The following is a 70,314-nucleotide window of genomic DNA, read 5'->3' as shown; positions in this document are numbered from 1 at the left end:
GAACTAAAGAGCCTCTTGATTGAAAGTGAAAGAGGAGAGTGAAAAAGTTGGCTTAAAGCTCAACACTCAGAAAACAAATATCATGGCAGCCGGTCCCATCACTTCATGGGAAATAGATGGGGAAACAGTGGAAACAGTGTCAGACTTTATTTTGGGGGGCTCCAAAATCACTGTAGATGGTGTCTGCAGCCATGAAATTAAAAGACGCTTATTCCTTGGAAGGAAAGTTATGACCAACCTAGACAGAATATTCAAAAACAGAGACATTACTTTGTCAACAAAGGTCCGTCTAGTCAAGGCTATGGTTTTCCCAGTGGTCATGTACGGATGTGAGAGTTGGCCTATAAAGAAAGCTGAGTGTCAAAGAATTGGTGCTTTTGAACTGTGGTGTTGGAGAAGACTCTTGAGAGGCCCTTGGACTGCAAGGAGGTCAAACCAGTCCATCCTAAAGGAGATCAGTCCTGGGTGTTCATTGGAAGGACTGATGCTGAAGCTCCATACTTTGGTCACCTGATGCGAAGAGCTGACTCATTTGAAAAGATGCTGGTACTGGGAAAGACTGAAGTTGAGAGTAGAAGGGGATGTGACAGAGGATCTGATGGTTGGATGGCATCACCAACTCAATGCACATGAATTTGGGTAAACTCTGGGAGTTGGTGATGGACAGGGAGGCCTGGCGTGCTGTGCTTCATGGGTCGCAAAGAGTCAGACACGACTGAGTGACTGGACTGCACTGCACTGAAGGCTGCAGTATGATTTTGGAGGAGAGTAAATGTGATTTTTTACACATGCTTTAAGACAGAAGCCTGCAAAATATGACACTTTCGCCAAATTAGGACTGGTGCGTGCTTTTACAAATAAAGCTTTATTGACATGTGGCCGTGGCCATTCCTTTACCTGCACTCTATGGCTGTTTTCGTGAGTGGTTGCTACAGAAACAGTATGGCTCACAAATCCTAAAGTATTTACTATAAGGCACTTTCTAGGAAATGTTTGCTGACCTCTGCTTTTAAGCTTTTAACTACTGAAGAACAGAAATAGAGGACATAACGTTTAAAGAAAGAGAGGGGAAAAAATCATGAGGAGAACACTCGATCCAAAAGAAAAAAAGAAAATTTTTTAAAAAATCAAGAAAATAGAGAGCCCAAAGTGAGATGGCTGAAGTAAATCCAGATGCTTCTAGCCACTGCCCACTTCTCTTGTTTCCATTTCAGCAGAGCTCTGCAGAGGTGGCTGCCTGTAGTCTCCATACCTTGCCTCCCGCGTCTTCCCAAACACTGCGATTAGGCGCTTGTTCCCATGACCCGCCGTCCCAGCTCGGGCCAAGTGTACCAACGACCTCCCTGTCGCCGAGCCCAGCTGTCCAGTTTTCCAGCTGGAGTCCCGAGCATGGAAAGGTCTCAGGGGCCCAGATGTGGGTCCTCTCCACTCGTGAGGCGCTGGGCAGGCCCCTGGGCGGCCAGAGGACCCAAGCTGACCACCTGCTTCCTTGACAGGCGTGTCTGTGTCCCTGCGGGTCGCCCAAGTATTGGTGCTTTCTGAGTGTGCCGTGGCCTGAAAGAGGTTGGGAGGCTTGCTCAGCGTCTGTTTTCCTTCCCTCTCTGAGACTCCTCTGCCGCACTCCGCAGCGGACCGTGCCCCTCTGGAGAGCCCTTCTCCTCTGAGACGTGCCCACTCTTCCTCGGTTCCCCCCGCCTCCCTGGTCGCTCCTTCTCAGCGCCTTTCCTCTCCCCGGCCTCTCACCATGGAGGGCTCCAGGATGTGGCCTTTGGGCCTCCCGCTCATCGCTTCAGTCGTGTCCAATCCTGTGTGACCCCATGGACGGTAGCCCGCCAGGCTCCTCTGTCCATGGGATTCTCCAGGCAAGAATACCGGAGTGGGTTGTCACGCCCTCCTCCAGGGGATCTTCCTGACCCGGGGATTGAACGTGCGTCTCCAGTGTCTCCTGCATGGCAGGCAGGCGCTTTACTCACTGAGCCGCCTGGGAAGCCCTCCGCGCCTTGTCCCTCTCTTCCCGACACTCCCTAGGAGCTCTCACCCAGTCTTCAGGCTTCAAAATTGCCCACCAACTCGCATATTCAAATCTCCAGCGCAGCCCTCCCCTTTGAACTCCAGCGGGCGGCCCGGCCCCTCCCACCCATCCCCTCCTGAGGGTCTAATAGGCGCTGCAGTGTCAACACCCCGGAGACCACCCTCCCGCTTTGCAACCCTGCAAACCCGCGCCTCCCCCAGAGCCGTGCTTCCGGTTACTCACACCCCAAACTGGGAGTCGTTTTTGGCTCCTGTCTTTCTCTCACACCCTACATTTGATCCATCCGTGAACCCTGTTGGATCTGCCTCCAAAACCATGGTTTCAATCTGCCCGCTTTTCCTGCTCCTGCTTGCCTCTGGCTGGGATTGTTCACACCGCCTCCAGCTGGTCTCTGCTTGCCTCCTTGGTCAGAAAAGCCTCCAGAGGGATTCTGTTTAAATTCTTCCAATGATTCCTCATCTGAACCATTCCTTTGGTCTCAAGGTCAACACAGTTCTACTGTCTACCTTTCTGCCCCCATCTCTGAGTACCTTGTCCTTTTCCTCTTCCCCCGTCATGCTGGTCTCCTGGCAGGTCCTTGAACGAATGAGCCCCTGTCTCGGGCTTCGCACTCCTGTTGCCCTTCCTGGCACTTAGATGCCCCAGACACACCCCTTGCTTGTTCTCTCACTTCCTTCGATTCTCGGCTCGAGTATCACTCTGCTAGAGGGGCTTCCCGACCCTTGTATAAGGCAGCAGCCTTGCCCTGCTCTGCGGCATCGATCAGCACATCTCATCACTGTTGATGCTGGTCCCGGTCAGCTGGCTGACCCACTGTATGTGGGTTCGTTTCTCCACCTGTTATGGGCTGAAATGTTTCCCCACCCAGATTCACGTGCTGAGGTCCCAGCCCTCAGAACCTCAGAGTGAGGTCTTCAAACGGAGCGGGACCCCACGGTCCTTGCCCCCGACCCCGCCATATCCTCTGCCAGCCTGTAGCCTGCAGGGAACATTAGTCGCAGAATACGTTTAATCAGAGCAGCGAGAAACGCTGAAACAGAGGAAAACAGTCTAAAGAGACTAAATAATAAGAGCGTAGTCATTAAACATAGTTGAGGACCTTCAGTTCTTCCTCAAGGGCTGTAGATGGTATTCTGAGCCGTGTGCTGTGAGCTGCCTTATCAATACCAAAACACGCAGTGGAGAAGATAACTACGTGACGGCCAGAGTGTAGCCAGGCGCCGCCACAGTTCTGAGAGCTGACTGCAAGGAAATGGGAGCAAGCGCGCCCAGAGCCGAAGATTAACTGTGCCTAAAGCAGTCAAGATGACGCCAGTCAGACCGCTGAGGACCAACCTGAAGATGACTGTTAGAGACGGCTGTGCTGCTTCTGCGTGTACCCCCCTCCCCACTTTGCAAAAGTTCCCAGCCCCTGCTTGCTCGGCAGGTAGGGAAGACGCAGAGTCGGCCTTGGGACAGATGTCCACCACCCTCCTCCCCCCTTTGCCAGCATCTGAAATAAACCAAACTTTCCTTTCTACCAACCTGAACTGTTTACTGACTTTTGAGCAGCCAGCAGCCAGACGCCCCCACGCATACCTTTCAGTAACAACCTTGCCTAGAGATAGGGTCTTTACAGAGGCAATCGGGTTAGAATGTGTTCAGTAGGGTGAGCCCTAATCCAATATGACGGTGACCTCCACACTGGAAGATCAGCATGTGAGCGGGAGCACGGCCATTTGCAAGCCACACGGAAGAGCCTGGAAAAGACCTTTTGCTCACAACACTCAGAAGCAACCAACCCTGCTGATATTTCAGCTTCCCAAACTTGAGACAACAAATCTCTGCTGTTCAAGCCTCTCTGTTTGTGGTCTTTTATTAGGGTTGCCCTAGGATACCAACACAGAGCTCTAAAGTCACTCTTTCCCGTTTCCATCTTCTACGCCTCAGAAGGAAGTCATTATGTGGGGCTGACGCTTAGGCTCGACCTCCGTGTCAGAGTGTAAGCAGTTGCTCAGTCGTGTCTGACTCTACAGCCCTGTGGACTGTGGCCTGCCAGGCTCGTCTGGAAACTTCCAGGCAAGAATACTGGAGAGGGTTGGCATTTCCTACTCCAGGGGATCTTCCTGACCTAGGGATCGAACCCGTGTCTCCTTCATTGGCAGGTAGATTCTTTACCGCTGAGCCACCTGGGAAGCTCCCCTCCTTGAGGGGAGAGTATCTGTATAAGCTACCTGGACTTCTCATCCGTGGACGATGCATGCGTGAGTCATTTGTTTATTGTCTGTCTGCCCCAATGAGACTCTAACTCTGCAGGCCGTGGATTTCCGCTTGCTGGTTCACTGTCCAAGCCTAGCACCTAGAACCTAACACCTAGGCACATTGTAGGTACCTGAATATTTGATGAACAAAATAATGAGTCAGCAATGACAACGATCAGAAATGGACTGCATTATCTAAAGACAAGCACTGTCAGAATGGGTAAAAACAAACACACCTTTGCATTAAAGAAACTCCCAAGACACTAAATCACAGAAAGTTTGAAAAGTAAAAGAATGGTAAAAGACGTACCTGAAGGAAAGCCAACACCAAGGAAGCCGGTGTAGCATTGTTAGTTGTGGATAAAACATTATTAGGAAACAAAACTGCAATTATGTCTATAAATCATATATGGATGAATACTCTCAAAGGAAAAGTCAGTCCGTGCAGCCCGGGAATGACATTCAACAGCCCGTGGTGGACCATCCCAGACGCGAACACGAAAAAGCACGTAGAGAGGCGTGCGCCGCTGAACAGCTTCAGTGCCGCGGCAGCGGGCAGAACAGTGTCTATCAATAGATTTTAAAAAATCAATCCGTCTGAGAAAGAAATGGGAAGTTTTATTCAAGCCACGTTGAGGATTACAACCTGGAAACTCTGAAGAGCTGGTCCGCCCTGAGAGGCCGGAGCTCTGGGGCATTTGCTTTTGAGACAGAGGACTGTACAAGGATGTAGATAACTCACACGAGCCAGATCTACAAGTATGAAGTGGTGGGTCATCATGACCCCTCACAAGAGTCAGAAAGAATGTTGTCTTTTAAGGAGGCTTATTAGTGCTAGGAGGATGTTGCTCTTCACGGTCGAGCAGGTATTTCTGCTGGGGAGGAGGTTTGGTCAAGGCATAATGCAGGTATACAAAGCACAGAGGACAGACAGGAGGCTAAAGGGCAGAGAAGATTTTTATGTTTAATATTTCCTTGACTTGCTTAGAATATGAATTTTTATTTCATCAAGATGTCATATATAATGTATGTATATATTGGGTTGTGGCTTAGTCACTCAGTCGTGTCCGACTCTTGTGACCCCGTGGACTGTATCCTCCATCCACGGGATTCTCCAGGCAAGGATACTGGAGTGGGTTGCCATTTCCTTCTCCAGGGGATCTTCCCAACCCAAGAATCAAACCTGGGTCTCCTGCATTGCGGGCAGATTCTTTACCACCTCAGCTACAAGATATATAATATTGTATATAATAATATGTAATTACACATTAATGTATAAATGCAATAGGGCTTCCCTGGTAGCTCAGTTGGGAGACTCGGGTTTGATCCCTGGATTGGGAAATTCCTCTGGGGAAGGGAATGGCAACCCACTCCAGTATTCTTGCCTGGAGAATCCCATGGACAGAGGAGCCTGGGGGGGCTACAGTCCATGGGGTCACAAAAAGCTGAACACGACTGAAGCAACTTAGCACGCACAAAGTGTGTTGAACTCTGACAACTGGACACGTCCTCTCGAGTGGGAAACTTTGACCCATCTCACTAACTGATGAAACAGACAAAAAATCAGGAGCCAACAGATTTGAGAAGCACAGATAACAAACTCTATCCAATCAACGTAGGTGCAACTGTGCATCAGCTGCAGACAAACACATACTCAAGCCAGGGAACATCTGTGAAAACTGATGATGCGTATTGGCCATGAAGCAAGTCTCAACAAAATCGAAATAAATTGTATCATCCCGACCACATCGTCTGACTCCAATGCAATGAACTTAGAACTGAGTCAGGACATTAAGAAAATTCCATTTGTCTGAAATTTTTTAAAAGTCTTTTAAAGAACTCACTGATCAAGTGAGACTTGGATGGAAATTATGAACTGAAGTGAGTGATAATGAAAAGACAACACACGAAAACTCAGGACTCAGCTAAAAATGGTTCTTAAAACAAAATACATAGTCTTAAATGTTTGTGGAAGAAAACAAGAAAGATAAGAAATCAATGAATTAAGAACTCAGCTTGAGAGGTTAGAAAAGTAAGATTGACCCAAAGAAAAGAGAAGTCAATGTAAAAATGAGAGTTGTTAAAAACACATAACGGAATTCTTAAACAATCAAAAAAGTCTCTGTGTGAAAAAAGTTAATTGGTAAATTTCGGTTAAGATTCATTGGAGCATTTTTCTAGATTCCACAGGTATGAGTTAATATATAACGCTTGTTTTTCTCTTTCTGACTGACTTCACTCTGTATAAAATAGATGACTAATGAGATCTGACTATGTATCACAGGGAACTCTATGTTCTGTGATGACAGAGAGGATATATGCACATGTACAGCTGACCTCTTAGCTGTGCAGCAGAGGCTAACTCAACAGTGTAAAGCAACTAAATCCAATACGAAAGTAAAATTTTTAAAATCATTTAAAAAGACTCATCGGAAAAAAAGAGAGAGGCATGAACAAAGGGACCTAATGAGCAGGCCCAGGAAAGAATGAAGATGTGCCCAGAAAATCCGAGGAAGCCACCCTGGTGCCCGGGGCGGGGACACAGCCATCCTCTTAGGGGACACAGCCGGCCTTTGAATCCCCGCGGGAGGGGGCACTTGTGTCTCACGGGGTTTCTGGGAGCCGCGTCTGTGAGGCCGACCTTCACATTCCTACAGGCAAGCACACCAGAGCCCAGCTCTCCAGAGAAGTGCCTGCCTCCTTGTCAGTGAAAGTCCCCAGGGTCACAGTCCCCTCCTCTCACACCTCTTCCTGAGAGGCGAAAGCACTCTCAGACTGTCACAGGACTGCCCCAATCTACATTTCTGAGCAGCTATACCACTGTATATGGTGCACACCATACCAGCTATGGTGTACCCCACAGGCGATGGAGCGCCCCACCGGCGATGGAGCACCCCACCCGCGATGGAGCGCCCCACCGGCAATGGAGAACCCCACCCGCGATGGAGCGCCCCACCCGCGATGGAGCGCCCCACCAGCTTTGTCCGGGGGTTCCAGTTCCTCCACATCTTCACCAACACTTGTCATCATCTATTGTTTAATAGTAGCCATCTTAATGGGTGTGGGATGACATCTCCTTGTGGTTTTAATTTGTTTCCCTACAACCAATGGGGCTTGCCGTGTAGCTCAGCTGGTAAAGAATTAGCTGCAATGAGGAGACCCTGGTTTGATTCCTGGGTCGGGAACTTTCCCTGGAGAAGGGATAGGCACCTCACACTAGTATTCTTGGGCTTCTCTGGTGGTTCAGATGGTAAAGAATCCACCTGCAATGCCGGAGACCTGGATTCAATCCCTGGGTTGGGAAGATCCCTTGGAGGAGGGCTCGGCAACCCACTCCAGTATTCTTGCCTGGACAATCCATGGACAGAGGAGCCTGGCAGGCTGCAGTCCAGGGGGTCACAATGAGTTGGACACGACTGAGTGACTACACACGCGCGCACGTGCGTGAACACACACACACACTCACACACACACACCAATGATACTGAGCACCTTTTTGTGTGCTACTGACCATTTGTGTCTCTTCTTTGGAGAACTGTCTGCTCAAACCCTTTGTCCATGTTGTAACTGGAGTTTCTGTTTAATGTTGAGTTGTGCGAGCTTTTCATATAGTTTGACTATTAGACCTTTATCAGGAATATGATTTGCAAATATTTTCTCCCATTCTGAGGATTGTCTTTTCACGCTCTTGATATTGCCTTTTGAATCACAAAACTTTAAAATTTAGATGAAGTCTGATTGATTTGTTCTTTAGTTAATAAATTTAAATGAAAAGAAAAATGTGCTTACACATGTGAAAGCTAAGATGAAATGGACACATTTCTAGAAAAACGTGACTTATCCATAAAACCAGTGGTGTGCCAGCAAATGCTTAAGTGCTGGTTTTCCAAAACAACCAAACAGACATGCAAACAAGCAAAAGCCACTCATCTGTGGACTACCCATTTCCACGGCGTGAATATTCCCACCGTGGCCAGTTTCAGGTTCCTCACTTGGCATCACTGAGCGCAGAGACGGCCTCCGTCACACCCCTGAGCTCTAACACAAGAAAGGGAAGCCTGCCGTGTCTTTCTGCAAATGAGGTCTCAGCAAGCCCGCCTCTACTCTGGTGGCAGTGACGCTGCTTGCTAGTGAGAAATGACCTTGGCGGAGTGCTGGCAGAGAGGGACAGCCCAGAAGCTCGAAGCCTGTCCTGGCCTGGCTCTCTTTCTGACCAATGGTCTGAACCTTTGAAAGGAACTAGACTCCTGCCTCACAGAACGTCAGTGACCAGCTCCCGGCCGTTGCTCAGAGAGGGCCAGCAACAGGTCCGAGGCCACACAGCAGCCTATGGCAGAGTTCTGCTGGAACCCAAGCCTCCGCTCTCAGCCTTGGAGCTGTGCAAATTTGAGTCTGGTCCGTGAACCCTCTTCAGCTAGGTCCCTGGGCATCTCTTGCTGCTCTGCGCTGGCCCGTCATGCCAGTGGGATATGCACACACCAAGGCCAGGTCTGGCTGCTCTCACTGTTCCTTCCCCAGAAGCCTGGGGAACCCCATGAGCAAGGCTATGTCTAGGGGTGGGGGTCAGCAAGGCCAGCTCTGAGTCCCGGGGAGAGCCCAGCCCCCGCAGGACCAAGTCAGCAGGGGAGGTTTCCAGGAGGCTCTGGACACTCCCCAGAGGAGGCGGGTGTCCCCTGAGGCCCTTCCGGAGGCGTCGGTAGGATGGAGAAATAAACCGTGGGCTTCAGAAGCAGACAGAGCTGGGCTGGCTATCCAACTGCCTTGGGCAAAGTGTCTCAACATCTTCGAACCCCTGTTTCCTCTCATAAAGATGCCCACATCACAACGGCAGGAGGCTCGAAGGATGTCACGCTCAAGTGTTTTCTCTGGGCGGGCATACAGGAGGCGCTCAATAAGCAGCAAGTCTCTCCTACCCCAGCCCTCTCGGCCGAGCCTTTCCCCTGCTCGGGGTGTCCTGCCGGCTGACTGCACCGGGATGGGCGGAGGAGTGAGGTGACCCCCCCAAGCCGCACGACCCCCTCCTTGGTGAATTCCTACCGCGCCAAGGACCTGGGTTGGCCTCCTCAGGGGACGCTCGGGGGCTGAGCCGGGAGTGGGGGTCCAGCCCCAAGGCGATCCCTGAAAACCCTCAGTATCGACCCTCTTTCTGACCCCTGAGTCGTCCTCACAAGGACAGCTTGAGACAAAGAGCCTCCCAGCTGCCCCCAGGCAAGGGCCACGGCCCAGGGCAAGGGGTCAGCGGCAGGTCCAAGCTCTGCCGCTGTGTGCTGTGTGACCTGAGGAAAGTCACCGCCCGTCTCTGGTCCTCCCTGTTCCCTTCTGAAACAGGCAGCGCTTGGGTAAGCTCAGCCCTGGGGTCCCTCTGGCTCCAGTCGTTGGGGATTTCCAGCCTCCACCAGCCCTGACTTTCAGAGAAGTGCCTGGGCCTTGGCTCACACAGAAAGTGCACCCCAGACTCCCGGCAGCAGACCCGTGAACCGGGCTCATGAAGGCCTGGCAGGCAGCAGGCCTCCCTGAGATAGAACATGTTTTCCAAACAGGGTTGAGGAAGGCTGGCTCTGGGCCGCCCCGAGTCAGGCCGCGACAGGGCCAGTGGGGCAGAGGGCGTCCAGCGGCCTGGTCTCCCAGGGCGAGGGCACGGGAACCAGCTCCCTGAGTCGTCTGTCCTGTCCCCGCCGCCTCCTTGCCTCCGGGGGTGAACTTGGCTCCAGCCCTGCCTCCTGTGTGGCCTTGACCCTGCTGCCTCCCCTTCTGGGCCTCAGTTTCCCCACTCATCAAACGAGGGGGTCGGTCCGTGGCTGGCCTTGCTCCTAGATGCTGATGAGACTCGAGGGCCAGGGCCGAGCACGTGTGCGGCGTCTGAGCGACCCTAAAGACAGAGCAGGTCCTGCAGACGGACGGGCAGGAAGACGGCTTCCTGAGGGCGCTGCCTCTGTCAGACGGGAGATTCCCCCAGGACAGGGGCTGTCCCTCTCCTGCCTGTGAAATCAGAAGCTTTGAAAAAGAGGGAGTTGGGCATAGCCTAATCCCCAGCTCCTGTAGGCAGGAGCGGCATTTCCCCCATTGGACGAGGGGGCCTGTGTGGTCAGGGCTGCTCCTCCCCATCAGCAGGGAAGCTTCCAGAGGGCAGGGCTGTGCCTCATCATCAGAGAGGGAGCAGTTTGCCGCCCGCTCGTTCTCGGGGTCCCTCTGAGGATGGGCTGTGCCCCCCTTCAGACTGGCCCCCCTCATCTCTCTCCCCGCAGCCAGCACCCAGGGGCTTGTGCTGCCGGTAGCCGCTGGGGGTAGGGCCAGCCTTTGGGGACTAGCCCTGTGAACGTCGGGAGGAAGGGGGCCACACGTGGGCTCAGCGGACATTGGGCAGGAAGCAGGCACTCAAGCAGAGCAGTGGCTTGGAACGAGGGGCCCGCCCTGCCAGGCCGAGCTGGCACCCAGAGCTCAGGGCAGAGGGCCAGAGTCGGGCTGGGTGATTCAGGCCTGTGCTGGGGCTGGCTGGCTGTCAGACTCAGCCCCACCCCAGCCGTGGGCTGTTTGGAGTCAGGGAGTCCCTGAGGCTGGGTTCGCTGGGGCGTTGTTGCTGGGGCAGCAGGAGGGGTGGGCCTGGCCTGGCCTCACCGAGTCAGCGCTGGACAGCGCTCCGTACATCAGAGCTATCCCGTCCTTTCCTTGGACAGGCGTAAAGACCAAGGTCGTAGAGAGGGGCCCAAGGCCTCCCAGCCAGTCTGCAGGGCGTGAAGCCTGGAACCGAAGGCTCTGACCCCTGGCCTGGTGCCCGCTCCACTCTGCCAGCATGCTTCTTAGGGAGACCAGCTCGCGCTCTTAGGGGCCTCTCTTCCCACCTGAGGGTGGGCAGCAGCCCCGGCGGCCTCCTCACTGCTGGCACTGGACACCTGGCGGCAAGTCTGGCGCCGCCTGGAAGGCTTCTCTGACCAAGGACACCTCCCCTGATACTCCCCAAGTCTACCCTGAGGAACGGCCATGCGTGCCTTGGCCAGGGGGCGGGGGCGGGGTACTCTGGGGCAGCGGCGGGGAAGCTAACTGTGAGCGCAGAAGCTCCTGGAAGTTTCCTCCTTGACATCTGTGGGACGTGGGTTCTGAGCTTGGCTCTACCATGCAGGGCTGGTGGTTTATCTTTTCCATGTTGATTTGTAGATGTTCCTGATGTATTCTGGACACAAGTCCTTTGTCAGAGATATGGATTATCTCTTCTACATGGAAAATTAAATTGTCAGCTGATTCCTGGAGCATCATAATGGACGGACTATCAAGACATGAAAACAAATGTCCATTGACAGATGCACAGATAAAGAAGATGTGGTCCATGCAGCCAACGGCTACTGCACGCATGCATGCACACTGCTCAGTCGTGTAGGCTGCACGCACGCATGCTCAGCTGCTCGGTCGTGTCCGACTCTTTGAGATCCACGGACTATCGCCCACCAGGCTCCTCTGTCCATGGGATTTTCCAGGCAAGATTACTGGAGTGGGTTGCCATTTCCTCCTTTGGGGATCTTCCCGACCCAGGGATCAAGCCCACGTCTCCTGCTCCCAGATGCTTTACCATCCGAGCCACCTGGGAAGCTCACAGAAAGGACTACTCCTTGGTGATTAAGAAGAACAAAACAATGCCATTTGCAGTAACACGGATGCAACGGAAGATTGTCATACTAAGTGGAGTAAGTCAGAAGGAGGCAAATAGTGCATGACGTCACTTACACATGAAATCTACATTTCGGCACAAATGAGCCTGCCTGTGAAACAGAGACAGAGTCACAGACACAGAGAGCAGGCTGGGGAGGCCAGGAGGGGCCTCTGCTCGGGGAAGGATGGACTGGGAGGTTGAGTTGGCAGATGAAAGCTTTCATATATAAAATGGATCAATAGCAAGACCCCACTATATAGCCCAGAGGACCATACTCAGTACTCGATGATAAACCATAATGGAAAAGAGCATGTACGCATAGGCTCCCCTGGTGACTCAGCAGTAAAGAATCCGCCTGCAGTGCAGGAGACCTGGGTTTTGTCCTTAGGATGGGAAGATCCCCTGGAGGAGGGCATGGCAACCCACTCCAGTCTTCTTGCCTGGACAATCCCATGGACAGAGGAGCCTGGTGGGCTGCTGAACCACTTTGCTGTACAGCAGTAATTAGCACAGCATTGTAAACCAACTCTACTTCAGTTTAGAAAATAAGGAAACATAAGGAAGGGGGCTGGGCCCTGTTTGTGCTGAGTGCTGGGGCTCCACGGGCCTGTGATGTGGCCTCAAAGGGAGCGCCCCTCTGGAAGAGGAGACAGACGTTCAGATGAGGAGGGAGGAAAGGCTAGTTTCTCTCGCCAAGCTAACATGGTTTTCTTTACAAAAGCTTTATCAGAACTTTCTTCAGAGCCCAGGCAGGATGAGGAGCTTTCCCCGTGTTTGCTTTCTGGGCTGGGTCTGTAATCCTTCTCGGTGAGCACGGCTTCTAGACGCTTCCTTGGCTACAAGCCCCGTTGGCTGAACGTGCGCTCAACTCCTGACCTCCCCCTGGCTTCTGCCCTGGTTTTGGGTGGCTTCACCAGGACATGGTCCGATTCTCAGCCCTGGAACCCGGTTCTTGCTGCTCGATGGAGGTGAGTCACACGGCCTGGGAGGGTGGGGATTAGGGGTGAGGCCAGGCCTGATGAATATCCTGCGAAGCTGGGTCGGTTTAGAACTGCTCACCTGTCCCGGGGTCACTGTGCACCACGTCAGGCAGAACCAGACTCCCCCACCACCCTCGGGGACTTCAGGGACAACCCTGATGGGGACTCAGGAGGCTATGAGAGGCTGAGGAACAGAGGCCAACCTTCAGAGCAAAGGGGCCAGGGCGGGGGGCTGGATGGACCCGTCCTGACCGTGCTGTGTGACCCCGGGGTGGGGGGTGGACAGGCCCGTCCTGAGTGAGCTGTGTGACGCTGGGTGGGGAACAGACGGGCCATCCTGTCTGAGCTGTGTGACCCTGGGGGTGCTGGCCGATGGGCCCATCCTGAGTGGGCTGTGTGGCCCGGGGGGGCGCTGGCTGATGGGCCCGTCCTGAGTGAGCTGTGTGACGCTGGGTGGGGGACAGACGGGCCCGTTCTGAGTGAGCTGTGTGACCCCGGGGTGGGGGGCGGACAGGCCCGTCCTGAGTGAGCTGTGTGACCCTGGGGGGCGCTGGCCAATGGGCCCATCCTGTCTGAGCTGTGTGACCCCGGGGTGGGGGGCGCTGGCCGATGGGCCGTCCTGACAGCGCTGAGTGGCCCCGGGCGGCCTCTGGCCCTCTCCGGGCCGGACTCTGATCGTCCACATCTGCCCTGCTGGGTCTGAGGGACCCAGTGAGCTGCAGCGAGGGCTCAGGGACTCCGCGTGCGACCTCCCCTCCCTCCCCCGGGGGCCCGGGCACTTGGGGGAGCCTGGGGACATAAGTTAGGGCTGCAGGGACAGCCACCCCGCCTCTCGTCAGTCCTACACGGGAGGCCCGGTGCAGGGCAGAGATGGGAGCTGGGGACGCTGCTGTTGGGGCTGCTCCCTGGCGTCACCCACTGGGGCTCCTGGCCTTCCCCGATTAAGAGAAAGGTGAGAGGCCAGACCAGAAATGCAGGCGAGGCTTTACTGGGGCTCCCGCTGCCACAGCGGGCCCTGAGAACAAGGAACAGGTTCCCTTGCTCAGTCTGGTTCCTTATTTGGGGCCAGGCTAGGCCCGCGTCCAGGGGTCAGGCTGGAGGCGTGGCTCAGGTGGTCTGCCCACCCCTGCAGTGGTGCTGAGTGCAGGGGGCACGCACAGGACTTGCTTGTGCTTCAGAGGTGGCAGTCGGGGTGTTTTTGGTCTTTTTGATCTTGTCCATAACTTCCCCCAACTGCACATGAGGTTAATTTTAGTCCCTTATAGTGAAAGTGAAGTTGCTCAGTCATGTCCGACTCTTTGCGACCCCGTGGACTGTAGCCCATCAGGCTCCTCTGTCCATGGAATTTTCCAGGCAAGGATAGGGGAGTGGGTTGCCATTTCCTTCTCCAGGGGACCTTCCTGACCCAGGGATGGAACCTGGGTCTCCCACATTGCAGGCAGACGCTTTTACCGTCTGAGCCACCAGGGAAGGCCCTTACAGCGTCTTTGTATTTTGTTGCTCCAGGAGACGAAATGTTTGTCCGGGTGCAAGCATGCAGCCGAGGGCCCCAGGTGCAAGTCCCAGGTCCCAGCTGCCTCAGGAGGAGAGAGGCTGCGTTCCCGCGGTCAGCCCCAGAAAAGCGAGCAGGCAGGCAGGATGAGGCTGGGGGCGTTGGCCACAGCCCATCTGGTAAGCCCTGCAGCCTCCTTGCCAAAGACTTCCTGAGATTTACGTGGTTTCTCTGGAGCCAGGCAGGGTGCCGGGCAAGCTGGCCCCTCGCCGCGGCCGACGGCTCACTGCTGTGTGATCTCCAGTCAGCCACCGCCCGTCTCTGGGCCTCAGTCTCCCAGCCCTGATCCTCCCGCCTGCACCCCAGCACTGGAGGACCCAGTTTATGTGGCCGAGTCACCTGATGGCTTCCAGCCTCAGCTTCTTCATCTGCAAGTGGGGATAAACACAGCGATCCCCTGGGAGGTGTCGAGGAGGTCATGGTGTTCCCTGCACGGGGCCAGGGGCCCAGTAGGTGGTCTGTACCTGTCTGAGGGTGTGGACAGGAGGATCAGGGAACAGGACAGAGGGAGAGAGTGAGGGGGGAGGGGTGCAGAGACAGCGAGACGCGGAGAGAGACAGACGGAGAGAGACGATCGAAAGACAGAGGGAGGGGCAGAAACCAAGAGACTGAAAGGCACGGGGGGCTTCTCCCACCACCCCCGCCGAGGGTCCCAGCTGCTTGGGCGGCGGTGGCCAGGCAACCCGGCTTCTCCAAGGCTCTCAGCACCGGCACCCCAGCCAGCTGTGCACGTAAGTCCTTTTGTGCAGATGAGGCAAAGTGGCCCCAGAGCGGTCGAGGGGCTGCCCCCGGCCCTGCAGCCAAGGCTGGGCCTGCGCTTTATACAGCGTTGGTAGGGCCTTCGCAACAGCTGACGCCCTGACTCCCACTGACCCTTCTTTCCTTCCTGCATGTGGGGTAAGACTGGGCTGGGTGGCCTTGGATCCATTGCTGGCCCTCTCTGGGCATGTCATCTGTGACAAACCAGGCCGGCGGCTTTCTGAGGGGCTCTGAGGGGCACCGGCTCCCGCAGTAGGGCTGCTCGGTCGCCAGTGTCTTAATCTGTTTTAAACGTGACCTCCTGGGTTTCCAGGTTACCGCTCCAGCCCCCTCTTCTCCTGAATTTCTAGAAGTATATGTGCCCCCACTCCCCCAGCCTAGCCATTAGGGGCCCCTCTGCCCCCAGGCCAGCCCCCAGCCCCAGGACTCTGGCCGCGCCAGAGTCAGCAGGGGCTGGACAGCTCAGACCCCCGTCCTGGGAGGCTGCAGGGCTTGAAGGGAACCGGAGCTGGGTGGCTGGCGTCCAAAGGACCTTAACAGTGTGAGGCTCTGGGACCCGGTGTCTCTTGGGCCCTCCTGCCATCAGGCCTCTGTGCGGGGTCGGGGCTGCTCTGGGTCCAGGAGGCCAGACACAGGACAGCCTTTCCCGGGGCAGGAGCTGGGGGCGTGTGGGAGGCCGCAGAAGAGGCTGAGGCCGGTGGCCGCGGCAGCCTGCAAGCGCCAACAGCACATGAGCTCCCCTGGCTTCCTCCTCCTTGGAGGCAGCAGACCACGCCGATTAACAGAGGATCTGAGCCCTGCAGGTGAGTCCCACGGATCCTCAATAGCAGGGCATCTTGGACATGTCGCTTAAACTCCCCGAGACTAAATTTCCTTCCCCGCAAAGCAGAGGCAACAGCAGTGCTTGTCTCCTAGGTTTGACGCAAGGATAAAGGAGATGCCGGCCGTGCGCTGAGCGCAGAGCCAGCCCCAGTGAGCACCCCTCCCCTCCGAGCACGTCCTGGGTGCTCGGCACGTCGCCTATGGGGGCGCCTACAGACAATGCGTTCACACGTCCAGCTTCCCCACAAACCACGCCTCCCTGTAAGGCAAACTGGAGCGATGTCTTTTTCATCTACGCACAGCCTGGCCCATGGCAGATGCCCAAGAAATGCTTCTTGAATAAACGATGCTGAACGCTTCTGTCCACTGATTTCTCCACCGGGGGTCTTAGCCGGAGATGTCTCACAGTAACATGGATGGTAAAAGCAGCAACTGGGGGCTTCCTTAGTGGGCCAGTGGCTAAAAGTGCGCTCCTAATGCAGGGGGCCGGGGTTCCCTCCCCAGTCAGGGAACGAGAGCCCACGTGCCATGGCTAACAGTTCGCATGCCACAGGTAAAATCCTGCGTGCCGCATCAAGACCCGTCACGGCCAAATACGCAAATGACAAACAAATAAACACTACAATAAAAAAGAACCGCAGTCGGGCAGGTCAGAGGGAGCTGGAGTGTCGGATGACCGGAGAATCCGCGTCTCTAGTCCTAGGGTTGATTCTCCGTCCTTCACCCCACGTTGCCTCCGCCTGGCTGTGTCTTTGAGGTAAGTCGCTCGCCTTCTCTGAGGCTCCCTGTCTCTGTGTGTTCTGTGAGGCTGGCGGACCAAGTTTTCTGGAAGGGCCCGCTGAAATGTGGAGCTCTGCACCAGGGGCGCACTCTCAGGCATCCCTGCCCCGACCCCCCTCTCCAGGAATGAGTCTCCAGCCCAGGGGAAGCCGGAAGAAAGCAAAGACCCAGGCTTGGTCTCACAGTGGGGTGTCAGCAGTAGCCAGCTCGGCTGACCCTGAAAGATGTTGGATCTCTGCTTTCTTAGCTCAAGGAAGATCCAGTATCAAAGACAATATCCCTCAACTCTCTGCCTCTTCCTATTTGATCAGAAGTTTGGAGAAAACAAACATGCTCATGGAGGAGAGTCAGAAAAACACAAAGCAGATACTTCTGTAGACAGTCCCCTCCCCAGTCCATCTGCGGATCAAGCCAAACCCAAGCATAAGGATGCTGTGAATCACGTAATTTAATATCCCACCCTTGCCCCACTTATTAATAATAAACTCCACCCCAGGTGGGGGTATTTCCCTCAGCTCTCAGGGCCTGGAAGAACCAGCCTTCTCATCCTCAATGCCTTGAGTTTTACCTTCTGAGCACTATGATTCACAGAATTGATTGTATTTCCCTTTTTTCCCTGGGCCACCAGGAAACTCACAGCTAAATTTACCCACCAGATAAGATGCCTCTTTCTTTCTCTTTCTTTCCATACTCTTTGACTTCATTTTGTCACTTAAAAGATACATCATATCCAGGGTATATTTTGTAAGCTGTCTCAGATCCTTCTTATCAGGATGTGGGCCACGAATCCATGAAAGAAGCAGACATGCTGAACGTTTGTGTGGAGTGGACGCTGGAGAAACAGCAGTGGGCGGGGAGGGGGCGGGGAGGCTACTGATGGGAGGGCCATGGGAACAGGGCCCCGGGAGGGAGGAAGGGCGGCCCAGGGAAAACGGTCCAGACGGGGTCAGGTTCTGAGTGAGGGAGGGGTCATCAGGGGCCTGGTCCAGGGTCCTGGATGCCAGGCGGAATCTCTGGGTTTTGAGGATCAGCTGTACCCCAGGCCCTTTACAGATGTCACTGATAACATCTGCATTATTCCAGGTTTTACAGGTTAGGAGATGGAGCCTCAGAGAAGTTCTAAGAAGTGACAGAGCCCAGACTGGAACCCCAAACCATAGAGCCCCCACATCTAGGCTTTGCCTACCTTCTTTCTCCGGGCCCACAGGGAGCTGTGGGAGTCTTTTCAGGGAACGGAGTCTTCAGGCGCATGTTCCAGATGGATCTCTGCTGCCCACCGCATGGGGTGCAGTCAGTCTGGAGCCGGGGGACCAGGAGCGTGCTCAGGTCTCTGCAGAGAGACGACAGAGGCCGGGACCAAGGCGGCCATGGGCTGAAGTGGGGGACAGGGGAGGGTGGGGCCAAGAGAGACTTGGGAAGTGGACAGGTCAGGCGGGGTGATTTTTCTTTTTTAAATTCTAAACACTACAATATTTATGCATGATCATTACATATTTAGAAATAATCTTAATTTAACATAGAAAGGAACGAGTATGTCCTTGTTTTCTTGGCCATAATCACAGCTGTTCTGGTGGGGAAGGGAGAGGACCACTCTCCTAGGGTGGAGACAGCGCCGTCTGCTGAGACGGTGAGAAGCCAGCGCTCGGGAGGCTGCTGAGCACTTGAGTAGCCACCTGTGGAGGCGGGGCTGATGCGGCCTGACCACAGCACGCCCACCAGGCCTGACCCTGCCCAGCCCAACCGCCCACGTGGCATCATTAGTTCTGCTGATGCTGCGACATGGAGCCACGGATGTCCCAGAGCCCAGGAGAGAGCAGGTGATTCCTGAAGGTCCCTGGTGACCTGGGCTGGGGTTTCGGGCTCTGCGGGGACAGAGTGGACTGGAATGGGTGACTCACGGCCCTCACGACTTCCTGCCATTACAGCCACTGCCTGCCGGCCCTCTGGCCCTGCGGGAGTTGGTGGGTCGCCAGCCTGCTCACTGTGGCTGAGTCAGAGTCCCTGGGGCACCACGCCCACCCATCTGGGGTCCAGGATCCTACTCTGGATGTCAGGGGCACAGAAAGGGACTGGGGGTGGCCTGGGAGACCCCAGAGGGGTGATCCACATCTCAGGGCCTGGGCGGACTCAGCAGGTGGCGAGATCCACATCTCAGGGCCTGGGCGGACTCAGCAGGTGGTGAGAGCTCCGACGTCGAGAGCAGCTCCCATGTCCCAGAAGCACCCAGGAGACGCTCGCTGGTTTGTTTTCCAGTGAAGGAAGGAAGAAGGAAGCAAAGCCTTGGATCTTGGCGCTCCCAGCTGGAGGATGGAGGGGCTGGTCTGATGGCCTCCAGGAGCCGTTCCAGCTTAACAGCAGGATTCTGGAGAGCAGAGGGGCTGGCCCCGCGGGGCTCAGGAGAGCAGGCTTTGGAGAAGGCCACAGGGTGGGGGTCTAGGAGCTAAGCTCTGCACGCTCCTCAGCCCTCCCGCCCTCTAAGGCTGTCCCTGTAAGCTCGGGCACAGACTCGGTGTGTGTGCACGTTGAGGGGCACCCTACCAGAGTGGGAGAGCCCACGGCTGGTGTCAGCAATCGCGGCAACCGTCCAGAACCCACTCTGCCTGGTCACAAGCTCTGAGACTGGCGGGTTCCACGCCCTGAAGGTGTCGAGACTCACCTGGGCCCGGGTAGTTTATGCCCATGGGCACCATGTGACTTCCCCGTCAGCTTCCCAGATGGCTCAGTGGATAAAGAATTCGCTTGCAATGCAGGAGACGAGGGTTCGATGCCAGGGTGGGGAAGATCCCCTGGGGTGAGGGCATGCCAACCCACTCCACTGTTCTTTCCTGGAGAATCCCACGGACAGAGGAGCCTGGCGGGCTACAGTCCATGGGTCACAAAGAGTCACGGCTGAAGTACTGAGCACGCAGCACCTACCAATTCATAAACACTCAATGCTGGGGTCTCTAGCTAAAGACCTAAGGGTCAGTGAGTTAGTTTCGCTCGAATCAAAGTGTTCTCTTTCTGGGAAATATTGAATTTCAATACACTGGTCAAAGCGGGCTTTCTTCTGTCTTCCACAGTTGCGGTTCACCCCTATCGTCTCACACTTGGTAACTCCACACCTGTTATCTGCCTGACCCCTGAAGGCTTTTGAGTTTGGGAACTCAGAGCTCAACCACCCTACTTTGTAAACAGGGAGGCTGTGCAGGTAGAATGGAATCCTGGGTGATCTGAGGTCGGAAGAGTCCTTGAGATCCCAAAGGTCTCATTTTCAGATTTCTGCTCCAGTATCGTTTCCTAGAGAGGCCTTCCCTGATGAGACTGCTCCCAGCAGCACCCCGTCCACTCTGCCTGGGGCTCAGCCCTGTGCGTCCTCACCTCCTCCCGACACCCCAGCCTCCGGGCGTCGTTTACTCCTGCTGCTGCTCGCTGTGCCCTGCGGACAGGGGCTTGGCTGGTCTTTCTCATTGATGAGTCATGCCTGGCACATGTCAACTGCCCCCCCCCCCCCCAAACTGTTGAAGAATGGGGAAAATGAGGGCCTGGGCGAGAGCTCCACTCTCAGACCTCTTCCCTGCCTCAGTTTCCCTGGGCTGTTCCGGGGGCATCCTGGAGCCGTGCTGCTGTTCCAAGGTCACCCTGCGGTCCCCAGGCCTCCGCCCCTGCCGGGCGCCGTGTGTGAGGCGAACCCAGCTGTGTCCTGCCGGCCAGAGGGCGGGGGACCCTGATGTCCTTCAGCTTGCCCACCGCCCCACGTCCCAGATCTGACCAGTCATGCCTGAAACCCCAAGCTCACACAGACCACAGCCTGGGTGTGCACCCTTTGCGGGCTGCGGGCAGGGCAGGGGCCGGGGCGGGTCCTCCTATCTTACGTGTTCTGAGAACCAGAGGAAGGGGGTGGGCAGGGAGGCCGAGAGCAGGAAATGCTCCTTATTTTTCTGCCAAGAGAGACTTCATTTATTTTTTTCAAAGGTAAAAATATTTGCTCACAGAATCTGTGCAAAGCGTGAGGAAGAGGGTAAAAAGGACACACGTTCCGCCTCCCAAGGGCCTGGGCTACAGGACGAGTCTATCTGGAGTCGGAAGGCCTGGGCTCAGGTCCTAGACTGACCGCTTTCCAGCTGCAGATCTGGAGGGGGGTTTTAACTTCTCAGTGCCTCGGTTTATCCCCCCTAAAATGGGGATGTCTGTGTTCGTCTCAGCCTCTCTGCCCACTCTCTGCTACTTCCTCTTCCTTCCTGCAGCTCTGAGGACATGTCTGTTTAGGACGCCGTGACCTGACCTTCCCCTGCGCTGCCCACTACCCGTAAAAGGCACACCCTGCACACCCAGGCTGTGGCCTGAACTTGGGATCCAGGCTTAATCAGAACCTGTCACCTAGTATTATTGTGAGGATTAGCTTAGTGGATCCATGGAAGGGCCTAGAACAGTGCCTGGCACGTGGCGATGGCCATGGACGCGCTGGCTGGCACCTTGCCTTTGGCTGACATCGTCAGTGCTGCACCACCCCGGTGTCGGCACGGGCCGTCAGGACCACTGTTATCACCACCTTTGCAGGCAGCTCCTTATGCTCCAACCTGCCTTCCTCCTTGTCACGCCTCTGTCCACCCACCCACCCACCCGTCCATCCATCCACCCACCCATCTATCCGTCCATCCACCCACCCACCCATCCACCCACCCATCCATCCGTCCATCCACCCACCCACCATCCACCCACCCATCCATCCACCCACCCATCCATCCACCCACCCATCCATCCATCCACCCACCCACCCATCCACCCACCCACCCATCCATCCACCCACCCACCACCCACCTATCCACCCATCCACCCACCCGTCCATCCATCCACCCACCCATCTATCCGTCCATCCACCCACCCACCCATCCACCCACCCATCCATCCACCCATCCATCCATCCATCCACCCACCCACCCATCCACCCACCCACCCATCCATCCACCCACCCACCCACCCACCTATCCACCCATCCACCCACCCGCACATCCACCCATCCACCCACCCATCCATCCATCCACCCACCCATCCATTCATCCATCCACCCATTCAACCACCCACCCACCCATCCACCCATCCATCCACCCACCCACCCACCCATCCACCCAACCATCCATCCATCCACCCACCCATCTACCCATCTATCCACCCACCCATCCATCCATTCACCCACCCATCCATCCATCCACCCACCCACCCATCCATCCACCCAGCCATCCTTCTCTAATGAGAATATCCCCACGTACTCTTCAGGAACCTGCTTTTCACACTCCACACTGCATTACAGATAAAATGGCTCAGATCTTGGTTGATGTGGAGGGGTGAAGGTGAGGGAAACAAAACCATCACATACCCCTGAAGTGCTGCTTTGCCAGGTTCCGTTTCCATGGGGGCAAACCTAGACTCTGCCTGAGTGCCTTTGGGTGGGATGAACTTTGCAGATCCAGAGCATCTGCAATCAGGCATGAGGTTTTCCTGATGGTCCAGGGGTTAATGCAGGGGACCTGGGTTCAATCCCTGGTCAGGAAACTAGAATCTGCATGCCACCGCTAAGATGCTGCACACAGCGACTAAGACTCAGTGCAGCCAAAAGGAGAGGGGAGCGTCTGCAGCCAGGCACTCCGGCCGTGAGAAAGGTCATTCCGGGAAGATCTTAGAAATCACGTAAACGTTCATGCCCTTCCTTGTGATCGCCATCTCCCTAATCAGGCGGGGATGTGTCCCCCTCCTTCCCCATCAGAATGGCAGCTCCCCGGGCAAGGTGTTTCTCCTCTCTCTGTCTCTCTCTGCCTTCTCATCCTCCCACCCTGGCCCTGTGGATGTGGGATGTGCACTCTGTGCAGTGACTTCCTGGAGTGAGAGGACCTGTGGCTTTGAAAGGCGAACCTGTAATTCCTGGGGCAGCTTCCTCCTTGTCAGTGCCCCTGCCCCGCCCATGCCCAGAATGGAGGAAGCGTGTCCTCTGAAGTTAGTTGTCCCCACTCAGGACTTTAACAAATGTCTCACGTCTGACAGATCCAACCCCGAACAGGCTGATCCCTCGGCCCAACCTACCCACCCCTAGCCCTCTCCATCTCTCTGACAACAACTCTAGCCACCTAGTTACTGAGATCCAAACCACTCCATTTACCCTTGACCCCTCTCTTTCTCTCACATCACCTCCAACCCATCAGCAAACCTCAGCTCCATCTTCCAAATGCATTCAAAATTCAGCCACTTCCTCACCACCTTCAGAGCTACTGCCGGGACCAAGCCGTCACCGACTCCTGCCTGGATAACGCAGAAGAGCATCGCTACTCTACTTGACGTCACCCACACTTTACTTACGTACCTTTACTTGTCCGAGGCTATAAATGCCATCAGAGCAGCCATGGTGGTCTGTTTTGTTCACAGTTGGGCCGCCATCGCCTAACGGGGTGCCTAGAAAGTAGGTGCTGCATGGATGTTTGTCAAGCGAACCAACGGAATTCCACCACCGCTGAGAACAGGTGGAGCCAGTGCTTGCTGGAGTTGCAAGGAGGGGATTTTCAGAAACAAGCACCCGGCCCACTGCTCTGAGCCCCCTTTCAAGTGTCCTCCCCACAGGCTGGCCGAGGAAGCCAACCTGGGGGGCTCCCAGCATCTCTGGAGTCAGCAGGCAAACGCATCAGCTCACCCCTGGGGATGGTACGGGGTGTTGAGTCAGTGGATCTGGCCATGGCTCTAGTGCTGACTCGTGACGTGATCTGCAGCCACGGTTCTCTTCCTGTGAAATGAGGAGACCAGTAATAGTTGCCAGCATTTCTTCTAGTGAATACTAGGCCCTAGGCACTGTGCTAACCTTCCTCCACTTAGCTCAGGTAATCCCCACATCAATCCAATGGAGCAGGTGCTATGGTACAACTATGGTCCTACATGTGGAGAAATGGAGCCTTAACGACGCTGACGAACCTGCCAAGATCGTGGGTTGTTAAGTGGCAGAGCTGGGACTTGAACCCGGACAGTCTGATCACTCTGTGCTTTTGTGTACTGATTCCTTAACGTATTATTGACCAGAGATGTATTAATAGGTCTTTTGTTGCCCCAGAGTTATTAACTGGAGATGTTTCAGTATTTACCACAGGCCCTGAAGTGAGGTGCAGTGTGAGTCCCTCAGTCCTGTCCAACTCTGTGACCCCATGGACTGTAGCCCGCCAGGCTCCTCTGTCCCTGGGATTTTCCAGGAAAGAATACTGGAGTGGGTTGCCCTTTCTTTCTCCAGGGGATCTTCCTCACCCAGGGATTGAACCTGGGTCTCCTTCATTGCAGGTGGATTCTTTACCATCGGAGCCACCAGGGAAGCCCACGGGCAGTAGTTTCTGGGAAAATCCCCTGGTCAATGAGGTGCTAACCTACGAGATAAGATCTGCAGGCCACTCAGGCAGCACCGGCCCTCAGAAGCCGCTGCCATCGCCTCGTTGCCGTGTGGATTCAGTCGCCGAGAGTCTGAGGATGGAAGCTAAGCTTGGGCAGGGGCGGGGGCTGGGGGCTTGTCTTCTGCTGGCAGCTGAGCTCTGCTCAGCCTCAGCTGAAGCCCCACTTCCCCATTCCCCAGGGAGGCTTTTGGTACCTCCTCCCTGAGCCTCTTGGATTGACAGGCCAAGAGGGATGGCATGGGGCCAGGAGGTGGGGACCGGGCTTGGGCAGGCTCTTCAGGTCAGAGGATGAAATTAAAAGGGAGGAGGAAAGCGCCAGCCTGTCAGAACTCACACCCCTTCCTGGCAACGAGGTGCCTGGGCACGGAGCCTGGGAGCAGGGTGCACAGAGGTCAGACGCCAGCGGGTCGGGATGGCCCAGCGCAGTGCTGTGCGGCTGTCCCCGAAGAAGCCCAGCTACGCCGTGTGTGCTGTGGGGGTCGAGACACACCTGGATGTTCACAGGTGAGGGCCGAGGGGTGCCCACCTGGCTGGCAGAGGGCTGGGCGGGGCTGGGGCGCCTGCAGCAGCGGGGTGGCCCCCGGAGGCCGAATCGGGCACCGTGGAGGATGCTGACGAGGGGCCGTTGTGACGGCAGAGCCGGCGGAGCTGCTGCAGCACCAGGAGAGAGAGAGGCTGCAGGTCCCTGCTGGGGCCCTGGCTCCGGCACCGGGGTCCCGTCTCTGGCCTCAAGCCCTTGGGCGAGGGTTCCAGCTCTGAGCCCTGGGGCCACGCTCTGGGGTCTGGGTTCTGCGTTCTGACATCCCAGCGGAACGCATGCGGAGCATCAGAATGAAGTGCTGCTGATTCTGCCCTCCGTTTCTTGCCGACAGCCCCTCTCTCTGAGGCGGAGGGGCGGCGCATGGCAGCTTGGTCGTTGGAGGCCAGCCAGGACGACTGGGATGAGAGGGGACGAGCTGGGGAAGGAGTGAACGTGTTGGCAAAGGAAAAGGACTGAGAACAGGCCTGGGGCGTATGTTTCAGTGTGCTCATACCGGGAGGCGCTCAGAGGAGCCTGGGGCTTGTGTCTGCAAGAGGGTGATGGGGATGAGGCTGGGACGCGGGGCCCAGGACTCAGCCCGGTGTGTTGGCAGGGAGGGGGCAATCAAGGTGAGGAGGGTCTGCCTCCCAGAGCAGGTGGGAGCTGGATCTGGTACAAGCTGGGGTCTGAGCTGGCCTCAGAGGCTGCCCAGAGGCTTCACCTGGCCTCAGGGGGCCCCCGCCCCCGGGGCCTTCCTGCTGCCCCTGCCCTGGCTCTGGGGCGGGGACCTCGGGGGCGCGGGGAGCCAGGGGCCCTGGGGGCCAGGCCTCAGCTCCCAGCTATCCTGGGGGCCCTGGCCTGGGGTGGTTCTCCAGCATCTGGGCGGCCAGCGGAGACCCCGTTTTCTTCTGCCGTCTTAACACAGTGTTGCCAGACTCGGCAAATGAAAATGCAGGACGCCCAGTTTACATCTCAGGTTTAAAAAATAACTTTTTTTAGTGTATTGCGTGGGACATACTTGTATTTTTAAAAGTAACTGACATTCAGATTTAGCTTGGTGTCCCTTACTTTATCTGGCGACTATGCTTTACCATCAAGAGCGGAGACAGGGTCTCTAGTGAGCCCCGTCTTCCTATTCCACCCCTGCTCTTCTCCCAGGGGACGGCTGCTTCTAGAAGGGAACTGCAGAAACTCAGGCCCTTCTGAGAGCCTCTGACTGGGAGCCAGGAGATGGGAGTTCTGCTTCTGCCTCCGCCGCTGACTTGCTGTCTGGTGTGTGCCAAGCTGCAGGCCCTCTCTGGGCCCCAGCAGGATGAGCTGAATCCCCTGTTCAGTTCAGGCTGGTGATAAAGCACCCACACTCGACTTGGACAGACTCAGCTTCTCATTCTAGCTCCGTTGGTGGCTGGGGGGCCCTGGGCAAGCTGCCGCGCTTCTCTGAGCCTCAGTTTCCTCTTCGACAAATGGGGGCACAAGATCACTGACGGTAATGGGTTGTGGGTGCATGTGTGCTCAGTCGGGTCCTTCTCTTGGCCATCCCGTGGACCACAGCCCGCCAGGCTCCTCTGTCCATGGGGTTTCCCAGTCAAGAACACTGGGGCAGGTTGCCATTTGCTGCTCCAGGGGATCTTCCCGACCCAGGGATGGAATCCTGGTCTCTTGCATCTCCTGTAATGGCAGAGGGATTCTGTACCACTGTGCCACCTGGGAAGCGCCGGTAGTGTGTTGGGGGAGGGCAATAAATGTGAGCCTGCCTGTGTGGGGCCCTTGCCCTGTGGGAGGGGCCGTGCCACAGCTCTAATGGCTCTGTGGGTCTACTTTCCTCCCATCATGTCTCAGAGGGTGGAGGAACGGCAGATGGGCTGTGCGGTGGGTACGAGGGGCAATGCGCCTGTAAACCTACTTCAGGCTCACCAAGCCCCCTGGCATCCCCAGGGAGGGCTGCGGCCCTGCTGCGGGCTCAGGGAAGCTGCCTGGTGGTCCGACTCTGCGGGCAGGGGCTGCAGTGGGGTCCTGGTGAGCAGCGTGGGGGACCCGCGCCCAGGGTCCTTCAGGAGCCCTCACCCTGGATGTTGATGGGGACTAGCATCGTAGCCGTGAGGGTCTCTGGAAAGCTGAAGTTAGTTCTGCAACAAGTTGTTTCCAAAGTAGACCTTGAGAAGAACTTCTGGCCTCTGAGGTCTCTGATAGGTGGGACCCGGCGACGTGGAGTCATCGGAGCCGGGTGGAGGGAGGGGGTTGGCCTGTCTCCTCGGAAGGTTTGAAGAGGCGCCTGGGACTTCCTGGCGGTCCAATGGTTAAGGCTTCCAGCACTGGGGCTGTGGGCTTGAACCCTGGTCCAGGAACGAATATCCCACACGTGGCCAAGAAAAATGGGAGCAGGGGGTCCTGAAGCCCACTCCGGGGCCCTGGCTGGCTAGAGGAGGGGGCTGTACTTGGTGAACTCGGGGCTCTCCCACCCCTGCTGTGGGTGCCCCACCCTAGCTGAGGCTGAGCAAGGGGCCTCTGACTGGCCTTGCTGGTAGAAGGGGGACGCCCCCCGAAGAGAGGAGTGCCAGTCACTTGGGCTGAGGTCCCAGCCCTCCGGAGCCCCTGGAGATGGGCGTGTGGGGGTGACGTCACAGGAAGCGATTAACTCCCCCGTGTGCGCTCCAGACTGGTTATTTGGGGAAACACCTGTTTTGGGATAGTAGTGTGTCCTGGGGGTGCCCCAGGCTGAGAAGCCCTAGAAATAGCATGTGCTACAGACCCTGCCCTCTCAACCTGGCAGGCTGATGACCCACTGCATCTGGCCAGAGAGCCCGGACCGTCTCTGTTTTCCTTGCCTGGAAGCGGTCCCCAGAGGACTTCTGCCAAAAAGGAGGAAATGTGGCCTGAGGAATGCATTAGTGATCCGGACGGAGTTCCTTGTCTGCCCAGAATCAGAGCCCTGGGCTGGAGACCACGTGAACATTTGTCCCCGGGGATGGAGGGGAAGGCTGGCCGGGTGAGGCTGGGATGCTCTCCTGGAGCTTTTTCTAAGCCTCCCCCAGCCCCGCACAAGCCTCAAAGCCAGATAGACTCTTAGACCTGAGATGGCTGGAATTCCAGGAGCCCAGGAAGGGGGGTCTCTTCAGGGCCTCTCAGGTGAGCTGGAGAAAAGACCCAAACCGCTTCTTTCTCTGGGGTTCCCTGCTTTTCAAGAACCCAACATGCCTAAACGGAGTTGTAAAACTTGTGGTCTGTGTATTTCTGATGTTTACACTGAGTAAATTAATGCTTTTAACTTGTGCAGAAGTACTGTGAAGCGTAATTGTTCTCCTCGTGGGGTAATTACAGGCCTGGTGCCCAACACCAGCTCCTGATGACCGACAGGCTCCCGGTGCCGGGCAGGGACCCGGGTTTAAGCTCCAGGGAGAAACCCTCCTCCTCCTCATTCCGTCCTGCAACTGAATCCATTCCTTTATAGGAAGTGATGTTAGCGTTTAGACTGGAGGGTTCTTGGAGGGTATGAGGTCGGGGTCCTCTGCAAGGTCCCTGGAGCCAGCAGAGGCCACACCCAATCTGGATGTGAAATGATGGACTGTGATCCTGGCTTCAGAGAGGGCACCGGTGGTCAGCCACCCCCTGAGCGTCCGGATGCCCTGGCCCCCGGCTCCTGCGCCGCCCCCTGTCCTGAGACGGACCTTGTCGGTCTCTCTTCCATCCCCTCCTCCACCCCGCAGCCCCTGCCAGGCACCTCCGCGCACGCCCCGCTTCTCCTCCCCGCCATTTGGTCTTGGAACCTCTCCTTGTGCCTGACCGTCTTCTCTTCCGTCTCCTGCTCCCATCACTTCCAACCCCACCTCTCTCTCCTCCCCCGCAGTTCCCAGCTTCCCCTCTCCTTGGGCGGGCAGGGTCTGGCTGTGGACCCTGAGAAAAGACTGGAGAGGCAGGGGAAGGGCGGTGGTGGCTCAGCCCCGATGGAGGTGCCTCGACCCCCAGATGCTTCTCCTGTGATGGGCGGTCCTCCGCTTTGCTCGGTCCAGAGACGCTTTCTTTCCCTTTGCTGTGGTTTCTAAGCAGCTGTTCAGCTCCGCCAAGTGGTCCTGATGCTCAAAGGTGTGTGGGGTGTAGGGTGTGGGGCCGGAAGGGACTGGGAAGGCCACACCCAGCCGAGGACCTCAGCCCCCGGGGAGCCCAGGAGGGGCCTCAGCTGTGGGCTGTGGGTGGTGGTGGGGATCCCAAACGCTGCCACCAGGGGCCGGGGCAGGGGAGCTGGGGCCTGCCGGAGCCTGGCAGGGGCAGACCCGTGCTGAGTCTGCAGCGCATCCAGGCCCAGAGCAGAGAGCCCCGCTGCCCTGCATCTGAGCCCAAGGCCGCCTGAAGCCCTGCCAAGCGCTTCTCCAACACACCTTCTCAACCACGTGCAGGACCCCTCGGCCCCCACCTGGGTCTCCATCACTTTGCTGGGAGTATAGGCAAAGGGAAGGTCAGGAATTCCTCAGGAGGAGCCTGCCGAGGCTGTGGTCTGCGCCAGGCTGACAGGTGTCGGGGGAGGAGGCTGGGGCTTCCGGACACAGACGAGGAAGAAGGCTGGACCCCACGCTGACTGGGCCCCGAGGAGGAGGTCCCACTGATGCGGCTGCTTGGTGACTGCTGAGCTCGGGAGGGCTGGCGATGCGTCGTGGTCCTGCGGGCTGTGTGACCTTGGGCCAGTTACTCAGCCTCTCTGGCGCCAGCGTCCTCCCACACTAGAAGGGGATGATATCGCCTGTGAATTTGGCCCCCTAGAAGCTGCATGATCTGAGGAGCACAGCTGTGCAGTTCCTCTGTAGCAGAAGGGGAGACAGTCTGAGAGGGGAGGAGTGAGCCGTGATTCTGACTTTCCATTCAGAGCTCGTCTCTGAGATGTCCTGGCCTCCAGCCCCTGTTTGCCTCTGCTGGGATGAAAGCTGCCCCCGCCACCTCCAACCTCCATCCCTGGGCCGGCAGGGGTTCCAGAGGAGGAAGGCCTGGCCCAGGCCCTCCATGCAGGCTCCCTGGGTGTGGCCTTGGCTGAGCAATGCCAGGGCGTCAGGTCCCTCTGGAAAGGAAAGAAAGAGGGGCATGATGCAGCTGCTCCTGGGGTGGTTCTGCACGCAGGGGGCGATCCCAGCCTGTAACGGGGCATCCGCGGGCCTCATCACCCCCCTCCCAACTGTGTCAGCCACAGCCAGCACCTGGGCAGGACCAAAGAGAAAGCCACACGGGGCTCTGAGCCGTCTGCGGTCCCTTAGACGTTTCGAGACAGCTGCTCCTTGTCCAGCTCTGTGCTGTGCTGAGGCGCTTAGAGACGAGACAATCTATGCCCACCCCTGAGGGGCTCCCACCTTACTCTGGGGGCTAAGAGAGCCTTCAGGATGTGGACGCTCACCGCTGAATCGCTCACCTGGTTTCTGGCCAGGCTGGAGAGTGAAGGGGGTGCCAGGATCCTCTTCCGCCAGGTCTGCCTGCTGCCCAGGCCCCTGGTGACAGTACGACATGACGATGGCAGGGCCTTCAGTCACAGTGCGTACGGCACTCTCTCAGTCAAGTCTCACACGAGCTTATGCGGTGACGACTCCTAAGATCCCTGTTTTGCAAAGACGGAGACACAGAGTGGTCAAGAGGCTTGCCCAGAGTCACACAGCCCGCCCATTACTGGGGAATCCTCTGTGTGGTTGGGTTTCCGCAGGGGTGGTGGGCGCAGGGCAGAGGATAAGCTTTGGGGTCAGACCCGGGTGAGGTCAAACCTCAGGTCCTGCCCATGTGTGGCCTCCTGTGACTTTCATGCTATGCTATGCTAAGTCACTTCAGTCGTGTCCGACTCTGTGCGACCGCATAGACGGCAGCCCACCAGGCTCCCCCGTCCCTGGGATTCTCCACGCAAGAACACTGGAGTGGGTTGCCATTCCCTTCTCCAATGCATGAAAGTGAAAAGTGAAAGTGAAGTCTCCCAGTCGTGTCCGACTCTTAGAGACCCCGTGGACTGCAGCCTAATAGGCTCCTCCGTCCATGGGATTTTCCAGTCAAGAGTACTGGAGTGGGGTGCCATCGCCTTCTCCGTGACTTTCATATCACCTGTAAAATGAGAAGCCTGGTAACTGCCCTGCTCAGCAGGCAGGGGCCTCGGGGACGGAATCAGAACAGAGCAAGAGCACGTTGGAGACCGTGCTGTCCCTGCCCTGGGCGGGTCCCGTGAGGCCAGGGTGATTCATCTCTGCTCTCCTGTGCCCAGGGTGGCCCCTGCCACAGCGGGCGCTCGGGAAATTCGTGCTGAGGTGGAGCAGCCGGCGGCAGCGACAAGACTCATGAGCTCCTGGGGGAGCTGTGTCCTTTAGGGCTGGCTGCCTCCGGGGACTGCTGGCCACATCAGGTCTCGCCCCCCAGCAGGGGGGACCCCAGAGCTGGCCGTGTCAGAGAGGACTTGTCGAGTCTAGTCCAGGACACCTGGATGGTGGCCCTTCCCGGGCAGGCAGGTGGCTGATCAGGTGTGAAGGGGAAGCCACAGGCTTGGCCAGTCTGTTCTGCCCAAGGGCTGCCTACCAGCTTGCTCCTCAGCCTTTCTATCCAGTCACATTAGTCCCCTTTCCACCCTGGCCTCTCCCCAGCATAGTGTCGTGGTCAAGCCTCCGCACACCCTGGTTCTCTGCTGCTAGCCCATACCCTTTCCCCCAGCTGGAGGCTGGGTCAGCACCAGTGTGCCCTCCCCACCCAGACCCTCGGCTGGGCAGAGGGCCCCCTGACCCTGGGGTCACCCCCAGATGCTGGTGTGGTCCAAGAACGGAGGGTGGACAGCATGGGAGCGGCCCCATGCCTGCCCTGTCTCTCCTCTCCCTCCCCAGGGACCAGGCAGTCAGCTTCCGAGTAGCTGAGATGAAGTGTGCCTGTGGCGCCCCGGGAGGAGGAAGCTTCTGGGTGCAGGTTGAAGCCAGGCAAAAGGAAAGACTTCCTAATTCTTTCTCTGAACTGTCAAAGTACCAAAGGGTGTGAGGTAGTGAGCTCCCTGTCACAGGAAGTGTTCGAGCACAGAGTTCTGCAGTGGGCAGGGAGCTGGCCAGGATGACCTCTGGGACCCTTCTCTGACCCAAGGACTGTGAAGACACTCCAGAGTCTCATTGTTTTAAGGGTAAAAAGGGGCCGGAAGGTCATGCCATCCTGCTGGTTGGCACTGACTTCACCCCTGCAAAGTTGGGGTGCATGGAGGGGGAGGAGGGCACGTGCCCTTCCTGCCTCACTGCCCCACATCCTGTCAGCTCCCCGGGGATCATGTAAAAGAGCTTGTGTGGCAAGGTTTCAACGTTTCCCTTTTTCCTTCCCACATCTTCTCTGGGTATCTCCTTCCTCCAGTCCCTGCCAGGAACACGCTCAGAGCACGCACACACCTTTTAACGTTGGCTGGGACGGCACGAGAGGGAAGACAAGCCTGCCGCCCCTTCCATTCTTTGCCAGCTGTGTGATCCCAGGAAGGGCACTCAGCCTCGCTGAAAAGATTTCCTCAACTGCTAGACGAGGACAGCAACACGTACCTACGAGGGTTGTTGTAAAGTGTAGATAAGATCGCAGGTGTCAGAAGCTGGCGACGTGCCTACCACACGGTGTGTGCATGCTCAGTCATGTCTGACTCTGCACCCCCACGGACCGTATCCCAACAGTCTCCTCCATCCATGGGGTTTTCTGGGAAGAATATTGTAGTTAGTTGCCATTTCCTCCTCCAGGGGATCCTCCTGACCCAGGGATCGAGCCCACGTCCCTCACATCTCCTGCATTGGCGGGAGGGCTCTTTACCACTGCTCCACCTGGGAAGCCCCCTGGCACATACTAAGTGCTTGAAAATGCCACCCTGGTATTACCCTACCCAATATTGCCTGTGAAACGTGCTGTCCTTACACCTGACCAGGTGGGTGGGCACGGATGTAGTTAAAGCAAGTGAGCCAGGCTGGAATGACCGGTTGCTTTGGATCCCTTCCCCATCCTCTGTGCCTCCCTTTGTGAGATCCCTCTAAGAGCTGAGTCCATTCTCCTTGCAGCCTGCTGATTAACCTGTGAACCCGGCCCTACTCTGAGCCGGGGCCCGGGGTGAGGACGAGTCAGGGTGCTGTTCTGGGTGATACAGACTGTGAGGGGCTGCAAGGAGGGTCTGGACGGGGGCTTCGGGGCCCCGGGAGGAGACAGGGTCCTGGCCCGACTGGCTTGGGCTGCTGGGGGCTCTGGGAAGAGTTATAGCACCAGCAGCGATGGCAGCAAACGCTTAAGCACCTACTGTATGCCAAGCACTTCAGTATAGCTCTCTCCTTTTTAAAATGTTTATTTCTTGGTCACACCACAAGGCATGTGGGATCTTAGTTCTCTGACCAGGTATTGAACCCATGCTCCCTGCTTTAGAAGATCGGAGTACTTAACTACTAGACCACCAGGGAAGTCCCATGCCAAGTACTTTAAATGCACCGTCTAATCGAATCTGCCCAGCAGCCCTGGGAAGTAGCTCTTTGGATTACATCCATTTTACTGAGGAGGAAAATCGAGGCTCAGAGCAGCTGAGTGACCGAATCCCAGGCCATACGCCTCACACAGCCCACAGTCTGGTCCACGGAAGGGGTAGCATTTGAAGGAGCTCAATTGGTAAGGAATCTGCTTGCAATGCGGGAGTCCTGGGTTTGATCCCTGGGTTGGGAAGATCCCCTGGAGAAGGGAAAGGCTACCCACTCCAGTATTCTGGCCTGGAGAATCCCATGGACTACAGTCCATGGGGTCGCAAAGAGTTGGGTACGACTGAGCAACTTTCATTTCATTTCATTTTGAAGAGTGCAGAAGGCTGCCTCTCCCATCCCCATCCCAGCTGTGAGTTGAAGGGACACGCTCACAGTCTCATCAGGCCTGGCAGTGGCGATGACGGTAGCGCTAATGACTGATGACACCCGGGAGACTGGGTGCCTCCGGCATGGTAATGACCGAGTCGGGGTTTGGTCCCGTCCAGGGGCTGCACTGGGAGACTGGACCCCACAGATGCCGATGAGTTGGTGGGAGGTGAGGGTGGGGGGAGGTGGTTCTGGCTCGTGGATCGGGTGAGCCGCAGAGCAGCTGAGGAGCAGCGGAGACAAGTCCCACTGTGGGCGGCCTGCGGCTCACCCATGCCTGCCTGTTCCACCCCCAGAGCGGCCCTTAATGCTCGGCTCCACCCACAGACCCAGGAGTCTGAGAGGTGGGGAAAGGCTCTGAGAGCCCGTCCTAGAGGCCCGGGACAGGGGAGGAGGGGGCACGCCAAGGGAGTGAGAATCCAGACGGCCAGGGGCCGGCCTGGCACAGCCTGTAGACGCGAGAGACAGAGGCCCTCCCCGGAGGGCTGCAAACACACACATGCACGCACACACGCGCACACACGCACGCACATACGCACGCACGCACATACGCACGCACACGCACGCACACGCACTCACGCACACGCACGCACGCACGCACAAAACAACAAAAACCCCTCCTGCTGGGCCAACCGCAGACACCTGCGTTTTTCGCCCTGAGAGGCAGCCCTAGGGAAGCAGCCTGGATGGGGGCGGGCGTGGAAGGGAGTGGGGCCTGAACAGGCGCCCCCCCAGAGAGCGGGGAGACCTGCCCGCCAATGCAGGAGACCTACAAGACTCGGGTTCGATCCCTGGGTCGGGAAGGTCCCTGGAGAAGGGAACGGCAGCCCACTCCAGTTGTCTCACCTGGAGAACCCCATGGACAGAGGAGCCTCGTGGGCTGCAGTCCATGGGGTCGCAGAGAGTCGGACACGACTGAAGCGACCTGGCGCGCAGGAGTTGACTTACAATGCCGTGTCAGTTTCAGCTGTACAGCAAGGTGGATCAGTTACTCATACACTCATACCCACTCTTTCCTATATTCTGCTCCCCTGCAGGCCATTCCAGAGTACTGAGCAGAGTTCCCCGTGTATACAGTAGGTCCTCATTAGTCATCTATTTTATATATTTGCTGTTGTTGAGTTGCTAAGTTGTGTCCAACTCTTTGCAACCCCATGGACTGTAGCCTGCGAGGCTCCTCTGTCCATGGGATTTGCCAGACAAGAATCCTGGAGTGGGTTGCCATTTCCTTCTCCAGGGGGTCTTCCTGACCCAGGGATTGAATTTGAGTTTTCTGCATTGGTGGATGGATTCTGAGCCTACAGGAGAGCAGTGCTCATATCCCAGTCTTCCAATTTATCCCTTCCCACCCCTTCTTACGTTATTATTATTATTATGTTCTACCAAGATTCCAAATAAAGGGTAGTGTGCCCAGGGCTGTGACTTAGAAATGTCAACTTTTGCCCAAAGCTGGGGATTGGCTCCAAGGAACCCTGCTTCCCTTGAAAGGGCTGCGTCAGCAGTGACAGTCCCCAGGCTCTCCATGGAGCTGGAAACCCTTCTGCAGTCAGCAAGACACACAGGTCTCCTGCTGATTTGCTCTTAGGGTGTGTGAGCAGGGGCCCTGGGGCTGGATCGATTGAATTCAAATTCATGCTCAACCAACCTGCCAGCTGGGCGGTCCAGGGAAAGCCATTCGTCACTGAACCACTTGGGCCCGCTCCCCGGCACACATTAAAGCCAGTCTACAGACACTGGGCTGTGGCGAAGGAAAGGGCAGGCACAGCAAGGAGTCCAGGAGGCTGGTGCTTGAAAGACCTGAACTCCTGGGTAGTTCAGAGGGAAAGGTTTTTAAAGACAGGGTAATGGAGAGGGGTGCTGGGTGTGTTTTTTCCTAGTATTTTTTTGGATGAAGTCTAGTCGATTTGCAATGTGCTAGTTTCTGCTGTGCAGCAAAGTGATTCAGTTATACATGAATACACATTCTTTTCCATTATGGTTTATCATAGAGTATTTTTTAAATTGATTAATTAATTTGGCTGCCTGGGGTCTCAGCGGCATTGCTTCATGCAGGATCTTCCCTTGTGGCACGTGGACTCTCCAGCTGCGGTGCTGTGCATGTGGGATCTTAGTTCCCTGACCAAGGATCAAACTCAAGTCCCCTGCATCGCAAGGCGGGTTCTTAATCTCTGGACCGCCAGGGGCATCCTTATCATAGGATACTGAAGGTGGCTCCCTGTGCTGTCCACTGAGGCCTTGCTGTTTGTTTTATCTGTAACGAGCCCTCCCCCGGCCCCGCCCCGTAGGCAACCACCAGCCCATTCCCTGTGTCTGCGACTGTCTCTGTTCCAGAGGCAGGTTCATTTGTGTTTTAATTTAGATTCCACATGCAAGTGATACCACACGGTATTTCTCTTTCTGACTTACTTCACTTGGAATGATGATCTCTAGTTTCACCATATTGCTGCAGAAGGCGTCATTTCATTCTTTTTGTGGCTGTGCGTGCTCAGTCGCTCAGTCGTGTCCGACTCTTTGACACCCCACGGACTGCAGCCCGCCAGGCTCCTCTGTCCATGGGATTCTCCAGGCAAGAATACCAGAGTGGGTCTCCATGCCCTCCTCCAGGGGACCTTCCCGACCCAGGGATGGAGCCCGCGTCTCCTGTGTCTCCTGCATTGCAGGACTGCTCTTACCACTTGTGCCACCTGGGAAGCTCCTCTTTCATGGCTGAGTAGTATTCTGTTGTGCGTATGCGCCGCATCTTCTTTACCCATTCATCTGTTGATGGCCATTCAAGTTGTTCTCACGTCTTGGCCATCGTGACCAGCGCTGCTGTGAAGACAGGGATGCACGTGTTTCTGAATTGCAGATTTGTCCAGATGTATGGCGAGGAGTGGCAATGTTGGATCATATGGTAATTTTACTTGTCGTTTTTGTTTGTAGACTTTTTATTTATTTATTCATTTTGGCATATAATTGCTTCGCGATGTTGTGCTGGTTTCCTCTGGACATCGAGGTGAAGCAGCTGTGTGTGTACACACATCCCCTCCCTCCAGAGCCTCCCTCCCACCCCTCTAGGTCATCTCAGAGCACAGGCTGAGCTCGCTGAGCTCTGCAGTAGTTTCCCACTTGCTTATTCTGTTGCTAAGTCGTGTCTGACTCTTTGCAACCCCATGGACTGCAGCACACCAGGCCTCCCTGTCCTTCACCATCTCCTGGAGTTTCCTTAAATTCATGTCCATGGATCAGTGATGGCATCCAACCATCTCATCCTCTGTCGTCCCCTTCTCCTCCTTCCTTCAATATTTCCCAGTATCAAGGTCTTTTCCAATGAGTCGGCTCTTTGAACCAGGTGGCTATAAAGTATTGGAGCTTCAGCTTCAGCATCAGTCCTTCCAGTGAATATTCAGTGTTGATTTCCTACAGGACTAATTGGTTTGATCTCCTTGCAGTCCAAGAGACTCTCAATAGTCTTCAGCAAGACAGTTTAAAGGATCAGTTCTTCAGCACTCAGTATTCTTTATGGTCCAACCCTCACATCTGTACATGACTATTAGAAAAACCATAGCTTTGACTAGACAGACCTTTGTTGGCAAAGTGATGTCTCTGCTTTTTGATACACTGCCTAGGTTGGTCATAGCTTTTCTTCCAAGGAGCAAGCATCTTTCAATTTCCTGGCTGCAGTCACCATCCGCAGTAATTTTGGGGCCCAAGAAAATAAAATCTGCCACTGTTTCCATTTTTCCCCATCTATTTGCCATGAAGTGATGGGACCAGATGCCATGATCTTCATTTTTGAATGTTGAGTTTTAAGCCAGCTTTTTCACCCTCCTCTTTCACCCTCATCAAGATGCTCTTTAGTTCCTCTTCACTTTCTGCCGTTAGGGTGATATCATCTGAATATCTGAGGTTGTTGGTATTTCTCCTGGCAATCTTGATTCCAGCTGTGATTCACCCAGCCTGGCGTTTTGCATGATGTACTCTGCATAGAACTTAAATAAACAAGGCGACAAGATACTGCCTAGGCGTACTCCTTTCCCAATTTTGAATCAGTCCATTGTTCCATGCCTGGTTCTATTGCTTCTTGACCTGCATACAGGTTTCTCAGGAGGCAGGCAAGGTGCTCTAGTATTCCCATCTCTTGAAGAATTTTCCACAGTTTGTTGTGATCCACACAGTCAAAGGCTTTAGCATAGACAATGAACCAGAAGTAGGTATTTTTCTGTAATTTCCTTGCTTTCTTTATGATCCAACGAATGTTGGCAATTTGATCTCTGGTTCCTCTACCTTTTCTAAACCTGGCTTGTTCACCATCAAGTCAGGTACTGCTGAAGCCTAGCTTGAAGGATTTTGAGCATTTCCTTGCTAGCTTGTGAAATGAGCTCCGGTTTGAGCATTCTTTGGCATTGCCTGTCTTTGGGATTGGAATGAATACTGACTTTTTCCAGTCCTGTGGCCACTGCCGAGTTTTCCAAATTTTCTGACACATTGAGTACAGCACTCTAAAACGTCATCTTTTAGGATTTGAAATAGCTCAGCCGGAATTCCATCACCTCCACTAGCTTTGTTCTTAGTGATGCTTCCTAGGGCCTGCTTGGCCTCACGCCTCACTGGCCGTCTATTTCATGGACAGCAGTTTGTGTGTGTAAAAGCTGCTCCCTCAGTGCGCCCCGCCTTCCCCCTCCTCCACTAATGTCCACGTATCCATTCTCTAAGTCAGCCTCTTTATTCCTGCCCTGCAAACCGGTTCATCTGTACCTTTTTTCTAGATTCCATATTGATGGGTTAATATTAATCATTGTTTTTCTCTTTCTGACTTACTTCACTTGGTATGACAGGCTCTGGGTGCATCCACATCAGTACAAGTGACCTGATTTCGTTTCTTATGGCTGTGTAATATTCCATTGTGTATACGTACCGCATCTTCTTGATCCGTTCATCTGTCGATGAACATCTAGGTTGCTTCCGTGTTCTGGCTATTGTAAATAGTGCTGCAAAGAATCTTGGGGTCCGTGTGTCTTTCTGAGTTATGGTTTCCTCAGGGTATGTGCCCAGTAGTGGGATTGCTGGGTCATACGATAGTTCATTTTTCATCTTTTTAAGGGACCTCCATACTGTTCTCCAAATGCCTGTATCAATTTACACTCACAGCAACAGTTCGCGAGAGGCTTCCCTTTTCACCACAGTCTCTCCAGCATGTCTTGTTTGCAGATTTTTTTGATGATGACCATTCTGACTGGTGTGAGGGGATACTTCACTGTAGTCTTGATTTGCATTTCTGCAGTAATTAGCTTGTCCAGCATCTTCTCAGGTGCCTATTGGCCATCTGTATTTCTTCTTTGGAGAAATGTCTATCTTAGGTCTTCTCCTCATTTTTCAATTGGGTTGCCTGCTTTTTTCGTGTTGAGTTTTATGAACCGCTTGCATATTTTGGAAATTAAGCCCTTGTTGGTTGCATCATTTGCAAATATTTTCTCCCGTTCTGCAGGCTGTCTTTTCGTTTTTGTTTATGGGTTCCTTTGCTGTGCAAAAGCTTAAAAGTTTGATTAGGTCCCGTTTGTTCATTTTTGTTTTTATTTCTATTGTCTGGGTTGGGAGATTGGCCTAAGAAAACATTGGTACAATTTATATCAGAGAATGTTCGCCTATGATCTCATCTAGGACTTTTATGGTGTCCTGTCTTATGTCTAAGCCTTTACGCCATCTTGAGTTTCTGCATGAGGTGAGAGGGTGTGCTCTATTTCACTGAAAGGTGTTTAAAGGCAGAGTGAGGGAAAGGGCTGTAGGGTGTGTGATTGCGCACATTCTCGTGATTGGCTGGTGGTGAGGTAATCGGGAGTCAGCCTCATCAGCCTTCTGGGACTACGTGCTGTGGGCAGCATACAATTAACTTCTTCCACCTGGGATGGGGGGTTCAGTATCTGCAAAACAGTTCCAGGGTATGGCTCAGAATCCTGTCTATCTCTGTGAGGAGGAAGTAAAGTCCTTGAGTGTTTGAACGGCCAAGACATTGTTTTGTCTTGTTCGGCTGTTTTCCTTTGCCTCTGCATTTTCTAGATTTCCTGGTTAAGTTTACTCTTTGGAACTCAAGGAAAGCCTAGGAGGCTAAAGTTTTATTGCGAGCGAGAGGCAGGTGGAGGATGCGGAGGAAGGTGGGGACGTCTGTTCCAGGGGGGTCCATAGACTCTGCTTGGTTACCATTCCGCGTTCCCGGGTTGTCTCGTCCTCGTCCATCAAACAAGGGCTTCCTGTGCTTCTTGCCCACAAGCAGGCCCCGCGCTGGGTGCTGAGATGACCACAGTTTTAGTGAAAGTAGAACGGGAAGTTCCCTGCATTCCAGGGGGAGAAATGGGAGAGACAGTAGGGAAATATGTGCGATAAATGTGGCACCTCAGGTGACAGGTGCCACGGGCTGGAAGGCGATGCAGCTGGGTCCTGCGGTTGGGGGGTGTGAGGCCCATGGCGCCACCCGTGAGCCCCCGCCACTGCCTTACACAGGGCAGGCAGGGCACCTTCGGAAAAGAGATGAAGCACCGAGGCCCTGGGGATGCTCCCGGCTGAACATTCCGAATGCAGAGAACCCAAGCGCCAAGGCCTGTGGGGCATCTCCTGTGCTCCCCAACAAGAGACACCACTGCAATGAGAGACGCGTAGCCCCCGCTCGCAGCAACGAGGGAAAAGCCCACCAGCAACAAAGACCCAGCACAGCAGAGACAGTCAAGGACCAGTGCCCGGCACAACTGGAGAAGCGCACGGTCGCCCTGGCGAAAGGCTGAGTCCCTCCAGGGGAGGCTGGAGAACGGCGGCTGTGCAAGCGCTCAGCAGCAAAGCAGGACGCCTCCCCAAGGGACCTGATTGTCTTTTTTTTTTTTTTTTTTAAGGAAGTTTACAAGCCTGTTGTCAAACACAGCCATTATTTAAAATTACACTGTATATTGCTTGCCTGTTGAGTTGCTCAGTTGTGTCCGACTCTTTGCAGCCCCATGGACTGTAGCCCACCAGGCTCCTCTGTCCATGGGATTCTCCAGGCAAGAATACTGGAGTGGGTTGCCATGCCCTCCTCCAGGGGAGCTTCCTGACCCAGGGATCGAACCCTTGTCTTTTGCGTCTCCTGCATTGGCAGGTGGGTTCTTTATCACTGAGCCACCTGGGAAGCCCCCCACCATTGTTTTAAATACAGTTTATTTAACAGTAATAACAAGAGAAGCCACCACCAGGAGAAGCCTGAGCACTGAATGAAGACCTAGCAGAACCAAAAATAAAAAAATCTAAAAGCAATGGTAGCGATTTCCCTGGTGGTTCAGTGGTGAAAATTCTGTGCTCCCCATACAGGGGGTAGGTCTGATTCCTGGTCGGGGAACTAAGATCCTGCATGCTGTGAGATGTAGCCAAATTAAAAAAAAAATCAATCAAAAAATAAATGGGCAGTACTTAAAAAGAAAAGATAAAAAACACTTGACACGCATCTGTTTCCAATATTTCACTGCATCCCGCGGTCATCTGTGTTCCACCAGCATTCCCTCTGTCTGTAGGAGAGCGGCACGTAGGGGCCTCTTTTGCATCTCTTTGCAACTCTGGGTTCAATGATGTTGCGATGATAACTTGAAACTGACCTTAGTGGGAGTGTTTACACCAGGGATATTGGCAACGTCTACAAATCAGGACTCCGTTTATTGTTTTATTGACAAAGATAAGGTGAATAACGCAGATTAAACTTGGTGCCTGTAGCTGTTGCACTGAGATTGACACAAAACCGTGAGGAGGCGCTCGTCTGGGACTTTCCAGTGAAGGGGCAGTGTCTTCATCATCTCGGTTTCTTCTTCTTCTTCTCGAGCGCAGATGAGAAAACCCATCAGCCTTCACACCACGTGCGTTTATGACTGTGCATTTAGGACAGCTTTATTAATCGGGGAAAGAATGAGCAGATCAGGTGCAACTCCACGTGTGGAATCGTGATGCAGCTGCGGCCGTCGTAGGCTCCAGTCACGGGTGAGGCATTCTCTAGAGTCAGCGGTCTCGGTGGAGCGAGACTAAACCAGACAAAGCTTTATCTTTAGAGATTTTTAAAAAATATATCTTTTTTTTTTTTTTTGATGGACAAGGTGCATTTTATTCTCTACAGCAGCTGAGACTGAGAGCCACTGGGGCTGGAATAAAAACTGTTTCTTTTTATTGCTGGCTGTTCTGGGCTTCCTCCAGTTGCAGCCAGCGGGGCTGCCCTCTTGGGGCAGATCAGATCAGATCAGTCGCTCAGTCGTGTCCGACTCTTTGCGACCCCATGAATCACAGGATGCCAGGCCTCCCTGTCCATCACCAACTCCCAGAGTTCACTCAGACTCACGTCCATCAAGTCAGTGATGCCATCAGCCATCTCATCCTCTGTCGTCCCCTTCTCCTCTTGCCCCAATCCCTCCCAGCATCAGAGTCTTTTCCAATGAGTCAACTCTTCACATGAGGTGGCCAAAGTACTGGAGTTTCAGCTTCAGCATCATTCCTTCCAAAGAAATCCCAGGGCTGATCTCCTCCAGAATGGACTGGTTGGATCTCCTTGCAGTCCAAGGGACTCTCAAGAGTCTTCTCCAACACCACACTTCAAAAGCATCAATTCTTCGGTGCTCAGCTTTCTTCACAGTCCAACTCTCACATCCATACATAACCACTGGAAAAACCATAGCCTTGACTAGACAAATTTTGTTGGCAAAGTAATGTCTCTGCTTTTGAATATGCTGTCTAGGTTGGTCATAACTTTCCTTCCAAGGAGTAAGCATCTTTTAATTTCATGGCTGCAGTCACCATCTGTAGTGATTTTGGAGCCCAGAAAAATGAAGTCTGACACTGTTTCCACTGTTTCTCCATCTATTTCCCATGAAGTGATGGGACCAGATGCCATGATCTTCGTTTTCTGAATGTTGAGCTTTAAGCCAACTTTTTCACTCTCCACTTTCACTTTCATCAAGAGGCTTTTGAGTTCCTCTTCACTTTCTGCCATAAGGGTGGTGTCATCTGCATATCTGAGGTTATTGATATTTCTCCCGGCAATCTTGATTCCAGCTCATGTTTCTTCCAGTCCGGCATTTCTCATGATGTACTCTGCATATAAGTTAAATAAACAGGGTGACAATATACAGCCTTGACAAACTCCTTTTCCTATTGGGAACCAGTCTGTTGTTCCATGTCCACTTCTAACTGTTGCTTCCTGACCTGCATACAAATTTCTCAAGAGGCAGATCAGGTGGTCTGGTATTCCCATCTCTTTCAGAATTTTCCAGAGTTTATTGTGATCCACACAGTCAAAGGCTTTGGCATAGTCAATAAAGCAGAAATAGATGTTTTTCTGGAACTCTCTTGCTTTTTCCATGATCCAGCGGATGTTGGTAATTTGATCTCTGGTTCCTCTGCCTTTTCTAAAACCAGCTTGAACATCAGGAAGTTCACGGTTCACGTATTGCTGAAGCCTGGCTTGGAGAATTTTGAGCATTACTTTACTAGTGTGTGAGATGAGTGCAATTGTGCGGTAGTTTGAGCATTCTTTGGCATTGCCTTTCTTTGGGATTGGAATGAAAACTGACCTTTTCCAGTCCTGTGGCCACTGCTGAGTTTTCCAAATTTGCTGGCATATTGAGTGCAGCACTTTCACAGCATCATCTTTCAGGATTTGGAATAGCTCAACTGGAATTCCATCACCTCCACTAGCTTTGTTCACAGTGATGCTTTCTAAGGCCCACTTGATTTCACATTCCAGGATGTCTGGCTCTAGGTCAGTGATCACACCATCGTGATTATCTGGGTCGTGAAGATCTTTTTTGTACAGTTCTTCTGTGTATTCTTGCCATCTCTTCTTAATATCTTCTGCTTCTGTTAGGTCCATACCATTTCTGTCCTTTATCGAGCTCATCTTTGCATGAAATGTTCCTTTGGTATCTCTGATTTTCTTGAAGAGATCCCTAGTCTCTTGGGGCACAGCACGGGCTTAATGGCTTTGAAGCGGCACACGGGATTCTCCCGGGCCGGGAACCAAGCCCGTGGCGCCTGCGTCGGCCCGCAGGCTCTTAACCACTGGACGGCCGGGGCAGCCCCTCGCTCCAGCTTCATCTTTACAGCAAGGAGAATAGTAGCCGCCTTGTGGGCTGTGATGTACATCGGTGCTCCAGACCCTGCGTGGGACCAGGGGTTATTGGAGCCACGACCGTCACCATCACTGTCACCGGGCCCCGTGCTTTGTGGGGACTAAGTGGCCACGCTGGGGATTAGGGAGGCCTGTCTGTTTTCTCCAGGGGAGTTTACATTGGCTGGGTTCTCAGGAGTCCGGGAAAGAATGGAGACAGGAGCTGTATTGAAGGACCCCTCTGGCAGTCGGGTGAACATCTGCACGTGGCCTTGACCTTGGGTGGTGGCCTTGAGGCTGATGGCTCTTGGGGGATGGCGGTGGAGAAGCTTGGCATGTAGTTCCCTTGTCCATCTCCCCTCTAGAGTGCACTCTACACGGCCAAGGGCCTCACGGAAACCTGGGGCCTCCCCCAGGGACGGCAGAGGGGGCCGCACAGCACAGGGTCACTCAGGGAGCAAGGAAGGACAGGTACGCCCTCGGAGGCCCCGCCAGCTTGGCTTCAGGTGCTCTGCAGCCCGAGTTTGCAGAGCACCCCTCTGGGTCTTTGGTCCAGAAGACCGGCCCCTCTCTGCTGTGGCTGGGAGCAGCTGTGGTGTGAGAAGCAGTGTGCAGGCCCAGAAGAGGGGTGCCCCTGCCTGGGGCTGGCACACCAGGGGCTCCACGACCCGCCCTTTCTGGAGCCCTGAGTTCTGGGCTACCAGGTGGCTGCGGGGCGTCAGGGGAACAGGAGAAGTTTGCACTGGGCTCTGGCGTCAGTCAAGCGCTGCACTGCCGGGTAGAGAGGGGCCTGAATGCCCTGGTGGAGTAGGGAAAACTGAGTCCATTCATTGATTCAACAAGTGTTTATGAGAAAGACTACAAGCCGAACACTGTTACAGATTCTGGGCTGCAGCAACGAGCAAAACAGACAAAATTCCGTGCCCTCAGGGACCTGAGCTCCTAGCAGGAGAGACGAGCAACACATAACTGTCTGACTGGGGTTTCCCTGGGGGCTCAGATGGCAAAGAACCCGCCTGCAGTGCAGGAGACCTGGGTTCGATCCCTGGGTGAGGAAGATGCCCTGGAGCAGAGAATAGCAACCCACTCCATTATTCTTGCCTGGAGAATGCCATGGACAGAGGAGCCTGGCGGGCTACAGTCCACGGGGTCACCAAAGAGTCAGACACGACTGAGCGACTAACGGTGTGATTAAGAATCAGAACAGAGGGACTTCCCTGGCGGTCCAGCGGCTAAGACTCTGCACTCCCAATACAGGGGGCCCAGGTTCAATCCATGGCTGGGGAACTAAGACCCCACATACCACAACTAAATAGATAAATAGAAATATTTTTTAAAAAAAGAATCAGAACAGAATGACAGAGGTAAGGGGAGTGGAAGAGGAGATGAGGAAAGGTGTAGCATTACACAGAGTGGTAGGTTGGGGGGGTGGCCTCACTGAGAAGGCGACATTTGAGCCCTGAAGAGGGTAAGGGAGGGAGCCTAGTGGGATCTGCAGGAAAAGCGTTTTCTGCAGAGGGAACAGCCAGTGCAAAGGCCCTGAGGCAGGACAGCCTGGCAGCTTCAGGGAACATCGGGAAGGTCAGCGAGGCCTGAGCAGAGCGAGTGGGGAAGAGCAGGCCCCGGGAGTGGGCAGGGGCTGCAGGTGGGAGAGGGCTGACCAGGAGGGCCTCGTGTGCCGTCCGAGACGATGCTGCGTGTGGCTGGGACCAGCGCTTCTGAGCACAGGAAGAGCATGCTCTGTTCGTTGGGGAACAGACTGGAGCACGTGCAGGTGGGCCAAGGAAGCTGTCTAGGACTCTAAGGGGCCAGGGATGGCAGCAGAGGACGTGAGAGGTGGGTTTCCCATTGGGTTGGAGAGTTTGGAAGCATCAGAGCTAGAAGTTTCAGGAGAGGGGTGGGGCTGGGGTTGTCCAGAGGGGTTCCGTCTCTGCGCTCTGGAGTTTCAGGGGCCGCTATGGGAGCGGAAGGGTTAAACACTATGATTCGGCGTCACCATCAGGCCCCTTCTGTCCACCTTCTGCCCAGGGCTCCATTCAAGGTCCGCGGAAACAACTCTGCCCCTGAAACAAAGCTTTGTGGCCTTGCTCTGCTCCAAGCCCTTCGTGTTGCAGATGGGGAGACTGAGGCCAGGGGGTGATGGGCTCAGGGCAGGTCATGTGGGCATCGTGGAGAGCTGGGATGGGGCCCTGGGGCCTAACCAGTTTGGTCTCCTGGCCAGGGGCACCCCCCACGCCCCACCCCAGCCATGGGGCTGCTGTCTGCATCGCCTGGCAGCACCCCCTACCTTGCTGGTCTCTTCTGCACCCACGACGCTCCCCTCTCTCTTTTCTGTCAGTGATGTGCCTGAGGGCGCTGAGAACTTTGGAGTTTCTGGGAGCTCCGGGGTGAAGATCTTCATGGTCTATGACCCAGCACGGGTGACAGAGCCCACGGGCAGGGCCTACTGGCCCCTGGATGCCAGCGTGGAAGTGGTCATATCGGTGGACGCAGCCAGTAAGGCTTTAAATGACCTCAAGGTAAGAGGTCCCTTCCCTGCAGAAGGTCAGAGCCCCCGACAAAGCACACCCCATTCACACACCGCCCTGGTCAGCCAGCCCCACGAGGCTACGACACCCAAATCCACACCCAGGACACATCCCGAAACAAGCCATAGACACCTAAGCCTGTGAACCCACCCACGCCAGCACCCACACACGCAGGAATGGACACTCCCATAAATGCACAGCCTGCCTGCTCGCCCCCTCAAGTTCACAGACACCTGCTTGGATCCCAGCTCCACACCGACCCCAAACAGGCCCTGCCCACTCCCATGCAGACAGGCGTCCTCAGCAACAGCCGTGCACACACATACACGCATGCATTGGACATAGGAGCATACCTGGATGCGTGCGTGTCTCCCACCTAAGGAAGCGGGAAACCTCTCTCACAGACAACACAACGCCTTCTCACTCGCCCCCAGGCGCCTGCCACACACACAGTGACCCCAGACTCACTGATTCAGCTTTTTCTCCAGTGACACGGGGAAAGTGAGGGCCATGCAGCTGTTGAGAGCAGGGGCCCTGGAGCTCAGACTGCCCCTCTGAGCCCCGACTACTGGGCCCAGCCTGGGGGCTCTCGTAGAGGCCCAGGTCGAGCCCTTTGCATGGACTCTGGGCCATGGGGAAAGCTCTGTGAGCATGGGCTGCGATCGTGGGGTGGGAAGGGTCGTTGTTCCCATTTTACAGATGAAGAAACAGAGGCTTAGGGAGACTGATTACCTTGTCCGAGTCACTGGTGACGACTGCCCCTTCCCTCATTCTTTCTCCCTGGCCTCCCCATGGATTCCTAAGGGTCCGGCTGCCCCCCCTGGGGACCTGCCCCCACCCTGTCTGGCCCTCCTGGCCCCTCAGCCCAGCTCTGGGAGCCAGGGAGGCATCCGCTCTCTCCAGCTGGAGAAAGTGGCTCTGGATCCGGGCGCAGAGTCCGTGGGCCCCGGGCCTTCACCAGCAGGGAGCAGCCGGGGCCCCCATCCCCCATCTACACAGGGCCCTTGGGGTGTCCCCTCCGCCCCCCGCCTCAGCCATCCCCGCAGGCCTGGCCGTGCCCGCTGAGGGCTGCCCGTGTCCCCGCAGGTGAAGATCTCCTACTTCGGGCAGCCGGCGCGCGGGGCCCTGGGCCACAGCGTGCTCTACCTCACAGGCGCCGGTGAGTCCCGCATCCGGTCCAACTCGGCCCCTGCCCTTTCCCCACCACGCTGGCTGCTTGAGGGGCTTAGGGAGGCCCATGGCCATCTTCCTCGTCCACCGAGGAGCTTGGCTTCTTCAGAGGCCACCCGTCTGCTCCAGAACCCCAGCGCCGGAGTCCCAGCTGTGCTCACAGCCACAGGAACCTAGAAACTGCACGGCCCATGGGTCTCCAGCCAGACCACAGCAGGCCTCCTCCATCCAGAGTCCCCGGGCCTCAAGGCTCGTCACTAAACGTGGGGACGCTTAGTTCAGCTGCGTTCAGCCAGATCCCTGGCAGCGGCCCTAACTGCGGAGCCAGCAGCTGGAAGCTCAGGCCTCGTCCTGGCCTCCAGAGTCAGGGCCCCCAAGGGCTAGCAATTCAGGGCATGCAGACGAGTGAGAAAGTCAAGAGCCCAAGGCTTGGGTCCCTCAAAACCCAGAGCCACAGGGGTGGGCCTCCCAGGCATTGGGTGTGGTCCCCAGAACAGGGCTGCCCGGCTCTCCTGGGCTTGGGGAGGGGTCAAAGCTTGCCCCGACCTGGACGCTATGGTGGGACGGGGGACCGGGGAGCCCAGGTAACCCCTCCCCATCTCTTTTCAGACATCTCCCTCGACGCTGACACTGGCCGCACGGGCAATGTGAAAAGGAGCCAAGCCGACAAGGTGGGCCTCCTCTAGCTGTCCCAAGACGGCAGGGTCGACAGGCAGACCTGGGGGTGGTCCTAGGGTGGGACGGCTCTGCCTCCAGAAGGGTGATGGATTCCTGGGCTCTGTGTATCCAGCAGTGTGGGGAAGCCATCTGAGGACTTCCAATCAGCATGAGTGGGCCTGACACTGTGTGATCAGCGTGCTGTGTGACTCCTGGAAAACAGCTTACCCTCTCTGGGTCTCTCTGGTGCCACCCTACACCTGGGATCTTTTGCTTGAGGTCTTTTCTATTTCCTGGGCTGTGTTTGGACCCCTAAGCATGATAGGTGCTTCATAAAAGGTTGTCAAATGGCTGAATGAAGACTTCCGGTAGAGGAGGCGGCATGGACTACCCTGGTTAGATTCCGAAGAGAGAGAGGGTGGGGTGGGCTCCGGGCATTATCCCACAGGAAGTATCTGAGGCTATCCTGGAAGGATAGAAAGTAAAATTTGTGGGGAAGGACCCCAGGGAGGAAGCCTGAGGTCCTCTGTGGACAAGAGGGGGCAGGACCGCCCTGGATGGGTGTGCAGGCTGCTCACTGCACAAGGCTGCTGAGCAAGGCAGTGAGTGCGGCCTGGGATGCAAAGCGTGTCTTGGGCCCTGATACGGAGGGGGTGGACAAGCGTGCCATGTAGGTTAGCAGTGGTCCTGTGAGGTCCCCCAGACCCAAGTTTGAATCCCACCTCTGTGACTTAGGGTTCACCCCCCCAGAGCCTCTTTCCCTCTTCTGTAAATGGGGAAAATAAACTCTGACTTGCAGAGTCTGTGAGAACAAAGCAGAGGCAGGTCAGGAAGAGCTTCGGTCACAGAGGCAGGGCTCCAGCCCTCTTCCCCACCTGTCAGCTCCATCCTCCTTGTAGGGCCTGCAGGATCACAAGTGCACATCAGGGACCACTGGGACAGGCCCAGGAGAGGACCCGGGTGGGGAGAGTCCCAGTAGTTCTCTCACCCTCCCGAGGTCAGGGCGAGGCGTCTCGGCCCCCAGGCAGGGCCAGGACTGGAGAGCCTGGCAGAGGCCACTTCTGGGCTTGGAGCTGCCCCCTCCTTTTGCGGGCGGCGGTTGGGAGGGGCTGCCGTGTACGGGTGCTCAGGTTGCTCGCTGAACAAGCATGGAGTGACTCTGGGTCTGGAGAGCTGGAGGGCTCCAAATCTATTATCCCTCTTTAAATCTTCAAGTAAACCTGGAATACAAAAGTCTCCAAGCTAACAAGGCAGACAGCTCCAGCCATGTCCAGAACCCCTTCCCAGAGACTGCTGGGTCCCGCTGGCCCTAAGGCCTCTCGTTTTGCACAGGAACGCTGGCGCTGGGGCCCTGAGGGCTATGGGGCTGTCCTGCTGGTGAACTGCGACCGGGACAGCCTCAGGTCCGTAGGGACGGACCTCACCGACACCCAACTGGCCTCGCGGGATGGTGAGCAACAGACAGGACGGGCTGCCCGGGATGGCGCGGGGGGTGGCGCACGGCTGTCTCACGGGAACCACGCTCTCCAGACCTGCAGGACATGTCCCCAGTGGTGCTGACCTGCGATGCCCCTGATGCACTCTTTGAGAGCTACAAGCTGGTCTTGAACGTGCCACCTTCTGATTCCAAAAGAATGCGGGTCTTCTGCGCCCGGGGTGAGTGGCCTGGAGGGGCCTCTTCCCTCCCTGCTCCAGCCTCTGCTTCCCAAATCATTTCTTTTTTCTCTTATCCACATCTCTCCCTTCTTCCATCATCATTTTGTAATTCTCACTACCACTTAAAAGCAGCCACTGCATCACAACAGGATCCATGGCCCAAGGAAGAGGGTCCCAAGCTAGACCCATTTTACAGAGGGGAAAACTGAGGCTCAGACATGTGAATTCACGGCTCTGAGTTTACACAACCACTTGGGAGTGGAGCAGGCATTCCAAGTCAGTCTCTTTGGGCACCAAAGCCCCTCTTGTTTCCACGGCCCTGGCCCTCCCCCTGACCCCATCCCTCCTCTGCTGAGTCAGTACAGATTGAGCTCTCAAGGCCTGACAAGTGCTGTGCAGGCTGGGTGAGGTGGGGGCAGGGAACAGCAAGCCAAGGCCCAGCCCTGCCTTTGCAATCCAGTTATGCTGCCGGAGAGTTTATTAATCAAACTATGTGGCTTAGAACAAAACAAAACCAATCCTTAACCCTGAGGTGACCTTACTCGTTTCTATAAATAGCAAGAGACCTTCCTACCTCTTCCTTCTTCCTCTTCACTGTCTGTTCAGACTGACTCAGAACTCATTGCAGCTAAATTCCAGCAGGAGCCAGAATGCTTCTTCTCTGCACCAATGCTGGAAAGTTAGGGAGGGGTCTGGCTTGGAAATACTTACTGCGATTGCAGAACATAAGCTCTGTGTCCGTAGGTGAGCTGACAAGCCTTCCTGCTGTAAGAACACGCTAGGGTACCGCCTCCCAGATGACCCTTGGGGGCCGGGAAAGGAGACGGGCCAGAACTGCTAAGCGCCAGGAGCTTTGTTTAAAAAATTGAGATGACATTCACAGAAAATAAAAATAACCATTTTCAAGTAAACAATTTAGTGACATTCCCTGGTGGCTCAGATGGTAAAGAATCTGCCTGCGACGCAGATCTGAGCTCGATCCTGGGTTGGGAAGATGCCCTGGAGAATGGAAAGTCTACCCCCTCCAGTATTCTGGCCTGGAGAATTCCACCTGATGGGCTACAGTCCGTTGAATCACAAAAGAGTTGGACACGCCTGAGCGATTAACCAGCGACAGTCACATCCCCCAACCCCCATCCCTGTGCTGCGTCCGACTCTTTGTGACCCCATGGACTGTAGCCCGCCAGGCTCCTCTGTCTGTGCGATTCTCCAGGCCAGAATACTGGAGGGGGTTGCCGTTCCCTCCTCCAGGGCACCTTCCCGACCCAGGGATTGAACCCTGCCTCTCATGTCTCCTGGGTTGACAGGTGGGTTCTTTACCACTAGCGCCAGCCAATCCCCAGCCCTAGGCCACCGCTAACCTCCTTTCTGTCCCTATGGACGTCCTCGTGCTGTGCGTCTCCTACAGATGGGATCATACCGTGTTTGCCTTTCACCGTGTTCTTTCAGCTACTATAGTGTCCTCAAGGCTTGTCTGTGCTGTAGCACTTATCGGTAATCGGTACTACATTCCTTTTATGGATGAAGGACATGCCGTGTGGGCATTCTGTTTATCCCTTCATCCGCGGATGGACATTTGGCTTGTTTCCACCTTCGGGGCCAGCTGCTTTTATTTCCTTGTCCGATGTAAAGCTTGCACCGACCTCGTGAGAAACGTAATGTTAGCCCATTTTACAGATGAGGAACTGAGGCTCAGAGAGGTTGAGTCATTGAGCTGAGGTCACACAGCTAGCACTCGACACTGCTGGGGAGGAGCCCGAGTCGCTGGCTCTGCACCTGCGTTCCTGGCCTCGGGTCTCCTGTCCCATGCCCCACACCCCTGCGTCAGCGCTGGGCAGCCGGAGTTACCGTGACAGTGAGTGCCCCCGGCTATCACATGACCCTGCGCCAGCCTGGCCCCCGTGCTGATTCGGGTCTCCCTAGGTGGGAATTCCCTCCTGGACTATGAGCAGGTGCTGGGGCCCCAGCACCTGTCCTACGCAGTGGCCCGTCAGCCCGGGGAGCGGAAGATCGGCCTCTATGTGGAGGGGCTCAGCTTTCCCGACGCTAATTTCTTGGGGCTGGTCTCCCTCAGCGTCAGCCTGGTAGACACCAAGGTAGGTGGGGCTGGGGGCGGAGACGGGCTCGGGGAGCTTCAGGGCCCAGCCGGAGGCTCCAGGGCTGGGAGGCTGGGGGCTGGGGCTCCCGAGGCCTGATGGGGCTCCCCGCGGGACCCACTGAGTCCCCATTCTCCCCCCAGACCCTGCCTGAGGTGCCCCTCTTCACAGACACCGTGGCCTTCCGCGTGGCCCCCTGGATCATGACCCCCAACACCCAGCCCCCCCTGGAGCTGTATGTGTGCAGGTGAGGCCTCTCCCTCCCGCTCTCCTGTCCCCTCTGGACTCCCAGAGACAGGAGCAGAGCGCGGTACCGGGCTTGGCCCTGCACGCTCGCCGGCCGGGCTCACCGAGGGCCCCCGTGGGCACACCTGGGTGACAGGCAGCAGTGAGCTGTCTGGGCCATCAGCCCACCGGCTCTGAGCAGCCAAGGCCCCAGCTCCAGCTCCCCATCCTTACCCTGCCCTGCCTGTAGTTGTCCCGGAACATCCTGGGTTTATTCCAGGCAGAGGGGCCAGGCCCTGTTCAGGTTCTGGGGGCGGCAGGAGTCCCAGCCTCCCTCTGAGCCGGCTGTGTCCCTGGGCCTGCAGAGCACGTGAGAATTCAGCTTCCAGGACCGTCTGTGAGTCCCGGCCACCCCTGGGTCCCTGGTCCTTCTGCCATCTCTCAGAATCCTTGTCAAGCCCCTGGATGGGCAGGGCAGCCTGGACTGGCACGGCTACTCCAGGGCCCTGCAGAGGCGGTCAGACCACCAGAAAGGGCTGTAGACAACTTGGAGCTTAAGTCAAAAGGAAGGCTGTGGTCAGACGGGTCTGCTCTGGTGAGCCGGCTCAGGTGTTCAGACAGGAGGGGGCCCTTTCTTTCGCTTTGCTGACTCGCCTTTGTTGAGGCCAGTTGTGAGAGACAGGAGGAAATGGGCGCCTCCCCCTCACTGTCCCCGTGGCCGTGAGACTCAGTCCCTGGTCTCCTCAGCAGGGCCCAGAGCCCCGGGCCTGCCCCTCCCCATCACTCCTGCCTGATGGCATCTGGGGACATGGTCCGTCTCTGTCTCTCGCCCACGAGCCTCTCCAGCGCGGGGCTGTGTGTGGAGCCGAGGGCGGCCCCCGGCCCAGCATGGACGGCACCCAGGCCCCTCCATCCACCTCCAAGGCTGCCGTCAGCAGCCCCGCTTCCCTGCCCTCTCCTGTGATTTGCAGTGTCCTAGACTCGCATGGCCCAAATGCGCAGTTTCTGAGTGACATGTCTGATCTGGCGCTGAAAGCCAGCTGCAAGCTGATGATCTGCCCTCGGGTTGAGAACCGAAATGACCGCTGGATCCAGGTGGGCAAGGAGCAGCCCTGGGCGCGGGGGGGCAGCCCAAGCCCCGTCCCCCACCCTGGCTTCGGGGAGCGGCCTCTGCGGCTCTCGCCCAGCTTCCGTCTCCCTAGAGAAGCTGGGCCGGCCACCAGGACTCGGGGTGGGCGCGTGGCTTGGGGGAGCCCTCTCCTCCCACGGCCGGCATCGCTCGGTGTGTCCTGCTCCCCACCGGGGCCTCTGGCTCAGGCAGAGCCCTCCCCCAGCTGGGTCCCCCAGGGACCTCCTGCCCGCTCGAGGTCTTGGGGAAGGTCTGCTGCCCTGCCCACCCCGGGCCTGGGGCGCTAGCCCCTTCTCAATGCGAGACCGAGGCGGTCACAGAGGCCTTTTTCTCTCGCCTTCCCAGGATGAGATGGAGTTTGGCTACACTGAGGCCCCGCACAAAGCCTTCCCCGTGGTCTTCGACTCCCCCCGAAACAGAGGCCTGAAGGATTTCCCTTATAAGAGGATACTGGTACGTGGCAAAGGGCGGAGTGCAGCCACCGTGGGTGCCTGCCCCTGCGGGACCCACTGCGCAGTCTTGCCTGGCCCCAGTCCTTCAGGGGCTGCAAAGGGACGCAGGAGGGGGGCTCTGGCGAGCGGGAGTTAGGGGGAGGCTTGGGGAGGAGTATGTAGATGAAATGCAAATCACCCCTGTTCTGGGAGGGGCCCTGGTCTCCCCCCAGGGGCTGTGAACAGACGAGTCAGCTCCTGGGAGAGCAAACCGCCCTCTGGAGGGCGCGCATCCTCAGGACCCGCACAGCTTCTGCTTGGGTGCCGGGGCCTCTCCTCAGTAATTGATGTTTTCTGAACACCTACTATGTGCCAGACCCCACGCTGCCTGCTGGGCACAGGAGGGCGGCAAGAGCCGCTCCAGCGACCACGCCCTGAGTTCCAGGCCCTCCCCGCAGCTTCTCACAGTTGCTCATTTAATCCACATGGACTCCTGTGAGCGAGTACTATGATTATTCCCTCCTTACTGAGGCTCAGAGAGGCTAAGCACTCGAGACCACAGAGCTAGGTAGCAGCGGCACTGAGGTGTAGAGCCAGAGGGGCCGCCTCCACGGTCCCCGCTCTTGACTGCTAGGCTAAGCCGCCTTCTGAGGGGTCCCTGCCCCAGAGCACCCGCCTTGGCCGATTTACTAGCGTCCTCCCCCACGGCCAGGACAATGCCCGAGTCCCGGGGGCTCCACTAGGGATGTCCAGGAGCTCCTGGTCACACAGAACAGGGCCGTTACCCCACCCGAGACGGGTCAGAGGTCAGTCCCCAGGGAGGTGACCATGAGCCCTGCAGGCGGAGTCTGCATCAACAAAGGGCCTGACCCCAAGCCCTGGGCTTGACCAGTCCATTGTATTTTCCACTGATCTCTGCTCTACCCTGGGAGCTCAGATGGTAAAAACTCTGCCTGCGATACAGGAGATGCGGGTTCCATCCCTGGGTTTGGAAGATCCCCTGGAGCGGGGCATGGCAACCCACTCCAGTATTCTTGCCTGAAGAATCCCATGGACAGAGGAGTCTGGTGGGCTGCAGTCATGGGGTCACGAAGAGTCGGTCGTGCCTGAGTGACGAACACTGTCTTTCTGGTCTGTCTAGATCGTTTCCTTTCTTCTACTTCCTTTAGGTTTAATTTGCCATTCTTTTCCTAGCTGGAAACGGAAACGAAGATTTTTCAACCCTTTCTCTTCCTAATGTGTTTAGAGCTCTGTCGTTCCCAAGAAATGCTGTTTACTGGAATGCCCACGGGTTTTAACATGCTGCGTGCTTATTACCTCTCACTTCAGAATACGGTGTGATCTCCCCTTTGGTTCTTCTTCGACCCACGGGTTCTTTACAAGTGTGTTGTCTCATTTCCAAACATCTGAGATTTTCTACTTACGGTTCTGTTACTGGCTTGGGTATTGCTCACCAAATGGAACTTATGTTTTTAAACTTTTAATTTTCTCTTGGAGAGCAGTTGATGAGGGGTGCTGTGCTCGTTTCAGGCTTGCAGCAAAGTGACTCAGTTATGCCCATGCGTGAATCTATCGTTTTTTTTGGGGGGTGGGTTTCAATAGCACAATGCTCAGGGAACAGAGAGACCTTGTGAAAATCGCATAGAGGTTGTTTCTAGGGAGTAGATTCCTGCAGGAGCACCGCTCGGCCCCTACCCCGAGAGCTGTCTCTTCCTGTTCAAACTGACCCCTCCTTGGCGGGGGGTGTGGATTTTCCTGGTTCTCCCCTAGGGTCCTGACTTTGGATATGTAACCCGGGAAAGCCAGTCTACCGCTGTCTCTGGCCTTGACTCCTTTGGCAACCTGGACGTCAGCCCGCCAGTCGTGGTGGAGGGCAAGGAGTACCCCCTGGGCCGGATCCTCATCGGCAGCTGCCTCCCCAGGTGAGAAGCCGGGGAGCGGGGGGGGCCCGGGGCATGCAAGGCGGCATCTATCCCCCACCCCCCCACAGACACAGACACAGCTCTTCAGTCTGAGAAGTGGTCCTAACTTCCTGCATGGACTCCTAGAATCCAAGACTCAGAGGACTAGAATCTTGGATCGAAAAGCTCACAGAATCTTTGGAAAAACCAAACTAGTGGCCCACAGTGTTCTGACGTGCCTAGAATCTTACGGGCGTAATTAGTCCCCACATTGCTGCTGCTGTTTCGTTGCTCAGTGGTGTCCAGCTCTTTGTGACCCTGTGGACTACAGTCCTCCAGGATCCTCTGTCTATAGGATTCTCCAGGCAAGAACACTGGAGTGGGTCACCATTTCCTTCTCCAGGGGATCTTCCTGACCCAGGGATTGAACCCCAGTCTCCTGCATTGGCAGGCGGGTTCTTTACCACTGAGCCAGTGGGGAAGCCCAGTTGCCAACATTAAACATATATATATCAGGAACCTTCATATAAAAAGCAGATTTCTGGCTGCTTTTGAAACATCAGAAGAGCAAGGAGGTGATTTATAATCCAGCACAGAAGTAGGAATGGATCCTTTGACTTCTCAGGGGAGGAGATAAAATAAGTGCTGTCCTAGCAACAGTTGGAAAGGGTACAGGCATCACCACGGGGCTGCAGTCAGGATACCTGGATGACACAGGTGATTCGATGGGTCCCACCCTGGGCAGCTGTCATCGAGCAGGAAACAAGGTATTTAGAGTTTAGGGCTCCAGATAGATGACAGTGTCTGCTAAATCCTCTTGGGAGGGTCCCCAGGGTCCCCACCCAGCCTGCGGACAGTTGAAGAATGGGGTGTGTAGCCCAGGGATCCCAGTGTAAGCCCCTGTTTCCTGCCTAAAGACTGAGCCCACCGCAGGCCCCAGGGGCGGCCTTTCCCTGTGTGTGGGGTTGGCCTGGAGCCCAGATGTACCTCCGCTTGCCTCTCCAAGCCCTGGCTGTCTGGTCTGGGGCCTGGAGCAGCCTCAGATGCTGAGGGAAGGTCACCCAGCCTCAAAGGGTGACCTTGGCAGCCTCAGCGTTCTGGGTCAGGTGAGGCTTCCTGGTGCCAACCCAGGTGTGAAGCTGGGTGCCCAGGCTGGATGCCCCGGGCCGAGGTTGGCCAGGACTAGAGGAATCCATTCACCTTGCTGGTGACTCAAGCCCAGCCCCGCCCTGGGGCCGGATCCTGCCCACAGCCCTGGGCGCAGAAGGCCGTGGACGTCTGGGGAGTCATTCTGTGCCTCCCGGAGGGATCTGAGGGGAAGGCGCACAGGCTCTGAACATCCGGTGTGTCTGGGTTTGAGTCCTGGCTCTGCCACTCACTGGCCACATGATTTGGGGTACAGAGCCTGACCGATGCCTACCACAGGGCCTGGCACCTCGCAGGTGCTTGATTACTTCATTTAAAAATATTTATTATATGCCTACTATGCGCAGGGCTTCCCTGGGGGCTCAGCGGTAAAGAATCTGCCTGCAATGCAGGAGATGCATTTGCTCTCTGGGTGGGGAAGTTTCACTGGAGGAGAAAACGGCAACCCAGCCCAGCATTCTTGCCTGGGAAATCCCATGGATGGAGGAGACTGGTGGGCTACAGCCCATGGGGCTGCAAAGAGTCAGACACGACTGAGCGACTTCACAGCTACTATGTCCCCGGCACTGGTGAAGGTACTGGGGATAAATCAGGCACATGGTTAAATGAACAAATTATTCTATACTTCATTCCTCAGTTTCCTCATCAGTGAAATGGGCTCATAAAAAAAAAATCCCTGTCGTATGAGTCTGGGTAAACTCCGTGAGCTGGTGATGGACAGGGAGGCCTGGCGTGCTGCGGTTCATGGGGTTGCAAAGAGTCGGACTCGACTGAGCGACTGAACTGAACTGAAGCTGTATAATAGCTGTTCCTGGGGATAAAAGGACTCAGATTAAGCACCTTCCAAATGCTTAGCTATTATTTAGCTGGACGCCTAGCAGTGGATCTGCCATGAAGCAGGTTGGAACTCAGTGGATCAAAGTTATTGATCACCTACATGCCATGAACACGGTGCTTTACCCAGATCACACCCATTGATTTTTACAACAGCCTTATGAGGTTGGGATGACTACGATCCCTATTTTACAGATGAGAAGGTTGAGGTTTAGAGAAGAGGACACACCCATTCATGCATGCATCTGTCAATTCAATAAATACGTATTGAGACTTCTTATATGCCAGGTCTGAGGCCCAGTGCTGGGGATAAAAAAAATGTTCTAGAAACTCCCAGGCCCAGAGCAAGGACCCCAGATAGGAAGATGCAGGGTCTCCAGCACATTTGGGTCCCAGTCCATTGGCCATCGTGTTGAAAACCAGGAGCAAAGGTCTTGGTGGACAGATGGGGCCCTGAGGCTCAGAGAGGGACAGCTACCACTTAGGATCACACAGCAAGTCAGCCAAATAGTCAGAAATCAGATTTCCTCTTTGGACCCCAAATTAAAATTTAACTCCAGGCTGCTGTCCTGTATTCTTGTCTCGGCTTCTGAGCTTAGCAGTGAACAAAACGGACAACCTACGTACATTCTAGCAGAGAGAAACAGACAGTAAGCCACCATAATAAATAAGTAAATCAAATACAGTATGTTAGAGAGAAGAAGCACTGGTGGGAGGCTGACATTTCCCTGAAGGAAATGAGACGTTAAAGATGTGGCTGTTTGGGAGGAGAATGTGAAGGGAGTGCGAAGGCCCTGAAGCAGGGATGAGCTGGAGACATCAGAGGCCCAGCAAGGAGGCCAGAGCAGTGAGCGGAGCGAGCAGAGGGTGTGGGGGCGCTCAGATCACGACCTGGGCCTGGTACTTTACACACCTCACAGGGTCGTCACGGGATTACGTAAGACGAGTGTGAGGAGCCCCGGGCAGACGCGCAGGAGGGACTCAGCAAGAGGGACTCAGCAAAGGCCTGCTCCTTCCCCACTACCCTGAGCTCTCCATGCTCTGCGCCTCACATTTAAACCGATCTTGGGGCAATTCTGCCTCCTGGTGGCAGCTCTGATGTGACTCAGAGACCAGGTCTGACGCTTCCTAGGGGGGAGTCATCCGGTCCATCCCCCAGCCACCAGGCAGAGGGCTGCAGAGCCCCAAGGGGGGTCAGGCTTAGGTTAGGGCTCTGTCCCCCCTCCCCCTGATTCGTTTCCGATTCCTGCTTTCTGCTCATGAATAATTTCCGAAGTCTCATTCCTCTCCACCATCTCACTGTTTTTAAAGAGGTCTTTTAAAATTGCCAACACTAAGTTAAAATAATAGAAATAGAGGGAAAACACTTTCCACGTTCCCATCCCCCAAATCAAATCAACATCTCACGTGTCACTGCGGGTCGGGTCTCCCTTCTGGTTCTGTCGAGGACGCATTCGAGTTATATACTGTGGACTCTTACACAGCTGTCCAACAGACTTTCACAAATATGTCTGAGCATCTGTTCTATAAGAGGTGCTAGGGATACAGGGAAATACAGGCTCCTCGGGAGCTTAGTGAGATGCCAGACAGCAAACGAAATGTCCAGTGTGCCAAGTAGCACCAAGGACTGTAAAGGAAAATAGAGCTCGGGAGTGAGTGGGCGGGTCATTGCCATTTCCAAAGTCCACGTGGAGGAAGACGGCGACCCTGGAGTTAAACAAGAAGAAAGTGGGAGACGGGACATGCTGGGCTAAGCAGGTGGGAGTGGCTTGCCAGGTTCTGGTCGTACTGGGAACCAAAGGCTGAGGGCCTCGGTGAGGAGCTGACCCTCTCTGCGTCTCGGGAGCTGAGATGAGGGTCTCCAGTTCTCTTTGGCAGAGGGAGGGCTCTCGTTTGACTGTTTTGTGGGCAGGGGAGGGTACCTCGGGGTGAGGGAGGGACAGGCTCTCGTGTGGTGCTCAGGATGGACAGTCCCTGGAAGCAGCTGGAGACGGGGGCCGGGACGCGAGGACTGAAGAGGCCCATTCAGAGGGCTGACGGAGGCCTGGGCGGGGCTCGGGAAGGGCCTGCGGCGCGCTGGCACACGGCGGGCACGAGGGGACCCTGCGCTCTCCCCCCGGCAGGTCTGGCGGGCGGCGCATGGCCAAGGTGGTGCGCGATTTCCTGGGTGCCCAGCGGGTGCAGGCGCCCCTGGAGGTCTACTCCGACTGGCTCTCCGTGGGCCACGTGGACGAGTTCCTCACCTTCGTGCCCACCTCCGACCAAAAGGTAAGTCCCCCCTCCTCCTGCCTGAGCCACCCTGCCCCACCCTGACCCGATGGGGCGGGAGAGGGCGAGGCCACCTGACACTGGGTCATGACCTCCGTCCACAGAAAGCCTGGGGTCAGATGCCCTTTGGGCCAGGCGGTGTGCATCCGGGCGGGCTTCCTGGAGGAGGCGGTGTGCATCCGGGCGGGCTTCCTGGAGGAGGCAGTGTGCATCCGGGTGCCTTCCTGGAGGCAGGGCACTCATATTCTGATGATTCATGTACCCATTTTCACACTTACTGGGTATTTGCTCTGATCCAAACCTCTCAGCCAAGACCCAGGAATGACACTGGTAATAATCGGTAACATTTAGTGAGCACGTATTAGGTGTGCGTGTCTTAATGTGTTGAATCCTCTAGCAACCCAAGAAGAGGGCACTATTATCATTGCCCCCATTTTATAGATGGAGAAACCGAGGCTCAGAAGGGTAGTTAACTAGCAGGGTGAGACTTCCAGATGGCAGGCTCTGGACCAACATGTCAGACACTCACTTCCATCCAGAGGTGACCAAGGACGGCACAGCCCATGGGGGGCAGGCAGCCGGGAGGGGAGGCCTCCTAGTGACCAGTGGTCGAGTTTCTTGGTGGACAAAATGGGGAAGGGCTTCCAGGTGAGGAGAAGGTCACGGACAAATGTCTGGAAGTGTGGCGTGGCTTGGAGGATCGGAACTTCGGACAGGCCTGTGGCTGGTGGGGGAGATGGACAGGGGAGCGCCACGTGCAGTGTGGCCTGGGAACCCAGGCCCCTCCTGAGTCGGGGGCGCGTGCCTCGGGGGATGCCTGTCCACTGAGCCACTCCTCCTCCTCCGTGCCAGGGTTTCCGGCTTCTCCTGGCCAGCCCCAGCGCGTGCCTCAAACTGTTCCAAAAGAAGAAAGAGGAGGGCTATGGGGAAGCAGCCCAGTTTGATGGTGAGTGCCAGTGAGCCCATTACCCCACCAGACCCTGCCCTCTGGCTGCCAGCCCTGGGCACCACTGATGCCCATCATGGCCAGGCTGCGCTTACAGGCCCTTTGTCTGCCAGCTCTCAGCTCAGAGTTCATCACTGATCTTCCCAACACCCTCTTATGGTAGCCAAAGATGAGGGCTTTCCCTTGCTTGGGCCGGGGATGGAAGCCAACGGCCCGCGGCTTGCCCCAGGCACAGCGGCCCCCTCCAGCGCGGGGCTGCTCCTGGCCACAGCCCAAGAGGAGAAAGAAGCAGGAAGCTATGGGCCCTCCCTCATGCCTGTCTGCAGACACTTCCACCCGCTTGCCCAATCAGATCATCCAACCTCTTCTTTGTATCCCCTTCCACGGAGGAGGAAACTGAGGCTCAGAGAGGAGAAACAGCTTGCCCAGGGTTATGCAGCAGGGAGGGGGAGAGGTGCGGAGCCAGGAGGGTGCTCAGGGCCTCTCTGCGGAGCCCCCTCTACAGACCTAGCTGGCCCCCTGAGCATCCCCGCCTTCCCCACCATGGAGCTCAGTGTTCTCACCTGGGGCGTGCAGCGCTGGAAGGCATGTGGCGCAGCCTTCCGCAAGGGCAGGTCTGGATCCAGAGCCCGGCCTCTGCCTGCTGACTCTGGGATCAAGGGTGCGTTCTGAACCTCCCAGGGCCTCTGTTTCCTCTTTCTGAATGCGCTGTGATAACCAACCCGATCCAGCATTGCTGGAACGATCAATCAATAATAAATATAATAGGAGTCCCAGAGCATGGTGGGTGTTCAGTAATGGTTCAGTTCAGTTCAGTCGCTCAGTCGTGTCCAGCTCTTTGCGACCCCATGGACTGCAGCCCGCCAGGCCTCCCTGTCCATCACCAACTCCTGGAGTTCACTCAAACTCATGTCCATAGAGTCAGTGATGCCATCCAGCCATCTCATCCTGTGTCGTCCCCTTCTCCTCCTGACCCCAATCCCTCCCAGAGTCTTTTCCAGTGAGTCAACTCTTCTCATGAGGTGGCCAAAGTACTGGAGTTTCAGCCTCAGCATCAGTTCTTCCAATGAATACCCAGGACTGGTCTCCTTCAGAATGGACTGGTTGAATCTCCTTGCAGTCCAAGGGACTCTCAAGAGTCTTCTCCAACACCACAGTTCAAAAGTACCAATTCTTCGGTGCTCAGCTTTCTTCACAGTCCAACTCTCACATCCATACATGACCACTGGTAAAACCATAGCCTTGACTAGATGGACCTTTGTTGGCAAAGTAATATCTCTGCTTTTGAATATGCTATCTAGGTTGGTCATAACTTTCCTTCCAAGGGGTAACCATCTTTTAATTTCATGGCTGCAGTCACCATCTGCAGTGATTTTGGAGCCCAAAAAAATAAAGTCTGACACTGTTTCCACTGTTTCCCCATTTATTTCCCAAGAAGTGATAGGACCAGATGCCATGATCTTAGCTTTCTGAATGCTGAATTTTAAGCCAACTTTTTCACTCTCCTCTTTCACTTTCATCAAGAGGCTCTTTAGTTCCTTTTCACTTTCTGCCATAAGGGTGGTGTCATCTGCATATCTGAGGTTATTGATATTTCTTCTGGCAATCTTGATTCCAGCTTGTGGTTCTTCCAGCCCAGCATTTCTCGTGATGTACTCTGCATAGAAGTTAAATAAGCAGGGTGACAATATACAGCCTTGACATACTCCTTTTCCTATTTGGAACCAGTCTGTTGTTCCATGTCCAGTTCTAACTGTTGCTTCCTGACCTGCATATAGGTTTCTCAAGAGGCAGGTCAGGTGGTCTGGTATTCCCATCTCTTTCAGAATTTTCCACAGTTTATTGTGATCCACACAGTCAAAGGCTTTGGCATAGTCAATAAAGCAGAAATAGATGTTTTTCTGGAACTCTCTTGCTTTTTCCATGATCCAGTGGATGTTGGCAATTTGATCTCTGGTTCCTCTGTCTTTTCTAAAACCAGCTTGAACATCAGGAAGTTCACGGTTCACATATTGCTGAAGCCTGGCTTGGAGGATTTTGAGCATTACTTTACTAGCGTGTGAGATGAGTGCAATTGTGCGGTAGTTTGAGCATTCTTTGGCATTGCCTTTCTTTGGGACTGGAATGAAAACTGACCTTTTCCAGTCCTGTGGCCACTGCTGAGTTTTCCAAATTTGCTGGCATATTGAGTGCAGCACTTTCACAGCATCATCTTTCAGGATTTGAAATAGCTCAACTGGAATTCCATCACTTCCGCTAGCTTTGTTTTTAGTGATGCTTTCTAAGGCCCACTTGACTTCACATTCCCGGATGTCTGGCTCTAGGTCAGTGATCACACCATCGTGATTATCTGGGTCGTGAAGATCTTTTTTGTACAGTTCTTCTGTGTATTCTTGCCACCTCTTCTTAATATCTTCTGCTTCTGTAGGTCCATACCATTTCTGTCCTTTATCGAGCCCATCTTTGCATGAAATTTTCCCTTGATATCTCTAATTTTCTTGAAGAGATCTCTAGTCTTTCCCATTCTGTTGTTTTCCTCTATTTCTTTGCACTGATCGCTGAGGAAGGCTTTCATATCTCTTCTTGCTATTCTTTGGAACTCTGTATTCAGATGCTTGTATCTTTCCTTTTCTCCTTTGCTTTTCGCTTCTCTTTTCACAGCTATGTGTAAGGCCTCCCCAGACAGCCATTTTGCTTTTTTGCATTTCTCTTCCATGGGGATGGTCTTGATCCCTGTCTCCTGTACAATGTCACGAACCTCCGTCCACAGTTCATTAGGCACTCTATCTATCAGATCTAGGCCCTTAAATCTATTTCTCACTTCCACTGTATAATCAGAAGGGATTTGATTTAGGTCATACCTGAATGGTCTAGTGGTTTTCCTTACTTTCTTCAATTTAAGTCTGAATTTGGCAATAAGGAGTTCATGATCTGAGCCACAGTCAGCTCCTGGTCTTGTTTTTGTTGACTGTATAGAGCTTCTCCATCTTTGGCTGCAAAGAATATAATCAATCTGATGTTGGTGTTGACCATCTGGTGATGTCCATGTGTAGAGTCTTCTCTTGTGTTGTTGAAAGAGGGTGTTTGCTATGATCAGTGCGTTTTCTTGGCAAAACTCTATTAGTCTTTGTCCTGCTTCATTCCGTATTCCAAGGCCAAATTTGCCTGTTACTCCAGGTGTTTCTCGACTTCCTACTTTTGCATTCCAGTCCCCTATAATGCCAAACCTTAGCCCCATCAGGGTTTCCAATTCCTGGTTTTCTCTGTTCTAACTTCAGACCCTGGGGCTGGGGTGGAAGCTTGTGGCCCAGGTTGCTTAGCCCAGGCCCCAGGCAGCCCGAGGCAGTGCTCGCTGAGCCGGCTACAGTCTTGTTTCTCTTGCAGGCTTAGAGCACCAGGTGAAGAGAAGCATTAACGAGATGCTGGCCGACAGGCGTCTCAGGAACGACAACCTCTACGCACAGGTGAGGGGAGTGGAGGGGGGAGACTCTCCTGGGGCCTGCTGAGGCCTGTGGGCAGGGCAGGGCCTCTCTCTTGGGAACCCACAGTCTGATGGAACAGACACCGTCGTGCTAGTGTGACGGGGGAGATCTTGGTCCATTCTGGGGAAACGATGGGCTTCTATGGAGTAATGTTGACTCCCCCGAGAAGTGTTGTGAGACGGGAGAGGTGGGGGTCTGCAGGGGTGAGGGGTGGGAAGGTGGGGGTCCGGGAGACTTAGTGAGGAGATGGGGTGGGAGGAGGCCCCAGGAGTGGGGGGCCCATGCCTGAGTGTGCCCGGGGCAGGCCTGGCAGAGTCCACGCAGTCAGTGGGAAGAGGCCCGCTTCTCCCCTGCCCGCTGAGCCGGGCAACAGCGTGAGCCTGGCTGTGGCCGGGGGGATGGCAGCAGGCACTCAAAGAACCAGAAAGCACCGGGGTGCAAACCCCAGGCCCACTCCTTCCTCGCTCTGTGCCCTTGGGCAGGTCTCTCGAGCCTCAGGGTCCCATCCGGGGTAGCAGTGGCAGAAAGCTGTCGTGAGGCTCACACCAGCTGAAGGGCACAGGGGGCCCTCAGCTGACGCTGCCCCTTCCTGGCTCCCTGGGCTCTGGGGCCTCTCCCCTCACCCCCAGAGGTGCATCGACTGGAACCGGGAGGTGCTGAAGCGGGAGCTGGGCCTCACCGAGCATGACATCGTGGACATCCCGCAGCTGTTCTCCCTGAAGGACGCCTATGCAGAAGCCTTCTTCCCCGACATGGTGAGGGTGCCAAGGGAGGTGGGGTTCCTTCTGCCCTGGGGGCCCGGGAGTCCTGGTGGGCGGCCAGTCAGGGGTCCGGGGGAGAAGCCCTCCCTGTCCGAGGGCCTCTGCAGGGCTCACCTTTGGGGGCAGATAGAGAGCATCTTCATCACTAGTTCCCACCAGGGTGACTTTGCCTGCCTCGGGGCACTCTGCCCCACAAGGAGGATGCCACGGCATCTGGTGGGTGGAGGCCATGGACAGGCAGACACCCTGCGGTGCCCAGGGCGGCCCCAGGACGGAGCGCTTTTCCCCTGAAAATGGAGAGCGGGAGCCTGCTTTGGGTCCAGTGCTCCAAGCTTTTGCTCGGGTGCCTTGGCTGCCTGTCCTGCTCCCCAGGGGCACCCTGGCTGTCAGTAACACGGGCAGCTGAGCAGCAGATGAGCCACTGGGATCTCACGGCTGGGGCCCCTGCTGCCCAGAGCGCCCCTCAACCCCCTGGGAAAGGATGTGGAGGCATTGGCAACAGCGAGTAGGGGCTCCCAGTACGGGAGACCCTCCTCCTTCAGCCTGGGGCCTCTAGCTCGAATCCCTGTCGCTGGACAAGCCAAGGACGGGGTGTGAATCGTGAGGTCCTGATTGGATTCAGGCAGGACCGCGTTCACTCCTCACCCCTCGCTGTGGGCTCCCTGTAGAGCCTCTGGAGACAGGCCTTCACACCCTCGGTTTTGCTGATATTCGGAGCTGAAGATTTTGTCTGCTGGGGGTGGGGGACGTCCTGTGAATTGTAGGATGGTTGAAAAGCACCCCGAAAGGTAACGTCGGCCTGGCTGAGAACTGCTGCTCTGAGGCGGTGCTGTCAGAACCTTCTCGGACGACGGAAGACTTCTATGCCAGTATGACGTGGAAGCCGCCACACGTGGCTTCTGAGCGCTTCAAATGTGGCCAGTGCGACTGAAGAGCAGATCTCCTCTCAGTCAGCACCGCTGTGGCTAACGCCACTGCACCAGGCGTCATAGCCCCAGAGGTCGGCCTGGCTCCGGCTCTGCTGAGGCTGGAGGAGGGGCCCACAGCCGTGGTCGCCCTCCCTGGGTTGCAGCCTTGTCCACACCTGCTGGGAGCCCCCTCTCCGAAACGCCGCCCTTTATGGGAATCTCCCAGCTGCAGGGCAGACCCAGCTAGAGGACCCCGGTGTGTCCACACCGGAGGACTCTCAGGGAACGCTCGGTTAACCCCCGTTTGTCAGACGCAGAGAGAGCCTGTTGGAGCACAGAGGTCATTGCCTGGGGTCTCCAGGGAGCAGATGGATCGGCCTGCTGTCCCCCGAGTCCCCGGGGCGCAGGGCCGGACTGGCCGCATCCCTGAATGCCAGCCTCGGGTCTTCCCCCTGCACTGACCCCTCTGCATGCCCCCCTTCCATCCCTGATGTTCCGGCCCGTTAGCGGGCAGCAAGGCAGCGCAGGGCAAGGCCATGGGACTGACGCCGTGGACCTCCCAGCTCCACATTGGTCCCGGCAGCAGATGGCCCTGCAGGGCAGGCTGGAGGGAGTGGGGCCAGGGCTGAGGCGCGCATCAGACCGCCCACCCGACCCTGAGATGACCCAGCGAGCCCGTGTCCCTCTGAACACCACGGACAGCTCCTCGGGCCGGCCGCTGGGGCCAGACGCTACCTCTGAGAAGCCTCCACTGCCTGCAACGGGCAGACTTCCCTTCCCATCGTTAGGGCCCCCTCCAGGGAGACAAACACAGCTGCCGCCTTGCTGGGGCTTGCCCCCACCTCTCAGCGCCGCTGCAGCCGCAGCGCTGTGCTCTGGCAGAGGGAAGGGAGTGCGGCGTTGGCATGAGTCAGACCTGAGTCACAATTCAGTCTCCCCGTCCTCTGGTTGTGTGCCCTTATTATGCTATTTAACCTGTCCAAGGCATGGCCTCGCAGCGAGGCTGTGAGGTTTACTGATACTACCTGGCACCTGGAGCATGCTCAGGAAACGGTAGCCATGATTAATGGTGGGTGGGAGGAATGGCCAAGCACGATGTGTTCTGCACAGACGCTCCACACCTGTGACCTGTGCACCTGTAGACGAGCACTTCTGCTCGACAAGTTTTCTGGCAGATGATGGTAAAGTCTTGTTCTAACAGAACTGTTATCTAATCTTCTGATACAAGGAAAGTGTTGGAGGAAGGGTGACTTTTACTGGTGTGACGTTACCACGTATGTTACTGGCAGCCCTGCCTGTTATTATCATTACTTTTTAATTTTTGGCCATGCCGCGTGGCATGTGGGATCTTAGTTCCCTGACCAGGGATCAAACCCACGCCTCTTACACTGACAGGGCAGAATCTTAATCACGGGGCTGCCAGGGAAATCCCAAGCCCTGCCTGTTATCAACCCTCTCTTCCAACTATGCATCTGTATCTTTGCTGCTTCCAGAGGCCCTAGTTCTGAGGGCCACCCTTGGTGCCCAGGGATGAGAGAGGAGAGGAGCAGGCCCTGGGGTGGGTCTGCCCAAACCTGGACCAAGAAGGGGCCCAGGTGGAGCGCAGCCCCGGCAGCGAGGCCTCTTTCTCGCCCCCTCCCCGCAGGTGAACATGGTGGTCTTAGGCCGGCACCTGGGCATCCCCAAGCCCTTCGGGCCCCTCATCAACGGCCGCTGCTGCCTGGAGGAGGAGGTGCGGTCCCTGCTGGAGCCGCTGGGCCTCCACTGCACCTTCATCGACGACTACTACGCCTACCACAAGCTGCTCGGGGAGATCCACTGTGGCAGCAACGTGCGCCGGAAGCCCTTCCCCTTCAAGTGGTGGCACGTGGTGCCCTGAGCCGGCCCACCCGGCGTCCTCCCGACCCCCCGCCAGGGAAGCCAGCCAGCGTGAAGAGCCTCCACCTGGCTGCCATCCTCGGGGGGCCGTGTGCGCCCCCCCACAAGCGCCCCCAAGCGTGCTGGTCGCCACGGGTACCAGGATACAGGGAGGGTCACCGCACACTCAGCTCGGGAAGGATGGCCCTCCTTGCCCCCTCGCCTCTTCCCCACCCATGGCTCCCAGAGGTTCTGGAGACCTTCAGCAGCCTTAGCACGGTCCAGGCTGGCCACGTGTGCCCTCAGTGGGTGCCCCAACTTCAGTTGCCCCCCTCGGTTCTGAGATGATTCCCTCCGTGTTTGCACCAAGAGTGGGGCCCACAGGGCCCGGGCCCTGGGTCTCCAGGCCACCTGTGACTCGAGTAAGACCAGGAAGGGGGATGTGGGGCCCCTCTTTCCTTTACCAGCTACTGTCTCCTGCGGCAGACCCACAGTCTGTGACCTCCCGGCACCCCTCAGCCATATTTACATAGGCAAATCAGGACAAGGAAACTCGGTGTCCCTGGGCCTGTTTTAAAAAGAAAAGGCATCAAAACTCCTGTTAATGCCTGCCTCCATCCTCAGAAAGGCGCTTGTTTCCTGTTTGGAAAGCCTTTAATTATCTGGCTCAGGCCCTGCGGGAGGGGGACCCGCTTCCGCCCCCGCGGCCTCCCAGGCTTTGAAGCCTGGGCTCCGGGTGCGATGAAGCCTGGCTGATCCAGACCCAGCAAGGAGGGGAGGCCCCGATGTCAGAGAGGGTGGGAGGGACCATTAGGTTATCTCTGCGGGTGCGGTTTAATTTCCTTTAATAGCCCTTAATTATTCCCCTCCGCTCTGCAGGCAGTGGGAGGGAAGGTTTGCCCAGTCTCTCCCAGCAGCTCTGCCACCCGGCGTGCGACTTGGGTTCCACCTGTGAGGAAGGGCCCTGTGTGCGCCCCCCACCCCCGGGAGGGAAGGCAGAGCTGCCACGGGAGCTGGCAGCCTGGCCCCGCGTGAGGGCACAGGGCTGGGGGCCTCCCCCGACAAGCAGGGGCAGGGGGAACCCGCCAGCCTTCCTCCTCCCAGTCTCTGGGGCCAGCCTCGAAGCTCTGAGCCCCTGGTTCCCGCTGAGACTCAGACCGAGCCTCCTGCCCTTTAAACCCTCTTAACCGCGAACCACTTGGCGTCACAGGCGACCACAGACACTGGCCTGTGAAATTGATGAAAACGGAGCGGCTCTGGTTTCGGGGGCGGGGCGGGGCGCCTGGCTCCTCCCCCTCCAGGAGGCTCCGTGGAACCCGATTTGCACGCCCTGGTCTAACCTGGGCGCCTTCCGCTCACCATCCTGATGCCCCCGGGCTGAGCCAAGAGGGGAAGGCGGCTGGCTCTTCAGCTGCCAAAGGTGTGCAGCCAGGGTTCGGAGGGCACGGGGGCCGGGAGCTCTGGAACGGCTGCTGGGCTGGGGGTGGGGCCGATGTTCCCTCTGAGAATGTTCTAGGTGACTGGTCACCTTCCTTCTGATGAATAAAAATGTCAACACGCATGTCTTCCTGGACCTGTCTCTTCGCTTCTGTTCTCTGGGCCGTGAGCAGGAGGCGGGGGAAGTCAGTATGGTGGCGGTTGTGGGCGGGGGCGGGGAGGGCCGTTTTCAGTTCCCCCCACTATGCTATCAGCTCCTTGGCTCAACTTCCACTGGCCATGGGCAGCTCCTACCCAGCTGGGAGAGCCCCCAGTGCCAGGCAGGCAGGCTGACACAGCAGAATGGCTGGCACATGCCCGTTGCCCTGAGGCTTCCTGCTTTGCTGAGATGGTTATCAGAGGAGGGTGGATCCTGTCTCTTAATTCCTCTCCCTTCCCTGGGCTGTCTGCTTCCTCTCTCAGGGAGGGTTGAGGGGGGTCTGTCCGCAGAGTGAGACAGTCCCCAGCAGGACTGATGTTCAGGGCCACAAGCCATTTCATTCCTGCCTCGAAACCTACTAAGCTAGGCCTCAGTGGTCTGATTTTGGAGGCCTGAAGATATCCTACATCCTTGGTGCTGCCTTGAAATGCTCCTTTGACACTCGCTCACTCATTCACCTTATTTGAGGTTTATTGTGGACTAAAAAGCAAAAACTGACTGCCTGTCAGTCACAGACACTTTAGTCTGACTAAACCACAGATCCCTTTCTAAAAGCTGGCGTGCGTTCTCTGGGGAGAGGGGAAGCAGGGGTCCACCTGCACGTACAGAGCTCCGGGGCTCTGAGCAGGAGGCTGCTCCTGTCCCTGCACAGCGGGCCAGGCCCAGAGGGATGCCCTGGTTTGTGCGTCTGTTTCCCAACTGTCCACAGACAGGCTAAGGCCCCTGCCTGGCGTTTCCTCCTCAGCTCTGACTGCTGCCAGAGCAGGCTCAGCCCCCAAGCCATTTTACAGCCCGAAAGGCGAAGCTGTCGCTGGAACCAGCCTCTCTCCTTGCGAAGAACACCCTCTGCAGACCGAGTGGGGTACCGGAGCACCCGTCTTAGACTTGCTGAGATCCCGGAACTTGTGCAAACACCCCCAGCCAGGGACTCGGGGTCAGATCCTGTCCCCACCCTGCCCCAAACTGTTAGCATCACCAGGAAGGAGGGTGGAAACTTCTGCTCAGCACCTTCTGGGCCTCCCTGGGCAGGGCGAGTCT

The 70,314-nt window shown here is 56.0% G+C and overlaps 1 protein-coding gene across 1 annotated transcript; it reads left to right on the top strand.

Annotated features, from left to right (window-relative positions):
* The first annotated feature begins 24,547 nt into the window (after nt 1-24,547).
* On the top strand, nt 24,548-69,201 carry PADI1 (peptidyl arginine deiminase 1). The gene is given in 16 exon segments (NM_001101272.1): nt 24,548-24,708; nt 45,984-46,164; nt 47,260-47,332; nt 47,953-48,014; nt 49,333-49,450; nt 49,531-49,656; nt 51,580-51,752; nt 51,896-51,999; nt 52,949-53,072; nt 53,452-53,559; nt 55,308-55,459; nt 59,542-59,686; nt 60,539-60,632; nt 64,017-64,096; nt 64,744-64,869; nt 67,429-69,201. Coding segments are annotated over 16 exon segments (1,992 nt in total). The 5' UTR covers nt 24,548-24,616; the 3' UTR covers nt 67,663-69,201.
* The last annotated feature ends 1,113 nt before the right edge of the window (nt 69,202-70,314 follow it).

The sequence above is a fragment of the Bos taurus genome, chromosome 2 (assembly GCF_002263795.3).
Source record: "Bos taurus isolate L1 Dominette 01449 registration number 42190680 breed Hereford chromosome 2, ARS-UCD2.0, whole genome shotgun sequence".
In the NCBI taxonomy this organism is placed as follows: domain Eukaryota; kingdom Metazoa; phylum Chordata; class Mammalia; order Artiodactyla; family Bovidae; genus Bos; species Bos taurus.
Note: the sequence above shows the minus strand (reverse complement) of the source record. Positions and strands in the feature narration are given on the sequence as shown.